This window comes from Carex rostrata, chromosome 4, assembly GCF_964058835.1.
Source record: "Carex rostrata chromosome 4, lpCarRost1.2, whole genome shotgun sequence".
Lineage (NCBI taxonomy): Eukaryota > Viridiplantae > Streptophyta > Magnoliopsida > Poales > Cyperaceae > Carex > Carex rostrata.
Window position 1 is genome coordinate 12,089,522 of NC_135921.1, and position 70,495 is coordinate 12,160,016.

At 34.9% G+C, this 70,495-nt stretch overlaps 9 protein-coding genes across 11 annotated transcripts in view; 6 read left to right on the forward strand and 3 right to left on the reverse strand.

The window, feature by feature from the left end:
• LOC144553395 (polyadenylate-binding protein-interacting protein 7-like) overlaps positions 1-1,748 on the forward strand; it is a 3,772-nt gene extending 2,024 nt beyond the window's left edge. For both annotated transcript variants that reach the window (XM_078301537.1, XM_078301538.1), the window contains exons 3-6: positions 137-512; positions 639-709; positions 869-993; positions 1,235-1,748. In XM_078301537.1, coding sequence (XP_078157663.1) covers positions 137-512; positions 639-709; positions 869-993; positions 1,235-1,523 — 861 coding nt within the window. In that variant the 3' untranslated portion in view covers positions 1,524-1,748. The remainder of the gene's footprint in view (positions 1-136; positions 513-638; positions 710-868; positions 994-1,234) is intronic.
• An 8,589-nt stretch (positions 1,749-10,337) lies between these two features.
• On the forward strand, positions 10,338-15,690 carry LOC144553394 (uncharacterized). 2 transcript variants are annotated; one of them, XM_078301535.1, is made up of 8 exons: positions 10,338-10,542; positions 11,063-11,379; positions 11,784-11,981; positions 12,503-12,775; positions 13,119-13,221; positions 13,329-13,447; positions 13,884-14,060; positions 14,625-15,690. In XM_078301535.1, exons 2-8 carry the CDS (start codon positions 11,077-11,079, stop codon positions 15,441-15,443), a joined length of 1,992 nt encoding a protein of 663 aa, XP_078157661.1. In that variant the 5' UTR covers positions 10,338-10,542; positions 11,063-11,076; the 3' UTR covers positions 15,444-15,690. The 2 variants fall into 2 exon arrangements, with proteins under 2 accessions (XP_078157661.1, XP_078157662.1); XM_078301536.1 differs by lacking the exon at positions 10,338-10,542 and adding an exon at positions 10,561-10,701.
• A 706-nt stretch (positions 15,691-16,396) lies between these two features.
• Positions 16,397-24,117, reverse strand: RECQL3 (DEAD/DEAH box RNA helicase family protein). Its single transcript, XM_078301543.1, has 19 exons — positions 23,826-24,117; positions 23,450-23,557; positions 23,310-23,317; positions 23,127-23,210; positions 22,329-22,469; positions 22,200-22,234; positions 21,947-22,030; positions 21,744-21,832; positions 21,414-21,566; positions 21,199-21,295; positions 20,662-20,665; positions 20,439-20,588; positions 20,240-20,332; positions 19,749-19,814; positions 19,223-19,353; positions 17,577-17,668; positions 17,353-17,480; positions 17,131-17,240; positions 16,397-17,002 (listed from the first exon to the last, which is right to left on the reverse strand). The coding sequence occupies exons 1-19, from the start codon at positions 23,974-23,976 to the stop codon at positions 16,519-16,521; spliced, it is 2,208 nt and encodes a 735-aa protein (XP_078157669.1). The 5' UTR covers positions 23,977-24,117; the 3' UTR covers positions 16,397-16,518.
• A 3,213-nt stretch (positions 24,118-27,330) lies between these two features.
• On the forward strand, positions 27,331-33,173 carry EMB1270 (Pentatricopeptide repeat (PPR) superfamily protein). Its single transcript, XM_078301544.1, has 6 exons — positions 27,331-27,869; positions 27,960-28,184; positions 28,262-31,089; positions 31,577-31,777; positions 31,873-31,963; positions 32,466-33,173. The coding sequence occupies exons 1-6, from the start codon at positions 27,426-27,428 to the stop codon at positions 33,045-33,047; spliced, it is 4,371 nt and encodes a 1,456-aa protein (XP_078157670.1). The 5' UTR covers positions 27,331-27,425; the 3' UTR covers positions 33,048-33,173.
• A 4,353-nt stretch (positions 33,174-37,526) lies between these two features.
• Positions 37,527-40,360, reverse strand: LOC144552828 (pollen receptor-like kinase 3). Its single transcript, XM_078300829.1, has 3 exons — positions 38,867-40,360; positions 38,307-38,784; positions 37,527-37,832 (listed from the first exon to the last, which is right to left on the reverse strand). The coding sequence occupies exons 1-3, from the start codon at positions 40,197-40,199 to the stop codon at positions 37,604-37,606; spliced, it is 2,040 nt and encodes a 679-aa protein (XP_078156955.1). The 5' UTR covers positions 40,200-40,360; the 3' UTR covers positions 37,527-37,603.
• Positions 40,361-47,604: 7,244 nt separating this feature from the next.
• On the forward strand, positions 47,605-50,865 carry LOC144553401 (putative polygalacturonase). Its single transcript, XM_078301546.1, has 5 exons — positions 47,605-48,142; positions 48,984-49,104; positions 49,407-49,655; positions 49,878-50,031; positions 50,124-50,865. Exons 1-5 carry the CDS (start codon positions 47,738-47,740, stop codon positions 50,650-50,652), a joined length of 1,458 nt encoding a protein of 485 aa, XP_078157672.1. The 5' UTR covers positions 47,605-47,737; the 3' UTR covers positions 50,653-50,865.
• A 1,738-nt stretch (positions 50,866-52,603) lies between these two features.
• LOC144553254 (uncharacterized) lies at positions 52,604-54,295 on the forward strand. The gene is made up of 4 exons (XM_078301349.1): positions 52,604-52,853; positions 53,055-53,254; positions 53,388-53,704; positions 53,799-54,295. Exons 1-4 carry the CDS (start codon positions 52,604-52,606, stop codon positions 54,253-54,255), a joined length of 1,224 nt encoding a protein of 407 aa, XP_078157475.1. The 3' UTR covers positions 54,256-54,295.
• A 3,585-nt stretch (positions 54,296-57,880) lies between these two features.
• On the forward strand, positions 57,881-60,294 carry LOC144553478 (uncharacterized). Its single transcript, XM_078301654.1, has 3 exons — positions 57,881-58,130; positions 58,208-58,329; positions 59,797-60,294. Exons 1-3 carry the CDS (start codon positions 57,998-58,000, stop codon positions 60,115-60,117), a joined length of 576 nt encoding a protein of 191 aa, XP_078157780.1. The 5' UTR covers positions 57,881-57,997; the 3' UTR covers positions 60,118-60,294.
• Positions 60,295-60,637: 343 nt separating this feature from the next.
• Positions 60,638-62,807, reverse strand: LPA66 (Pentatricopeptide repeat (PPR) superfamily protein). Its single transcript, XM_078301547.1, has one exon. The coding sequence runs from the start codon at positions 62,675-62,677 to the stop codon at positions 60,743-60,745; it is 1,935 nt and encodes a 644-aa protein (XP_078157673.1). The 5' UTR covers positions 62,678-62,807; the 3' UTR covers positions 60,638-60,742.
• Between the last annotated feature and the right edge of the window lie 7,688 nt (positions 62,808-70,495).

A 70,495-nucleotide genomic window follows, 5' to 3' on the forward strand; every position in this document is an offset into this window, starting at 1 on the left:
AACAGATCTAGTATGTTTGCCACTGTGCAATAGTCTCCCCTGTTAATAATAATGATAGCATCAAAGAATAATTACTAGCACAAGTGACATCACAGACTGTTTTTGAGGCTCTAAAGAATATTTTTTTAATATTCAGATGCAAGTGGATAGCGGGGCCCATCCAATTTCGAACCTTAACCCTTCTGCACCGAATTTCACCATGGGTGACTTTCCCGCACTTCCAACTGCAGAAACTGAGACAATTCTCTCTAACACTAGCCGGCCTTCTATAATTACTAGCACAGGGACTAATTTTGCATCAGCTGTGCGTAAAGTTAATCCCCCGGAACCTCATGGTAGGCTAGAAAATAAAATTGCCTTAGAGTATGGGACCAGTGTTGGTTCTAGCCAAGTCTCACAAATTTCACCAAGACAGTATAATTGGAGTAGTAAACCGGCTCTTGGTAATAAGCTTCCAGGTGGTGGGCCGGCCCGTGCAGCACCCGTTTGGCTTGAGACCGGCGAAGCAGTTGGTAATAACACTTAGAAAATTGTAACATCGATACTTGATATGTATTGCTTGTCTGTCTCCCTTTTTTACATACTTTTTATTATGTTATATACATTATCTTTTTCTCATGTTGTTGTTGATTCTACAGCGACTATATATGCGGAAACTAGAGAAGAAGCTCGTGATTATGCTCGTCTCAGGAATATGTGCTTTGATCAAGTAAGAACTCAGTACATTTTATTAGCAGTACGAGTAATTATTTTATTTACGATAATTTAATTAGAGACTAGTTGGACTATCATTTATTCTTTTTTGTCTCGTCAAATAATTATAATTTATTAAATTTTGCTGATGAACTGGTTGCATTACTGTTTGTAGGCAAGGCAAGCTTATTTGATCGGTAACAAAGCTCTTGCAAAGGAATTGAGTGTGAAAGGCCAGCTTTACAACCTTCAGATGAAAGCTGCTCATGGCAAAGCCAAAGAAAACATATATCGCCAGAGGTCTTATTTCTCTCTCTTGAACTATAGTTGAAATCAACTACCTACATACCAAAACATTATTTTAAAAAACGAGTTTTGTGGTAGTACTGTGAAGGCAAGGGATATTTTTCAAACTCTTAATTTCTAATAGTGCACTAACAATAAACCCTTATAACTATTAGAATTTGAAATGTACATGTTCGACATTGTCTCCTCCCAAGGAAAACTGTATAGTTTTTGTTTTGGTCCTTTGATTTTGCAGAAACCCAACTTCATCCTATGGGCCAGGACAAGCGCCATTAATCGACTTACACGGACTTCATGTGAGCGAAGCAATCCACATTCTAAAACAGGAGCTCTCCATTTTGAGAAATACCGCAAATGCAACTGGAGAGAGATGCCAACTGCTGGTGTGTGTTGGTACAGGCCACCATACCAAGGGGTCCCGCACCCCAGCTAGGCTTCCCATGGCAATCGAACAGTTTCTTTTGGATCAAGGCCTCCACTTCACACAACCTCAGGCAGGGCTTCTCCGTGTTAGTATTTATTGACAGTTGGATGTTAGCTGTAGGTGACAAGGGTAAAAAAAGAAAATGACAAAGAAAAGTGGAAAAAGCAAAAGAAAAAGATGATCTGGAATGTAGCATTCCTTTTAGTTTGTATATCTTGAGGCTGACAACTATAGGCCAGGAATTGTAATCCATGCGTATAGTTTGATTCAATTCAGATTTATTTATTCTGGTAGGTTCAGTTTAAGTGTACCTAAAATTAATCAAGTTACGTGAAGTTTTTTTAACTTTTAGGAATCTAGAGTTAGTTTGAGTTACAGGTGTAGTTTTATTTTCTGAATCTGATACTGTTATCGTGTCAGTCACTGAACTGTTTTTCATCGTCTCATTTTCTTAAAATTTTCAGTTAAAAGTCGACTAGGTTTTTATGGTTGATACGTGGCTTAAAACTCGAGTAAATATTGGAATAATATGGTTCTGAGTCGGAAATGTCTATGCTTGAGAGAAAAAAATAAACAAATTCAGTCGGAGACGATATTTGTTTTCCACTATTTTTAGACGTGTGGGTAGAAGTTGAGAAAAACAGGAGCAACGAATTGGAAGAAAATTAATCAGCCGAACGGGAACTGACCCACTAACCTAGGGCTGCACAAAAAATTTGTAGTTTGTGATTCGATTCGAGTTTGATTCAAAAAAATTTGTAAAAAAATTGATTCAAAATAGTTTTAAATTAATTCAAATTAAATTCAAACTGGACCTGGTTCGTTTGAAATAAGTTCACGAACTATTCTAGTTCGAATCTCAAAGTAACGTGAACCGTTGATTTTTGCTGATGACTTATGTTCGCTGATAACTTAAAACTTAAAATATAAAGCCGGCCAGTCATAACTTGTAAGTCGTAATCCTCGCTCTTAGTTCTAAAATCTTAGACAACTTTCATCTCTCGCTTTTGGTGATTCACTCTTTCTTGTCATAAAAAAGTTCTTAAAAAATTTGAAATTAAATTCGTAAAAAAATCAATTCAAAATTAATTCAAACTAAATTTAGTTCGAAATTAATTCAAACTATACTCAAATAAGTTAGGTTCGGTTCGATTCGTTTGCAGCCCTTGACTAACCTCTTGCGGTTTCGCTCCCATTTCCATCAAAACTCGAACTGGAAGTCACCAACAATTGTAATTTTGAAATCCTACTAGGGTTTATCTTTCTTTCCCTCCCCTCTCTGAAATCCTCTTGTCGCTCCTTCCATTTTCATTTAGTTCAGATCGAAACAAGCAATTGCCATTTTAGTAACAGAAATACAATGTCTTCTCTTCTTGTAAAGAGACTCTCTTTCTTCTCCCCCTCTTCTATCCACCACCATCATCATCTAGCCTTTCTGAATCCTCTTCTCTGCCTCTCATTATCAACCAAATCCCCAGAGCAGAAGGAGGTTCCTTTCATGGCGGAGTATCTGATCTCCTCCTCCGGTTTCTCCCCTAACCGAGCACTCAACTTCTCTGACAATAAACTCACTTCACTCAAATCCTCTAACCGGCCTGAGTCGGTCGTAAGATTTTTAAAAGAGACGGGTCTGTCAGATATCCAGATGAAGGCTGTTGTTTCGTTCTACCAGCGGCTTCCGATGTGGAGAAGACCCTCAAACCAAAGGTACGTGAATTGGTGGATGAGGGTTTCTCTGGAGAAGTGCTGGTTCAGTTGATCCAATACGACCCAACAGCCCTTTTGAGGTGCCACACTCTATCCCGCGTCCTCTTCTGGAGAGATTTTGTTGGGAACTGTGATCGGGCTTTGTTAAAGATCATTTAGAGGAATGGTTTGCTAATGAATTTTGTTGTCGATAAGCATGTTGTTCCAAGAATAAATCTATTAAATGAATATGGATTCTCAAATCGAGATATAATGTCATTGATTAAGCATGGAGGAACCTTCACTCGCTGCAACGTGGATTCTTTGAGGCGGACAACTGAGTTAATTGAGGAGCTGGGGATCCCGAGGGGAGATGGAATATTCCTGTCTGTGCTAAAAGCAGTTGGTAGTTAGAACCGAGATACATTAGAAAGGAATGTAGAGTTCTTCAAGACAAGATATGGGTGGTCACAAGAAGAGGTGTGTGTTGCCTTCAAAAAGTGTCCTTTGGTTCTCAAATTTTCAGAGGAGAAAGTGAAGTCAAACATGCATTTTCTTATCAGTCAAGCAGGGTTTGAGGCAAGGGAAATAGCCTTCCAATCTCAGCTCCTTGTGTTTAGCGTAGAAAGAGTATTGATCCCTAGGTATAATGTATTGTGTGCATTGAAAGTCAAGGGAGCGAAGAAAAAGATCAGTCTTTTAGCTGCTTGTAAGATGGGTGAAAGAAGTTTCTGTGAGAGTTGTGAACTGCCTTTTGAGAAACTTGTGCCTGGGCTTGGTGAAGCTTATGCTGCTGCTGATGGTGTAAAGGTGCAGGTTTGACAATAGTTGCTGTCATTTCCGGGAAAGCAATTATCTGTTCGCACTGGTTAACTTGGTAAGAGTAGTGGAGGCAACTTTATTTTCTATTACTGTTTCTTTAATTCACTAGGCAGCTGATGTCAGCTTCCTCATTTTTCTTTTATATGTATTTATTCCGTAAGTACTCCTGAGTCACGAGAAAATTATAGTTTCTACTGATACAGCTCAGGATTTGTATGGCAGTTTACCATAATTATTCTGGTGAAGGTGAACTGTATATTCCTTACTGTACGTTAGCGCCATAAATTTCATTTTTGTATATTATCTCACCCTTATGCTCACCCATATTGTGTTGCATTTTGTCTTATGTCACTTAGTTGCTTGAGTAACCATCTAACTTGATGCCGGTTTCCTGCACTTAACCTGGTATTAGTAGCAGACTTAATGTTACCTTTGATCTCTCATAATGGAAAAGTTAAACCTTTGGTTGCCAGCTTTTGGCATTTTTATAATAGAAGCTCTTTTTCTGGCAATTAATATCTCAGGTTTTCGGCAATTGGTTATACAACTTCTTATACCTTTGCATGCATTATCCTAATTATAATCTGGCTGTGGCAGGAAACATATTTATTAGCATAATTCTAACTTAGATATGCTTTCAATTGTTAGTATAGTTTAATGGAGGTATTGCTGCAGAACAAATGTATTTTGGCCTGCTCAGAGTAACTTCATAAAAGATTTGAAGTATTTCATTGATGTGATAATTTTTTTATCTCAATTAGCAGGAGACAACCATATTTCTTTAAACCCATAATGTTTTTTTTTTGTTCTGTATTAAGTCATATTTGAACTTGAATTCAAGCTCCTTTGACGGGGCCTCATTCCTTTCATGGGCCTCCTCCTGCTCCTTATCCTCTGCAATTCATACTAATTGCAGACTATGGTTCTCTTTTGATACATATCATGCAATTACTACTATTGCAGAGGACCCAGGAGATGAACAGAAGAAAATATGTTAAATGAACTTTGTAGGAGCTCTCTTCAATGAACAGTCTCAACCATGGCATCTACATTGAATTTGGAGCCCAAACCCACCTATTCCATTAGTTACACAAACAACTCAGTTCAAATCTCAAAATCTCTATCCCTTGACAAGAAGTTTGATTTCATTTGATTATGACAAGAAAAGAAACCAGACTGAATTGTCAAGAAGAAAGCACCTTCGTTGTGTCTCTACCCCAAAACAGGAGGTTGATGTGGTGGGGAAGGGAGAGAAAGGGAGAGCTATTGAATACCTAGTGAGAGAATTTGGATGGGGAGTGAGAAAATTGTATAGAGTAGGTGAAGAGGTAAGGATGGCAGCATATGTGCAAGCCAGTGTTGTAAAAAATGTCCGTTTAGGGTGATTAGTTGGCCGATTAGTCGTTGGCGGTGATCAAACCATCACGGATTTTTCTAACTAATTGGCTGATTATTTATGATTATGGCCGATTATTCTCGATTAATTGCTTGGTAATACTCTGTCCATCCGACGAGCACATACCGTTATTTACAACCCTGGTGCAAGCTGAGGCATTTTATGAGCCTGTGGCAATTCAATGGCTTCTTTTATGAATTTTTTAATGTGATTTCAAATTTTTTGAATTTATTATTTTCTTAGGTTTGAATATTACCAATTAAGGTATGCAAATTCCTAGCTCAAAATGGGTATCTTGCTCTTAACTTCAATTAAAAAGATAATCAAATAAAACCAACCATATAAGCATTCACTGGTTATTTTCAAATGGCATTTCCAAACAAGAGTGAGGCTATGATACTATGCATTGCGCGGATTGATTGATGATAGGAAGAAATATTATTTGCATAGAGAAAAGCAAGGTATGTGCAAATAATATATCTTTGATTTTCTTTTCAATTTTTTTTTAATTCAAAACTGGGTTAAATATTATTTGCACATACATTATGTTTTGTGCAGATCAAATTATTTGAGAATGTTAAACTAAACTTGTGTATGACAGTTTACTAAAAAAAAAACTTGTGTATGATAGGAGGAAAAAAAGTAGAAATTGTGCTTTTCAAAGGATGTGATACATTGTCGCATCAATGGAGGTACAACTACTCGGCTCTAAGAGCATATGGCCATATGGGGATAGGGGTAACTAATGAGCGAGTTATGAGCGACTCACAAGTTATGAGTACTAAAATTTAATAAATTGTTATAATTCATTTAAATGAAATAGAATAAAAATCCAACAAAAATTAATAAAAATAGAATCAACATATTACATTCTCCACAGTAACATCAACAATCAATATATTACAAAAATAGAACAAAAATCCAACAAAAACTAACAAAAATAGAATAATCCAACATAAACTAATAAAAATCCAACACCTATTATTTGGGGATTTAATGTATGAATGTTTGAATATGACATAGGGATTTAATGAGGCAAGGCCCTAAGGATGATTTAATATTGCATAAATTTCATTTATTGATTTAATGCTACAGAAATTTATTTGGGATTTAATGTAGTAGGGATTAGATGTGGCAAATTATTAATGAGCGAGTTGGAGCATGCTCATTCTTGCTCATTAAGTTAATGAGCGAGTTATGAGCAATTTACTTACCCCTATATGGGGATGATATTAGTGCACGTTGCTTGTCCTGAATTCGTATCCTCTACATTAACTTGAAAGAAAATCTTTTGAGTTAATGGATCTGGACAGTCTGATCCTCTTTAAGATCAGTGCGAACTAAATCTACACTAATATTAAAGGGCCAAAATTATAGTCTGTGGTTAGATTGACTCTGTTTAAAATCAGACGGCCGAGATGTATTAACTCAAAAGAAGCTCTTTTGGGTTAATGCAAACGATATCCCCTTTGGTGGACATTGCTCTGCAGGAGATGCCGTGTTTTGATGATTAAGTAGTCTAATTTTCAAGATTTACAAAGTTGCTTACCAACATAGTTAAAAGTGTTCCATAATCAGGGGCGGAACTAGAAAATTTTGATAGGGGTGGCTGAAATTATAATGTACAATTGTAATGAATGTGATTTGAACTCAAGACCTCTCAATCATAAAATAAAGCTTTAACCACTATACTACAACAAAACATATGTCATTTATTAAGGGTGACTAGACTATATAAAAAGTTTTAAAATGATAAAATTCAATTAAATTTCTATACGTATAATTAAAATTTTAAAATTATAGAGGTGGCTTAGCCGCCTTTCACTGTGCCTGAGATCTGCCCTTGTCCACATTACATTGCATGGTTCTTTGGATGTATTAAACCAATTAGTGAAACAAGGTTATTAGATAGTGTAGCTTTGGCTGTTAATGAAGAAAAATAAACAAATGATGTTACACAATATGTAAAGTTCAGAATTTCATTGATACCTTAATTAAGATTGGTAGGTAGTGTATCAATGTATATATATATTTTTCATTCAAATGCAATCAACAAGCAATTAATTTCATGTTCAAATTTCAAAGTGAGGGGGGAGGGGGCGCTCATGAAGTAGAGATCCAAGTTAGGATCTAAATACGTGACGTGACTAGTTACGTGTTGGGACCACGGTATATTGTTATTATATGTACCGTGTCAAATCGTGATCGGTTATAATTGTCACGTTTTAACTTTTTTTTTTCTTCTGTAATTCACGTTACGTGTTGTGATCAAGGTACATTATTACTATACGTACTGTGTCAAAACGTGATTAGTCACATTTGTCACGTTTAACTATTTTTTTTTTTTGTAATTCAAGTTAATTTATTTAAAATTCATCATTCGATCAACATCTAATGATCTTGATCACACGTGACTTGTGTGGCCACGTGACGTGCCAATTTTTTCAAAGAATGATCACATTACGTAAATGGCCATGGCACATAACACACGAGTCATGATATGTGAGCGGTGACGTATTTGGTCACGATGTGATTTTTTTACATCCCTAGATCCAACCCATTTAAATATGTCAGCATTCTTCCTTGTAACAGTAACTAGCCTGAATGTTATTACTATTCTGGTTAGAAATGTAAAATTAGAAACAAATTTTAAATTTAAGATTTGAAACTGAAGAGAGGAGGAAAAGGCCGGCCATTCGGTAGTGAGAATTAGGGTTCCTTAGCTCATCAAAGAATGAGTGCATACAAGCTTCCAACCATTTATCTTTTATTTCAAAATTAGCATCTTTTTAAGTTAATTTAAACATACATCTTTAAAGAAACAAATTAACTTAAATTGCTAAAATGTCCTTAAATTATCAAGATAATGCATTATACTAGGGACTGCATTTGGTTTTCTCATTTTTTTGTCAAAATAATGGATAATGTCAGGTACCGAAAAAATGGATTCTGGACTTCTTTTGGGTAATACTTAGATGAATGATGCTTTTTCTTGTAATTTATGATAAAAGTTAGGGATTTCTTTGCACTGGGGCATTGATTTTGAAAAGTAGGTTGTTTAATAGCTGAGTTGCTACTGGGACAGGCATCTTTTTTCAGTAGGTTGTTTACCAGTGAGGCTAATGTATGTGCAGATAATATTTAATCCAGTTTTGAGATCAAAATTTATATATTTTTTAATATTTTACTTTTTTTTATAGGTGAAAAAGTCATTGATTTAGAAAATTCTCTACATTTAAATGAAGATCATGCTGAACAGTTTCAAATAGTCTTTGAGTTTTAAAAACAAAGATACAGGCATTAGATAAAACATGGGTTTTACTTCGAAGTACAATCTAAGAATGAATGAGGGTAAATTGACTTCCATTTTTTTTTTCAAGAACTTTGTATTTATGCCCGATTTTCTATATAGTTTAGAGTAAAATGCTACGGGTATTGTAAAATTGACCCCATTCAAATCATGAGAATTTTATATGATTGAACTCCATTCACGATTAACCCTCATAGTCAGAAAGTCTAGGTCCGCACCTGAATACAATAGTTCTACTCATAATTTTTAATTTTTTAATTTTTTAATTAATAGCACAAATTATGTATAAGTTAAATGATTTATTTAATGAAAAAACCAAAATGAAGATTGATTACTAGGAAGATATTATTTAATACAATGCAAACATAAAAAAAAAGAAAAAAAGATGAAAGCTCCATAGTCCATAAAACTAATTATAAATTTGAAAGGCAAATAGAGAAAAACAATTCGAGTCTAATTGATAAAAGATAAAATTTAGACTTTATAATATACATGATATATTTTTATTGAAAACTAGATCATAAATAAAATACTTGAGAAAATATATTTTTGTAATTATAAAAATATCACACGTCAGTAGAGACAAAAATATAAAAAATATTTAAAATGTACCAGAAGTTAATAGGATAGACGGCAACTTTTTTCATGTTCATTATTCATTAAAGTAATTTGTTTATGCAATATAATATATAATTTCATGATAAATTAATGTACGTTTCAATGTCAAATACTGCATGATTTAATTATTATTTTTCAATTAATTTATGTATAATTTTTTTTAATTGTAAATAATTAAATACAAAAAATAGAGAAAATGAAATAACAAGTACATATATATTAAAAATTAGATAAAATAGATAAGAGTTACAATTATTCTAGAGTGAAGCTATGATTTTTTACAATTCACAAATCGGTCCATACTATGAATTTATTTATACGTTTTTAAAATACAAATAATCAATTCAAACTGTTTAACATAATCGGCATTATACAATGTACTTTAAGACCAAATTTTATATATTTTAGAATTTTCTACTATTTTTTTATTAGATATGTAGAAAATCACATCTAAAATTTATGTACGATCCAACAGTATTAATTTTCTGTGTTTATAAAAAGTAGCACCATAGAATATTTTATAGAGTGAGTCTATGGTACTTTGTATATCACGATTTGGTTTATAATACCGATCAAAATTTTTGTTTTTCAAATTTTAATAATTGATCTGAACTGTTCAAAATAATTTTTATATGAATATGTACTTGCAGACTGAATTTTTTATTATTTTTCAAGATAAGTAGAAAATAATTGTTTTTGGATGATCCAGAATTTTTAGATCAAGTGATTATCTACCTACCTTAAAAAATATTCTAAAAAAATATAAAATTTGATCTGCAAGTACATATTTATATGAGGAATATATTGAACAGTTCGGATCGATAATTAGAACTTTGAAAATAAAAATATTAATTCATATTACGGACCAACCCATGATATGCATATTACCATAGACTCACTCTATTTTATATCTACTCCTCAAAAATATAACCCATGATATGCATATTACCATAGACTCACTCTATTTTATATCTACTCCTCAAGAATATAACGTATAATTAGTTTAAAAACCCAAAGCCAAAAATAATAATTAGCCCAGCAAAATTGTTAAATACACCGCCTTACAAAAGTATAATTACATAGACAAATTTCCTTTCTCCTTTCCTCGAAGAAACATTACTTAACGGCTTCACGCGCTATCCCCAAATATTTCTTCCGATCATCAATCAATCACATCCCCTGTGCAACTTTGCTTTCGAAGAATCGAATCGGTGAAATAAATCAAATCTGAAGTCAGTCACGAACTAACTAGAAGCAAGAATCGGCGTAACTTATTTCGGACACAAGGTGAGTCTCTTTTTTTTTTCCGATTCAAGATTTCTTCGCTCAAGACCAAAACGCTTTTGGCTGTCCGGGTTTAAAATTGACAATAATCGGATCTTGGCTCCCGATAGATTCTCCAAACACGGTAGCAACGCAACACTGGTCTGATTATTGCTTGCTTTGGTATTGCAAGAACACCTAATCTTTGTTGGTACAACATTCAAATAGCCATTTTTTTTTGAGAGTTAGTGGAAAATTTTCCACTAAGACAAATAGCCATTTTGTAAGATATAACTGTAGAACTGCAATATCAAGATTTTTCCGGAGAAGTATGCAAAAGATTTTGTAAAATTTTGATCAATTCTCTGGTAAATGTTATTGAGGCCCAACATATAAATCAGCAGTGGCTTGTGCAAATAGGAATTAAAGAGCTATTTTTGAGTTTTTACACACTGCTATTAGGTGTATATGCCAAACAACAAGGCAATTAATCTAAGGAGAAAAAGATAATAGCAATGTTCTAAATCTTTTCTTCATGTATCAGTGGATATTTATCATATGGCAACCGCAACCATGGCCACGGCTGCTGGTGCGGCCGCTCTACTGTACTATACACTAAATCGAAAGATACAAGTAACAGAATCTCAAGATGGGGAAGACTCAACAGATAGCAGGGACCAATCACGGCCAAGTACATCAGGCAGGGGGCGGGTCCCTCGAAGACCAGTGCATGCACCTGCCACTTGGCTTGAGACCATCTCAACCTTGTCAGAGACACTAAGGTTCACTTATTCTGAGACCTTAGGCAAGTGGCCTATTGGTGATTTGGCATTTGGAATTAGCTTTCTGCTTAAGCGTCAGGTCGAATCTTTTTCCCCCTTTTGCAGTTAATACCATGTTTGCAAATTGCAAGAGAAACTCAGCAGTTTTCATATTTCCCTTGTAGATCCAATTTTTTTTTTTATCTTGGGGGGTGGGGGTATAGGAGTAAGAAACCATCCATTAGATTACTCCAGTTGGAATATGTTAACAAATGTTCACACTTTAAAATTATTTTGATGGTTGAATTGGTATGTACAAATGAGTAATGATGTGACCGGGCTAACTTAATATGAAAAGCTTTGAACCCTTAGTTCTATTCGAGCTCTGGTTTTAAATGCTGGGTGTTGTTGGCATGCCAGGGGTCGGTTCAAGTACAATAAAATATTTGGTATGACTTGCAAAAATTTCTTATGTCGAAATGGCCTTATTTTTCCAATTTTCAGGGAAACTTGCCTGTAGCTAGCATATATGCTGGAAATGAAAGTGTAGAGCTTAGAGGAGTTACAGTAATTGAAGAACTAAAGTATCTCCTTAATTTATTGATACTTTGTTGGCATTTTTCGAAAAAGCCCTTCCCTATGTTTCTGGAGGCTACAGGCTACTCTAATGATGATGTTATTCTTCAGGAACCTAAAGCTGGAGTAAGTAATGGAAAAGAAATTAAGATAGAATTCAATTTGTGGTTATGATGTAGTTTTGTTGTACAACACTTCAGTTAGGGATGTAAAAAGTCACGTGCCGTGACCATCTTTCAGAAACTTGTCACGGCACGGCACGTGAACTGGTCTGGTCACGGAACGGCATGACACGTGGTCACATGAGTCATGCGTCATCAGGACCGTTAGATCTTGATATAATGGTGAATTTTGAATAAACTAACTTAAATTACAAAAAAAATAGTTAAACGTGACCGGTCATGTTTGGACACAATACGTGTGGTCACGGCGTGACTAAATTTCCGTGACCATCCATCCCAATTTGGTCACGGCGTGTAAAAATATGACCCGGTCACGTCATGGCACGGGATGTGACCTATGTCACGGCACATATTTACATCCCTAATTTCAGTTATTTTGCCTTAGAAAATCTGAAGTTAAGAACAAAATGAGCATGCAATTATACAGTTGTTGAACATATATTCTATACTTGTTTTTTAATGCAGATTCTGAAGCCAGCTTTTACAATTATAACTGACAAGAGCACCAAGTGCATACTACTACTTATCAGGGGGACACATAGCATAAGGGATACGCTGACAGCTGCCACCGCTGCAGTGGTTCCGTTTCACCACACAGTCGTATATGAAAGAGGCATTAGAGAGGTGATCTTAGGCTATGCTCACTGTGGAATGGTTGCCGCTGCCAGGTGGATTGCCAAACTAGCAACCCCTTGTCTTATCAAAGCACTTCAAGAAAACCCAGATTACAAAGTGAAGGTTAACATTTCACTTTTATAAAAAACCCAGCAATATTTATTTTAGTAAACACTGTGCATTGCACAGAGCCTAATTTTAACTATATATAATGTGAAATGAGTTATGATTTATGAAGTAGTTTTTTCTGTATCTTTATTTGCTTTCCTTGAGCTGCAACAGCCTTTATTATTTAGAATTACTTGCTGGAAGTTAGTCGTGCAATTAAACAAAATGAAATTCAACACTAGTCATTTATTTGCAAAAAGAAACTAAACTCTAGCCAATTAATGGCAGTGCATAGGTGACTGGAACAGATCAAGTAAATAGAGTTTGTCAATTGAACTTATTTTCAATATTTTTGCAGATTGTAGGCCACTCTCTGGGCGGAGGCACGGCAGCACTTTTGACCTATATTTTGCGAGAGCAGCAGGGTTTCTCCTCTGCTACTTGTGTTGCATTTGCTCCAGGTTCATTTCAATTTAACTCTCTAGATCCTTTTCGAGTTGTGATTTTTATTGTTATTTTTTTATAAGCAACATAGCAAATTGAACTGGGGTCAGTCACATAATATCAGCTGCTTGCATGACCTGGGAGTTGGCCGAGTCAGGAACTCAGTTTATTACATCAGTAATCAATGGAGCTGATCTCGTCCCGAACTTTTCTGCTGCTTCAGTAGATGATTTACGAATGGAGGTTAGAGTTATTATCTTAGTTATATTTGATGGGGAAGGGCCCAATGCCTGTGTTTTTTTTTTGTGCCAAATGGTGCTAATAAAATTAAAAAAAAAATTAAACTGCTGGGAAGTTATTGAATTTTAACTTCATTTTGATAATCATTAAGAAATGAAAAAATTGACGAAAATTTGGTCCTACTGGAATAAAGTAAAAAAGATGAACTTTTTGGGGGCACATAGTGTACAAGATGTATAAAATATTCAATTAATTGGTTTTGTTTTCTGAATATTTTTGGCATTGATTTGGCACCAAATCCTTGGGCATTGGATCCCTCTTTAGTCTTTACAGTTGATTGAGGTTAAGGAAATCTTGTTGAGTTGCTCTTTTAGTCGCTTTAGATGATTCAAGTTCCTTTTCTTTTCTTTTTTCTTTTTTTTTTCTGTACACAAAACAGGTGACAGCATCAGCCTGGTTGAATGACTTGAGAAATCAAATAGAGCAGACAAGAATACTGAGCACGGTGTACCGCTCTGCATCTGCATTGGGGTCTCGTCTTCCGTCTATTGCAAATGCCAAGGCACGAGTAGCTGGAGCCGGTGCTATCCTTCGTCCCGTCTCTACTCGAACACAGGTATTGTTACTTTTTATAAATTGTCGGGAATTTTTCTTTCCTTAAATTTCCATCTTAACAAAATATTCAGAGTGAGGCTATGGTACTATGCATAGTGCGGATTGGTCCGAACTATGGATCGATATTTCCGTTTTCGAAGTTCAAGCTGTTGATCTGAACCGTTTAACATGATCTGCATATGAGAATGTACTTGTAGCTCAAATTTTACATTTTTGAGAATTTTTTTACTGTTTTTTTAGATAGTAAAAAATCACTTGATTTAAAAAATCTAGATCATTCAAAAGTAGTGATTTTCTAACTATCTAAACAAATTCTAAAAAATGTAAAATTTAGTTTGCAAGTACATTTTCATATGGAGATCAACTATTTGAACTTTGAAAACAAAGATATTGATCTATATTACGGACCCATCTGCGCTATGCATAGTACCATAGCCTCACTCAAATATTCAACTTCAAATGTTGGGTAAGAATGAAACAATAGAACGATTTCTGAAGGATTACAGTTATTATAGGGTTCTCTGTCCTTTAGATTTTATTGATGTCTGTGTTGCTCTCGCTTTAGGTTGTCATGAGTCGAGCTAAGACCGTGGCTCAAGCTGCATGGGCCCGACCATCCCTCCAGCTGTCGTCATGGTCATGTATTGGGCCTCGCCGTCGTAACATTACATCTGTCACTAGCACGTCATCAGAAGACAACAGCATGGATACGGCTGCCGTTTCTATCAGCGACTCGGCAGTGCCCCTCCTCTTGACTGTAACAGAAACCACCACAGCTGAGACAACAGAAATTCTTAAATCAAAAGTGATTGAGTCAACACCAAAATCAGAAATTACACATGTGATAGAACAAACCACATCTCATGTTACTCAAATAGAAAGAGAAGAAGAATCCATTGTTGATGCTGAGTTGTCTGAGGTTGAGCTATGGCAACAACTGGAGACTGAGCTGTCAAAACCAAGAGAGAGAGTGGAAGGAGATGTCGAAGAGGATGACCATGACCATGACGAAGAAGAAATAGTAAGAGAAATAGCTGAGGCAAGTACTAGTATTGGTGAGGTGGGGACTGCATCTAGTAGTTCTCCAAGTGAGACAAAGGAAGCTCATAGGTTTTATCCTCCAGGAAAGATCATGCATCTTGTGTCGTTTCTTTCTGAAGAGGATGCAAATATAGACCATGAAGGGGACCCACATGAAGCAGGCCCCAAGATGGGGATTTACTTGACTCCTAGATCACTATACGGCAAGTTGCGGCTATCCAAAGCAATGATCAATGACCATTACATGCCCATATATAGAAGGAGCATTGAACAACTGATTAGTGAGCTTGAGAAGGATGCTAGTTCGGCAATGGCGAACGGGTCACATTATGTTGGTTTATAGCCGGGGAAGTATTACTTGGCGTGTAGTGAAATAAATGTTAGTTTATTATTAAAAAAAGAGGTTATAATACTGTACAGGGGGGGGGGGGGGGGGGGGATTGAAAGAGATATTACCCAAACGATTGTAACTAATGTTGCAATAATGTCAAAATTTTAGGTTGAAGGCCTTCTGTAATTCTAGGGGTAAAAGCTCTTCTCTATTTTTCTTAGCTGCAGACTGACATTACGGTAGAAAGGAATTAGTCATCGTCATTTTCTCCATGTTACAGATGTTTGTTGCATTTACTATTTTCAATTTATCTTCCGCATCCTCTGAAGTGACTAAAATTTTGAGTTTAAATGTGGACTGTCTGATCAGAATCCGGGGTTATAGGATCCGAGGTGGAATGTATGCGCCTCCTTTAATATTCGTGCCAGAGCATACGGACCAAATCTAAACTTAAAATTTGAGTCAACTCAGCTGATACGAATTCGAAATGAATTCATTTGAGCAACATTGCATATATCCTCCAATGCAAACATCGTGTTGGATTAAATTTAATTTCAATACATTTGTTTACAGATGAGATGAGCATATTTTACATTTCGTCTAAAATAACTAAATTGTATACTATGGGAATAATAAGCTGATGAGTGTATAATTGATTTTGTGTTTGACGTTGATGAGTGTATAATTTGTATATAATAGGAACAAGTAAACGGAGGTACGTGAGAGACAGAAAGGTCACCCAATACCCATAGACCTTAAGGCCCGTTCGGCAGATTACTATTCACTGTGGGAAAAAAAATTTTAATCAGAGTGAAGTTTTTATTTCCACGGTGAACAGTAAAATTTCAAAATTTTCAAAACCCATGTTCATTCCTATTCTCTACTGGACTGCCGAACGGGCCCTAACGTTGTTATCCAGGTCAAACTATATATCTGCACATCCTATAAAGAAATAACAGTTCCGATGATCAAAATGGTATCCAAAATTAAGCAAAAATAGCCGCAAAAAAAATCCATGATTGACAATTTTTCGGGTGCATAATAGAAAGGGAAATTCATTAACCACTGGAAGGGAGTGACCAGATTATCATAACTTAATTTTTTTATGATCAGTTTCCTTGGGCTCCTTTCCCAGCTCCAAAACCCTCTTTTCAGTACTTGCAGATCGGTGATTATGCAATTTTGAAGAGCTCTCTGTTTTCTCCTTCCCTTTTTGATTAACAAATTGCGAGAAGGATGGTATCGGAGGAAGAACTATCTTCTCGGTTTGCACCGAGGATTCAGCTCGAACAGTTTGCTGTTTTGTTTCATTACCCGTGACTTCAGGCAACATCTCTGTTGTATCACCACACAAAATTGGAACCGTATCAGCTGAAATGGAGACCTTTTCTTGGTGCACAGCAGCTTTACCAAACTTGGCTTGAAGACGGTCGTGAATTTGTTGGTACGTTGAAGAGAACAGCCACCTGACTGTAGCGGCTATCTGAGAGTTGTAAAACGTTTTGCCAACTTTCTCATATTTTTTAAAGCATTCCATTTCTAGGATTGAAGCAGATTGTTCCAAATCAAATCTACAATGCAACCATAGGTTGTAATAATGAAATTATTTTAAAGAATGACAATGAAGCAGAGTTCTTATTTCATACTCTAGAAGTGATAATAACAACTACAATTCCTACCAGAAAGGGCAGATGCTTACGGTAAATTCCCCAGGCGTTTCTTGGCCTCATCAAGGGCTGTCGATAACCTCTTCGTGCACGAATCTCTCAACATCTCAGATATAACCTTGTTTTCAGCAAGTCCTCCTGACTATTATTCAATATGGTTTAGTATTCACAACAAATAATATAAAAAAATTATCTAAGTGCATCAACCACAAGAGCCACAACTCCTACAAAGAGATTGGTTTAGTTTAGTTTACCTGCTTATTTTTGCCTGTATCTCGGAAATAGGCCTCTTCTGCACGCTGCAACACTTTTAATTTTTCATCAAACCCTGCTTTTGAAGAGATCTTTGGCATGTTTGCATCACTTGTAACCTCTCTTGCATCTGATAATTTTTCAAATTATTGAAAATATTAGTTGGTTTGTACTTCATAGTTATGAAAAGGCCCATCAGAAACTGTTCAATAAATTGTCAAATTACCATCAGAATCTGAAATTTCTTCGCCAGAGAAACTTGAATCATCTTCACGGTTCCAAAATTCAGTGTCCCTTCCTGAAGTGGCAGCAAATGAGCTTCAAAAAGGAGAATAATTAATAAGGACTTGAGTTAGATGTTTGAAATTTTGTATGTGAATACGGATACAGGTATCGTATTTGATAAAGCAATACGTATTTCTGAAAATTCTAGAACAATTATATTACTCCCCCCCATTCTATCCCCCCACCATCCCCCCACTCTATCTCTCTCCAAATTAGTTTTATCTCATTTCAATCTCGTTCATATTTCTCACGATATATGAGAAATTTTGCGAATCTAAAACCACGAACGTTTTCTACGTAATTTTTTCTTTCAAATGAGATCCATGATGACATACTTTCGGACAAGTCGTTACAAAAATATTTATCCCTCATCGTGCAAGTATTTATACCTATACAGACATATGAAAGTATTACTATCAATTATTATAAGTATTTATACTGATATATGAAAGTATTAATATCAAGTATTATAAGTATTTATACTGACATATGAAAGTATTAATATCATGTATTATAAGTATTTATACTTACATATGAAAGTATTAATATCAAGTATTATAAGTATTATATGCAAAAAAATACTTTCAAGTATAGATATAAATACTTGCACAATGAGAGATAAATACTTCTGTAACAACTTGCTCGGAAGTATGTCATCATGGATCTCATTTGAAAGAGAAAATTATGTAGAAAGCGTTCGTGGTTTTAGATTCGCAAAATTTCTCATAGATTGTGAGAAATATGGACGAGATTGAAATGAGATTAGAAAACCCACCTCTAAAAACGTGCATGGTCCCCCATGTGATTTGAGATTCCCCCCACCTTCCATGAAAAAAACTTGCATGGTCCCCTAAATACTTTCGTGCTTAGAGATAAATACTTTCGTTCTTAGAGATAAATACTTCTGTACGTAAGTATTAATACCTTATTAAAAAAAAATGACAGCTGGAGTTTTTTGGCATTTTGTGCGGGGTTAATTGCGGGGTGGGAGGTGGGGGGTTAATTATCAGCCTCCAAAATTCTACAATAAGTTGTCTTTTAGATATTTAAATTTTTATAATATTATGCATAAAAGTTGTACTCTTATTTTGAAAAATCTAACAATTTTTCTCTTTTTAACAGACGAATACACAAGTTAAAAAATATATATGGATGCCTAAATTTTATTTTGTGAAAATATATACATTAAAATGCAAAATTAAAAGATCTATTTAAAGTACAGTTAAGTTAGTAAAACTTTCAAGATCGCATGCAAGGATATGCAAGGATACATGTATTGAAAAATGGGATATGCCTCTGATAGGTATTCTACGAGTAGCACTAGTACCGATATTGGATACATATCTGATAGGGATGCAATTCACGTAACACATGCAAAAACCAAAAACCGCTCACAATGCACATTTCTTTTCTTATATTTTGTTAACTAAAGGTTTAATTGCTTAGATAGGGTTTGTTGAGGCTCTAATCTTTCAACTGGACAAAAAGTAAAATTACACTGAAGAAATATAAGATAAGTTGCAATGGATGCTTTGACTGGACCTTCAAACTTAAAACAAAGAAAGGTGACCTTAAATAAGTTTGCACCTCGTAATAAAGACAGGTTGAGGTCCTTTGTTGCTGTTGTTGGGTATGCGTTGAAGTTCCTCCAAGCGTGTTGATACTATATTAGGATGCTTGCATGCATCACATGTTTTTTGACACAAAGATGTAGAGACCTAAATATAAAATCATAATTCAGGTCATGGGACATGCACAAAAAAAATGTTTGCTAAAATTATTTCTTCACCTAAAAAGCATACTATACTATATATACTATACTATCACTTCCAAGCGTGTTGTCCTTTTATATAGTTTTATGTGTGTTTAGTTGCTATAAACATTGTAGCATTACTCCAGGGGATAATAATCAAAACCAGGAATTTGATTTCTATTATCTAGCTTCTCTTTGGTTCACGCTAAAAGAAAACATCCCAAGTCCTGTGTTAGGCCTTTAAAAAGGTTGCAAATAATAGCTGGATAGAAAAACATGTAATTTGTAAAAAATATGAACAAACATCATCTCTTTTAAGGAAATGAACAAAAGAAGATTGAAAAAGGTAAATGTCAGTACATGTTCTCCAAAGCTTTCAAGGATTTTCTTCCGACGGCAGCCAGAACCTTCACAATACTCCACGATCTGTACGCATTGAGTGCAAAGTCAAAAATCATCAAATCTAACCATATTTATTATCTCATTGTGCCGTGACTACCATCTTTGGTTTGGTAATAAGCAAATTGAAATTCAAGTCCAAATACAAGGGAATGACCTATCCTAAATTTTCTTTTATAGTAGTTCCAATTAAATTGGGATTTCCAACTCTCTCTCTCTTTTGAAAATAACTTGACAGTGGCCTCTCTCTCTCTCAGAATGTGTTGAATCAAACTAGTCCCATTTAAAGCTAGAAATGGTCTATTCCAAAGGAAAGTCTGAATCACAAATTCTATTCCATCAAAATGATGAATCCTACTCTGTGGGAACAAAGCCCATATCCAAAAATTATTCAATTATTCGCATCTAACTTACCAAACAAACACAAGAGAGAAGAGTGAGAAGCCAAGTACCTGATTCAAGTCATTTAAGACCTTTTCCACAAGTCCTTGGGACTCGATTTGAGAGTTTGTCTTTTTATTGCCGGAATTTCTGATAATATATTCCTGTCGAGCCAAGCACCAATTATTGAGCAATAGAATTATCTGAGTTTATACATAGAAACATAAATAGCTCTCTTTATAATATATATATATTTTTTCATGAGTTTACCATTTTTCTCCTGTCATCTTTGCCATAGTACAGCACACTTTTCGACGGCATCTGGTCACGACCGGCTCTTCCAGATTCTTGGTAGAACGATTCCATCGATTTTGGCATGTTATAGTGGCACACTATACGCACATCTTTTCTATCTATACCCTGAAAGCGTTGATACAATGTATTATGCACAGAACAATATACTTGAATTTTTTTTATGGGTTGAAATGCTTACCATTCTGCTCAAATAGCAAGAGATGAGTCGTCATTTCCATTCACCAAATGTAGTCGAGGAAAGACAGAAGTTCAATACATGAGCATGAACTTAAAGTGCAAGTTAAACTAAAGAGTTAGGCTATTAAAAAGACGTTTGTATTTTGGCTGAAATACAAATGGTTTAAATCTTTCTGTTTCATGTTGAAGAATGGTCGATCCTAGCCTTTCAATATGATCTACATATTAAAATCTTGTAAAATATCAAATTTTACTATTCTTACAATTTCTTTTCCTATATTTTCAGATTTTCGAATAGTAAAATTTGATATCCAATGGGTCCATCTTTCAAAAACCCAAAAATAATTGTAAGAAGATTCTAAAAGTAATAAATTTGATATCCTATAAGATTAAGCTATAAGGATCACATTAAACGACCTGAATTGAAAGTTCAGACATGAAAAAAAACAAAATTTGGACATATATATTTCGGCCGAAATACAAACATTTTTTACAATAGCCGAACTCTAACATAAATATTTGATGACTTAGAAATTACCCAAATGCCACTGTTGCAACAACAACTTGAATTTTGCAAGAAAGCCAATCCTCAAGTACAGTAGTGCGCATTTTACTATTTAGTCCGGCATGGTACGCTACAAATGGTTAACACAAAAAGGATAAAAAATACAGATGAAAAATGAAGTATCTGAATAATGTGAATCCAATAGAAATCAAGATTTAGATTTCTTAGTCTGAAGAGTATACACGCACCAGCAGAAGAAATACCCTGCTTTGACAAAAAGGAGGTTAAGTCATCACAAGTTGATCTTTCGAGACAATAAACAATTGAGCATACGTCGCCACTAAATTTGAGGAGATTTGCAATGTCAGAGTATGTGTCTTCAAGGAGATCCTTGTAACGAACTACATTTAAAAATTTCCCATACTATTAATCATTCAAGTATAAAGTACAATGTAGTTGCTATGGTTTGCAATATAACAGGAAATAATGCAAATAACTAAGAGTTGTTGCAATACAAGTAAGCATTACTTTTGTAGAGTGATGAAAGGATATGAAAATTTTAAACTTCACGGCTATACCTTCATAAAATATATTAGGTCGGTTGAATGATGATTTGAGAAGGACTGGGTTGTGAAGGCAAAGCGATTTAATCACATCATTTTGTACTCTGCATAATATATGACAAAAAGACAGGAGAAAAATGAAGCCATAAAAAAGTAGTGCTAATGAAAGGAACAACTGTGGCCAAACGTACAGACAAGAAAAACTAAATTCGACTTACTTGGGAACAGCAGTAGCTGTAAGAGCTAACATAGGGACACCTGGCAGTTGCTTCCTCAAAGATGATAATTTCCTATAGCTCGGCCTGTATTATTTATATATAAAGAAAAAAGAAAAATTATCTTGACAGGAACCAGTATAGGTTGAGAAACCTCAATATATGCTGGGACATAGTTCACTATTTGAAATGGTGATGTCTGCTTAAAATAACAAACTGAATAAAAGCAAAAGCAAAAGTAAGTTCCAATGAGTACCTGAAATCATGGCCCCAAGTTGAAACACAGTGAGCCTAAGATGCAAGTATAATGGTAAATTAAGCAACAAATGGCCTAGGAACAACATAACGCAAAAAATAAATATGGTAAAAAAATCCAAAGTCTAACCTCGTCAATGGCAACTAGACTTATAAGGCCTCTGCTGTGAAGCTTTGTCAGTTTTCCAGCAAAACCAGAAGTTGCAACCAGCTCAGGAGTAACATATAACAACTTTACTGATGGCTTACCGGAGTTTATATCTTCGTGTATCTAAGAAAGGAAAAGATAACATCCAATCAGAGTAGTTTGAACTTTGTGCTTTAACCCCTGTCAGGTTCAGACCTATTAAGTTCCGGGTGTAGGCAGTTGCCTCCTCATGGATTTTGAAAAATAAAATAATTTAGCCCATTTATTTTTGGGCTATTGCCTGTTGGAGCCTGATACTTCTTCAAACCAACTCATTTTTTTTTTTTGCAGCCCAACAATTACTGGTAAACCCTAATTTTTTGCCTATCCCTGACCAAATTCTTGGGTCTGCCCCTGAGTCCCCTATGAAATATCAAGACATCACTTATTACCCTGAAAGAGAGGAATTAGCATGTGCACCATTATGACATGGCAAATATCATGTTCATCTCATGAATGAAAATCATCAAATGCCATAGCTCCTTTCTGCATTTACTTGATGCCCTAAACAATCCACCTTCCTTCCTAATCTCTACTTATATGAGGAAGACGAGCAGTATAATTTGGGAATTTTTAATAATTAGGAACAAACAGGTAAATCGTATGTTCCCCGTTAAGTAAGGTACATTAGCCATATTTCATTTGCAAGGCTGGCAGTTATATATTGGTGGTCAGTACTTCTGTTGGAGAATAAATGAAATTACAACAAAACCCTTGCAATAGCTGCATGACATTATTTACCTTATCTTTTATTCCTGCTGTCTGTGTTGAGGAAAGAAACTCAGCCCGAATTCCTTTGGCTTTCAAGGCAGAAACTTGATTTTCCTATGCATTTGCAAGCAAACCTGAATAAGATTATATAGCCTGTGCGATTTGAGAAATTAAATTAAAAAGGAAAATAAATGAAGTTTAACAAAAGCTGACCATTAATGCTGGAGCGAAGAATTTAAATCACAAAAACCAAAGGTCGCCACTTGTCAGAAAACAACAACGTAATCATCATAAAAGTTCTTTCCAAGAACTGTAAAAGAAAATTAATGCAACAATTAATTATAGTTTATGACCTATCAATGGAGAGATGACAAGTACAATCCCTGGCTTTGCAAGGGCTGGGATCTGATAGCACATAGATTTGCCTCCACCAGTTGGCATCAGACAAAAGCAATCTCTTCCTGCAAACAAGCTCTAGAAGTAGTTTGTTACACAAGCTTAGCTTAAAAATTACAAATACCTTAGTTGGTCAATAATTTTATAACTATCGGTTGTGACAAGTATACCAATCCTTCTATTTGATCATTACATTCCCAGGTATGGCCCAAAATGTCATATCAGAGACAAAAGAATCCTAATACAGAAAAACTAAGACCTAATTTTGACAGCTGAAAAATTAGGGACTAGAAATGCTCATTGTAACTTGTAATCATAGTAGTAGTAATGGACCTGATAAAACAGCTCTAATGGCCTCCAGCTGCTTCCCACGAAATTCAGAATACCCGAAATATTTTTCCAATAGTTTTTCCAGTTCCTCCTTTTCAAACCCTTTCTTTCCGTGGCTTGACGCATCTTTAACCGGTACTAGTGGTTTCTTCATCGAAAGCTATCACACCAAGAAATTCAAAGTCACATTTGTGAAAATGTTATCCAGATTTCTTCACATCAGTTCAACCATCAAATGGTCAAATTGTGCTCCATATTGGAAAAGATTTAGGAAATAATGGTCGTCCGGGGATCAGCAAGTGTTAATACATTAGAGATCACAAAGAAAAATGAATTCACATAAAAAAGGAAGTGAGCTTACCTGAGAACAAAGCAAAGAATGAAAAATGGAGAGGGAGAGACTGGGGCGGGAACGACGAGCGGAGCGGCGACAAAAAAGAATCTGTATCACCAGAGGGGAACCGCATCTGCTGAAATTCCAAAGAGAATTACAGGACCCTGTAATCCCCAATATCCACCGTTTATTAGAATTGGATGGTTGAGATTAAAAAAAAAGGAAATAGACTAATTTATAGTAGGAAAATGCTAAATATACTACGCGTAGCACAGAAGACTTTTGTGCCACGGTTCAATATTTGAGTTTTTAAAATTGTAACGGTCGATCTGAACCGTTCAATATGATCTTCATATAAATATGTACTTGCAAATCAAATTTTACATTTTTTTAGATAGATAGAAAATCACTCGATCTGAAAAAATAGTAAAATAGTAAAAAAAAATTCTAAAAAATATAAAATTTGGTTTGCAAGTACATATTCATATGGAGATCATGTTGAACGGTTCGGATCGACCGTTAAGATTTTGAAAACTCAAATATTGAGCCGTTGCACAAATGCCCTCTATGCTACGCATAGCACCGTAGCCAACTCCTTTATAGTACTCCTTTCTTTCTCTCTGCACTGCTCCTCTATTGCCTGTATTTCAATTGTGTGCTCCTGTCTTTCCTGCTCCGTATTCAATGGGTACGGTACGGGTCTGATGCAGACATTTTCATACCCATACTCATTAAAATTGACTTTACCCATACCCATTGAAAATTGACTCTACCCTACCCTACCCTTACCCGTTAATATTATAGGGTAACGAAATGGTACCGAGTGAATAACGGATAATACTATTATAATAATTAGTTTTATTATATTTTACAAATTAAACATCAAAAACTCATTTATTTCACACATATGTAATTATATTTCTAATAAAAAATAAAAGTAAATGTGCAATTAATTCCAACTAAATTGTTTTTTATAAAGGAAGAAAATATATTTAGGTGGATTGGAAATTGAATTGAATATATATTTAGATTTTATAATTACCTTATAGGGTAACGGGTACGAAATAGTCATTACCCATACCCTTGCCCATTTGGTTAATTAAAAAAAATTCTTATCCATACCCATACCCAATAAGCTAACGAAATAAAAACCTTATCCATACCCGCCTTATAGAATACGATACTGGTTGGGTAAACTGCTAAAAAGGTACCATTGACACCCCTACACCCCAAGTACTGAGGTGCAAGTGGTGAATTTGGACCGTTAATTTCACTTGGCACGAATCTCAAAGCAGACCCCCCCTACAGCCTCAACAGCTACCGGATTGAGTTTGGCCTGGATGAAATTAATCTGGACTGCCCATTTTTATTAATTGCACCTCAGGTACCGGAAGGGACACGGACTCGACAAAAAGAGTGTGATCGGAACACAATAGTTATTGGAGTTCAATTGATTTCAATTTAATTCAATAGTATTCAATACAAATGATTTCCAATTAAATTTTATTGATAGAATAAAAATAGCAAAGAATTGAATTTATTTTTTATTTTTAATTGGAAAGTTTATATGATAGTAAGAATAATTTCACTTTATAGATGAAAATGACACTTTTATCTTTATTTTTATTTAATTTTTAAAAAAATTATTTATATACATGATTAAAATTTGTGTGCCAGTTTTGTCCACTTAATTAATCTATGTACCGGTCACAAAAAATGAGGAATTCTCATTGCATATCTCGGTAGATAGGATTATACACCAGATCTGAGACATACAATTTCCTCTCAAGACAGTTAAGCACTGCCTAGATACAAATCTGATCATTTGTCCTTATTCTATCTACTAATACTCAAATCACTTCTTTTCTAAATTTGTTGACATGGATCAATTCACCACCTAAAGTTTGCTTATGGAAGATATGCATCGGACCATCAATTGCACAGCTTTTGCATTGCATTGATAGATACGGATCCGCATCCTCCCAGGTACCTGATTCAACACAATTGAAACGGACGGCTCAGATTTACTCTCAGCCGGTCGGAATTCAGGATGACAGAGAGGGCATGATTATTTGTGCTTTGAGATGCGTGTTTCAGACCGTCCGATTCAATTCTACTCAGTCAGGATTATTTTTGGTCGAAAAGGCATGTAGGCATGCATTATAAACAATACAAATAGGTTTATATTCCAAGAGAGGCTGATGTAGGGATTGCAGCAAACATGTGTAATTGCAACCTGGTCTGTACCAGTATCATACCAGTCCGTATTCTATGTAAGTAAAAACCAAAAAATCAATGCCAAACTTAAATAAATAAAAATAGAGGAGGGTTCAAATGCCTTCATTTTTTGTGCTTCTATCATATCTCTATTTTTAAAAACTTAAATAACTCAAAGTTTAAAACTTAAACGTCAAAATAAAACCGTTAGATGTGATCTATGTTATTTTCTCTATGTGCTCATAAAAAATTATCACATTTTGATTTTGCTTTTATGTGAATAAAAAATCAACGTCTAGAAATTATCTACATTAGTATACATTTTTACAAGCTCAAGATGACAATCAAAATAAAATTGAAATGTCATAATTTTTTACATGTGCATAAATAAAATGATGTAGTTCATATCCAATAGTTTTATTTTGAATTTAAAAATTTAAAATTTTGAGTTATTAAAGTTTTTAAAAATAGAGGCATTTGAACCCACGAATAATGCCTAACCAAAAGTACTCAAGTAAGCAATATGCATTATCCAACATCCATACATAAAATACCAATAAATAAATCCACTAACCCATTCATTATTCAACCGCTAATTGGACCCACAGTACAAGTAAATACATCAACTAACCCATTTTTATCCCAACCGTTTACCAAGATTTGTACGATATGAAGGCTTCAGGTGAATCTAAAAACAAAAGCAAAAACAGTAGAAGCACATCGTAGAATACAAAAAAAGGCGCCATCGTTTGTAGTTCGTTGTCATTTACACGGCCCAATATTTGAGCCGAAGTAAAGGATTTAACAGAACAGTTATGGCTTCATACAGCGCTGTTTAATTCTATAGTCTGTGCGCTTCATGAAGCTAAAACTGCTCTGTTAAAATATTTACCCGATAACTCTGTCAACCCGCTGAGAAAATATCAGGCGAAGCTCCCTGTCCTCTGATGAGTGATGAGAGCGAAATATCTCTTCAGCATGGTTTCAAAATTCTAAGTCCCTTCAGCACCTCATGACCTCATGCTCCATCTGATACATTCTCCCGCTATCTCATGCCTCTGTTAGGCCTCACCACTCCATTCCCTTTCCCTCCACCTTCGCGCCTTCCCAATCTCCGTCCCACCACCACCCCTTCCACCCCGGCTGAGTTCCACTACCCCCAAGCGGACCCCTCCATTCGCTGGCCTGACCTCCACCTCCACTTCCCTCATCTCCCGGAACCCCACCAATCACTCACTAATCCAAACCCCACCTCCTCCCCAATTCCTGCTCCTCTTAAGGAAACCTCAAGCGAAGAAGAAACCCAACTGCCCGATCATTTCGAGTCGCTTGAATCCAAGTCACACCGCACTCATGTCAAGAAGCTCTCTAAGCTCGCACTCAAGCGGGCCCGGGACTGGCGGGAGCGGGTTCGGCTCCTCTCTGATCGGATTCTCTCCCTCCCTGATTCAGCGCATGTGGCGGATGTACTTGCCCATGGAGAACTCTCCCTTCAGGTATATACACCTTCTTCAATGGCATAGAACTAGCATTGTTTATTCAAACACACACACACGAACACTTATATTGATGAATAATTGTTGTAGGTAACCCCAACAGACCTATCATTTGTTGTGAGGCAAGTAGGTCAAACCAACTGGCGCCGAGCTCTAGAGGCCTACGAGTGGTTAACTCTTCACCGGCGACATGCACCTGGGCCTCGTCTCCTCTCTGCCATCCTTGGTGTTCTTGGCCGTGCGAGGCAGGATTCCCTGGCTGAGGAGGTCTTCCTTAGATGCTGCTCTGATGCCGACTCTGAGCCAGCAGTTCAGGTCTTGTCTGTTCTACAGCCCAAGTAATATAGTATGAGTTTAACTAATGATATTGTACTAAATTTGAACTTTAATAGGTTTTCAATGCAATGATGGGGGTTTATGCCCGAAATGGTCGGTTCACTGAAGTCCGCAAACTTCTTGACTCCATGCGGGATCGTGGACTTGAGCCCGACCTTGTCAGCTTTAACACCCTTATAAATGCAAGGGCTAAAGCCAGCAGCTTAGGTCCTGGCTTAGCCCTTGAGCTTCTAAATCAGGTTCGCCAATCAGGTTTGAGGCCTGACAGAATTACATACAATACCCTAATAAGTGCATGCACTCACAATTCCAATTTGGAAGATGCTATGAAGGTGTTCGATGAAATGCTCAAGTCAGAATGTCATCCCGATCTCTGGACCTACAATGCCATGATCTCGGTCTATGGCCGGTGTAGCATGGCACAGGAAGCTGAGAGGCTCTTTCATGAGTTGGGTGTGAATGGTTTCAAACCAGATGCAGTAACATACAATGCTCTTCTATCTGCCTTTGCCAAAGTTGGTGATGCGGTGAAGGTAGAAAAAGTATGTAATGAGATGGTACAAGCTGGGTTTAAGAAAGACGAGATAACTTATAACACTATTATCAACATGTATGGGAGAAAGGGTCATCTTGATACAGCCCTTCATATGTATAATGATATGAAACTTGACGGCTGTGATCCTGATGTGGTCACATACACTGTCTTGATCGATTTATTGGGGAAAGCAGATCGGGTTTCCGAAGCAAGCGAGGTAATGAGCCGCATGGTCGAAGCCGGGTTAAAGCCAAATGTTAAGACATTTAATGCATTAATTTGCGGTTATGCAAAGGCCGGGATGAAGAGAGAGGCTGAAAGAGCTTTTGACCGCATGGTTCGATCTGGCATCAAACCAGACTGTATGGTATATTCGGTCATGTTAGATGTGCTATTAAGGTCTGATGGTGAACTAAAAAAGGTAATGGAGTTGTACAGGTCAATGGTCAAAGCTGGTTTTAATCCCGATGAGTACCTTTATCAAGCAATGCTTAAATCTTTGATGAAGGGAAATGAGGTGGACAATATAAAGGAGGTGATTAGAGATATGGAAATGGTTTCTTTTATAAATGTGCAATCAATTTGTTCTATACTGGTCAAGGCGGGTTGCTTCTTTGAAGGAGCTGAGATGCTAAAAAGGGCAGTTTGTCAAGGTTACAAACCTAATCATGAGATATTATCTTCAGTGTTAAATGCATATGAATCACCGGGTAGGTCTGATGATGGCCTAGCTTTGCTAGATTTCGTTCGGGAGCATGACCCGAGTTCCCTTTCTCTAATAACAGAATCTTTTGTCTTGATGTTGTGCAAAAATAAGCAAATTGAGGTAGCTATAGAAGAGTATAACAAGATGAAGTTATCAGGTTATGGGTCTTTTACCAAAAACTCTATTTTGCATGAATGCTTGATCTCATGTTGTGACGAGGCTGGACTCTTACCTGACGCCTCTCAGTTTTACTCTGACATGAGTTTTCTTGGTATCCATCCTTCGCAAGAGACGTACCGAATTCTAATCAACATTTATTGCAAGTTGAATTATCCTGAAACTGCCGAGCATTTAATGCAACAAGCCATGCTTAATGACCTTTTGGTTTATATAAACATAATAGAGACCTATGGAAAGTTGAAACTCTGGGAAAAGGCTGAAGCTTTTGTGGAGAAATTGAGGCACCAGGAGGCATCTCTTGACAGGAGGGTCTGGAATTGTTTAATAAAAGCATATGCTGAGAGTGGTAGGTACGAAAAGGCACGAGCTGTATTTAATCAAATGATGAAGCACGGGCCATACCCATCTGTCGACTCTATCAACGGCCTTATTAGCGCACTAATCGTTGATAACAGACTTGACGAGACATATGTTGTCATACAGGAATTGCAAGATATGAATTTTAAGATTAGCAAGAGCACCATTATCCTAATGCTCGATGCATTTGCTAGAGAGAAGAATATATTTGAAGTTAAAAAGATATACAGTGGTATGAAAGCAGCTGGCTATTTACCAAATATGCATTTATATAGAAGTATGATTGCGTTGTTCACCCATGGGAAACTGGTTAGAGATGTAGAGTTAATGGTGGAAGAAATGGAGAGAGCTGGGTTTAAACCTGACATTTTTATATTCAACTCGCTGCTTAAAATGTACACTAAAATAGGGGCATATAAAAATACTTCGGAAGTGTACCAAAGAATCCTGAAAGCAGGCTTGAGACCTGATGAGGATACATACAATACTTTAATAGTTATGTACAGTAGAGATGGGAGGCCTGAAGAAGGTTTGACCCTTCTGAGTGAAATGAGAAAACTAGGGTTAGAGCCGAAATTAGACTCTTACAAGAGCTTACTAGCAGTGTGTGTAAAGACTCAACTTTTGGAACAAGCTGAGGAGCTTTTCAGGGATATAAGGTCAAAGAGGTATAAACGAGATCGGCATTTTTACCACCTAATGCTCAAAATTTATAGAAACTCAGGTAACCATACAAAAGCTGAAAATTTACTTAAATTAATGAAAGAAGATGGTGTGGAGCCGACTATAGCCACTATGCACATGCTAATGCTTTCATATGGGACTGCTAATCAGCCTAAAGAGGTAGAAAATATTTTGAATAATTTGAGAAGTTCAGGTATGGTGGTCACCACCTTGCCATATATCACTGTTATTGATGCCTATTTGAAGAATGAAGAGTATGGTAATGCAATTGAGAAATTGTTGGAGTTAAAGAAAGATGGAATTGAAGTCGACCATAGGATATGGACTTGTTTTATCAGAGCTGCAAGTTTTTGTGAGAAGAGAGAGGATGCCTTTCTCCTTCTTGGTGCATTAAGAGACCATGGATTTGATCTCCCTATCAGGTTGATTTTGTTTTGGTTTCTCATTTTTTTTATTTTTGCAAATAAGATAGTCACAAATTCTGCATCTAATAAGAGGACAATTTAACATATAACCTTGCAAACTACTGAATTCTCTTGCATATCTATACAAACAATTGGAGAAAACATATACAACTCTATAGAAAATATGATATCCTTTGTGTGTCTTGTTACTTTATTCATGTTAAAACATGCCAGAAATACACTGCCACACTTAATTTTCTCTGAATAGGAGGGGAGTACTGTCGCTATATCTTAAAGATGTTATCAGAAGAAAATATGCATGTTTTCACCACAGTTTGTATTGGTGCAGATGCTCTGCAGGGGCATGCATGAAGATGTACCTTAGAAAGGAAAAAACTTGGTTCACTTGTTGATTCCTTGTTGTTGCCGATTGTTTGGTACATACACTGTACTTACACCTGGTACTGCAATCGTTTGAATTGGTATTAATATTATTATTTTGTAGGCTGTTGACAGATAAAAGTGGATCCCTCGTGTCAGAGGTGCAGAGTATATTGGATGAACTCGGGCCAAAAGAAGATAATGCTGCATTTAATTTTGTAAACGCAATAGAAGATCTTTTGTGGGCATTTGAGCAAAGGGCCACTGCTTCCTGGATCTTCCAACTAGCTATCAAAACAAATATATACAGGAGCAATGTTTTTCGGTAGGTACTTAACTTCATCATCTTCTTTTGTTATTGCTACTTTTACAGAGGTATTTTGTTGCAATAAAAAAAAAATTGAACTTGTTATATTTTAGGGTTGCGGAGAGAGATTGGGGAGCTGATTTTCGCAAGATGTCTGGTGGAGCTGCACTTGTTGGTCTTACGCTATGGCTTGATCAAATGCAGGTAAGGACTTGAAACTCTTTTGGAACATTTGTGAAAATACACACTATTCCTCAGTATATGCTGATTTCCTGTGATTTAGGTATTGCAAGCACTTGCAACTAACAGTAACTGTACCCGAGTGTTTACAAGAGAAAGACTAATTCATTAATTTTGTTCTGGGAAAATAAAGATTTTTTTTTTTCCCTTTAAATTGCCATTGTTTGCCCTTCTCTCTTTTCCCTGATCCTAACCCTAACAATAAGCACTTGTTAAGTTATAAAAATAATTGGCACAGGGTTTTTACAAATGCAATACAAATGGCTTGTTTGACCAAAACAAATTCTAGAGGTCAATAGATTACTTTGTAAGATTATTAATTGTCCATTTATCATTCCTTGTTCTTTTCAAAGTACAATTCCATGGTTACTTCTTGCAAATAACTATTCGTGCTGCTGTTTTTGTTGGATTATTAAAACTTACATTTCTTATTGAAGTCTGATCCAACAACTGTGTAACTTTACAGGATGCATCACTACAAGGATGCCCTGAATCCCCAAAATCAGTTGTACTGATAACTGGTGCAGCTGAGTACAACCAGGTATCACTAATCAAAACCCTCAAAGCATACCTTTTGGAAATGGGCTCTCCGTTTCGATTATGCAAAACCCGTACTGGTATCTTAGTCGCTAAGGCACACTCCCTCAAAATGTGGGTCAAAGACTCCTCTTTCTGCATGGACCTTGAGCTAAAAGACAGTTCTACCCTTCCAAATACAAATTCAATGAGGCTGACAGATGGGTACTTCATGAGAGCTGGTTTGATACCAGCATTTGAGGAGATAGAAGAGAGGCTAGGGGAAATTAGGCCAAAGAAGTTTGCCAGGCTGGCACTGTTGTCAGAGGAGAGCAGGGGTAAGGTTATAACAAAGGATATAGAGGGAAGGAGAGAGAAAATGGAGAAAATGGAGAAAATGAAGGAAAATGGCAGTGTTGGTGTGAGAAGGAGAAGGCTGAATCGGTTGCGTAAGGCTAAGTATATGAGACGGGCTAAGTATGTGAGACGGCACCATAAGGTGAAATTGAATCAAAATAGTTGTGAGTTGTAAGTTGTAAGTTGTAAGTTGTAACCCGTCCACTGTAGCATGTATATGAGAAAATTGTTTCCTATTAGCAATTGACAAAAGGAAAACAAGGGAACACAGATTTCTTGTATAAACACCCCCTCCCTCTTCGTGACTACCTCGCTATCTAATAATAATACTACAACAACAACAAGTCTTAATTCCAAAAAAGTTGGATAGACTAGAAATGAAACCCAACCGGTTTGAGGGTTTCATTTCCATAAAAGTTTTTTTTTTTTTTTTATTTATTTACGTTGGCTCGCCACGCTTTATGATAACCCTCCTTTTTTTCTGATTTGAAACAAGCTGCGTATAAACTACAAGAGCAGAATTTGGACATTTTTTGAAAGAGTGACTGAAACAAATAATGGTCGTATCACACTTCTGATCATATTTGATGAAATATGCCCATAACCTAGGCATGCTTCTGTATCTAAATGATGCATTTTGTTTCCATGTTCCGATAACTTCGGTTGATCAAAAGTCTCTCCTTTCTATTTTGGTTCTTTTGAGGTAGGTTTATTGTTCTATATTCACTTCGAATTTTTTATGATACTAAATATTTCGAGTTAGAGATAAAAAAGGCATAATTTCTTTTATGCAAGGCCTCCCTGGCGCAGCATTGGTATGAATTTGGTCAGGGTCGAATTCAGAATTTTTGTTAAGGGAGGAAAAAAAAAATAACAAATCAGATTTAAATAATTAATCGGACTTAAATTTATTATCTAATTAGATACTCAATAAAAAAATAATGCTTTGACTTGTAATTTTTGATTCTTTAACTTATAATTCTAATTATCAATCATAATTTAAGAAAATTATTTTGATTTTAACACTAAATTTAACCTGAATTACAAATCAAATATTCAGATGGAAGCAAAAAAATTTTAGAGGAAGACAAAGTCAATCAATATCAACAAATCATCACTAAAACTCAAAATTCAAGGGGGCGGCTACCCCTCCTATATAGTGCTGGGCCCGCTCCTGAATTTGATACAATTTATTATTATTATTTGCCATACCTGGACATTTAAGAATCAACTGAGAACTATGTTATCGAAGTTAATCAATTGATAATTGAATAAAATCAATTTGTAGTAACTCAATTTTCGCCAGAATATATTGGTAGACAACTAGGGGCCGACTAGTGTTTTGCAAACGGGCCGGGCCAGGCGGTCCGGGCAAAACCCGGGCACGGGCACGGGTGGGCATGGGCATGTGCGACATGGGTACACGGGTACAACGGGCCGGATAGCACGATTTTTTTTTTTTCAAAAACTCTGCCCTGCTCGTTTCAAACCCGTGCCCATCTCGGGTTTGGGGGCAGGGTGGTCCGGTTTGGGTTCACGGGTAGACCGTTTTTTTTTTATTTTTTTATTTAAAATCTTTGTAAACTAATAAATTATAAATCAAAATTCATTTAAACTAAAATTCATTTGACATGGTTGCATATTTGAACTCAATATTTTTTGTTATAATAAAATATAAATCAAAATTACGAATTATTTTAAAATAATGTTGCTTAAATCAATTACTTATACATAACACCTAATAGATGTACATAAACACATATGAAAAAATTTCAGAAAAAATAGTTTTTTTTTACATCTTATATAGTCAAATAATACTTATACATATCATTTTTATAAACTTTCATTATTATATGCCCCTTCAAATTTATAAAATATTTTTGGACCATTCATTTTCATGAGGGAAATCAATGGTCGATCTGCAATAAAATCTTTCCAAATCTATTTTAAAATGATCAAGGAAGAACATTGAACATAACCAACATAAAAGTTCGAAAGTTTTATTATGTATGGACTTCGATCCAACATGAACTGTTTATGACCATACGATACTTCAATTTACAATAAACTAGATGGATAGGTAAATAAAAATAAAATTGATCAAACTTGGATACAAGACAGTAAATGTAGTGCCTTTTAATTTAAATGGTTCCAATTGACCAACAGATGATATATTCTCGTGCTTCTTCATTAACTCACCAAACAAGAGTTTATGTTTCATGTTCATGTATAGAAGATATGAGTAATGTAAGCAACATACATATAATACTATTTAATTTAATGTGTCAAAATCATTTAATTAAGCAATAAATACGTTATAATATTAATTATTGCATAAATTTAATTAATATATGTATAATATAATATATGTATATGTATATATTATATGTAGATATAATATAATTACATATAATTATATATAATTTAGTTTTTTTTTTACAATTATACATAATTCTACATAATTATACAAAAAGCTAAATTACTCTGTATGCAAACTAAAAAATTATACAATTAATAATTACACTACAAAAATCTAAATTACACTAAATAAAATATCGATCATTGCACGTCTACCATTGAACGTCTACCGTTGAACAAAAACTTAAACTGAATTTTTGAGGCACTAAACGACATTTTTTTTTGAAATTCTGATGCTTCGAAAGTTGAACTTTGAAAATTCATAACTAACTGTAGAAAAATTCAAATAAATTAAAATTTGTGTCAATTATGTGTATTTTTGAATGCTCTACATGCTGGTGTAATCACTTTTACAGTTTGGTCCCTATATCAGTCCAGACTTGCTGATTTACCAGTAGAGATCAAATTTGATATACATATACATATATTATACATATTGAACCTTCTAATTATTTATATATACATATTTAGCCTTCTAATTATTTATATTATATATACATATATTATATAGAGTTGGGCCAAAATGAGCCATGGCTCATAGCGCATTGGTGAGCTATGGCTCATTTTAGCCATTTTGAAAATTCAAAAAACTGATCCGAACCGTTCATCTTGTTCTCCATATTGAAATGTGTTTGGAGACCAAATTTTATATTTTTTGGAATTTATTTACTATTTATTAAGTATTTTTGAAAGTTGCTGATCCGATGGTCCAGAAAATTTTACTGTTTTTACTGTTCACAGCAAAATAACAATTTTAAAAAATGCTTAATAAATAGTAAAAAAATTCCAAAAAATATAAAATTTGGTCTCCAAGCACATTTCAATATGGAGATCACATCTAACGGTTCGGATCGATCGTTTGGAATTTTAAAATAAAAATACGGCGTGGAGTACAAACGATTGGTGAGCCATGGCTCACCCAATTCAACCTCATATTATATATACATATTTAACCTTCTTAAAATATTTTTCTATGTCACCTCAAAAAAAAAAAATTCTATGTTTTTCTTTAAAATTCATAATATCATATTTAACCTTCTAATTAAATCATCTTTGTTGAATATTTTTTTAAAATATATCAAACGCATCAGGAACTCAGATTAGTCAAGTTTAAACTAAAATGACAATTTTTATTAATAAATTAATTAGACACTAAATTATATTTTTTTATTTTAACTCCATGCTGGCATCAAGAAAAATGATGTTAAACTTCATATAATTATACACCAATTATAATAACTTTTATGTATGAAATAAATATAAAGCTTGAAGTTTAGCTTAAGATTTGAAGGAAAATATTTATTTGTAATCATACATGAAGATTTCCCTAGATATACATATATATACACATGTGCTCACAAGATCAGTCACAAGAAATCTGAAAAAAAAATTGAATTCGGGGGGAAAAAATTTGAATAGTGTACATAGGTACGCGGACTAGTCCGAGTGGGCATGGGTGTAGTTCGGTCCGAGTTCCCATGGGTTTGGTCCCTAAATTCCGTGACCGGCTCGTTTCAAACCCGTACGCGTGTACCTGTGCATACCCGGGGCACGGGCATGGGCGGACTGGACCGGGTTTGACCCGCCCAGGTTTTAGCAAACCACTAGGGCCGACAGTGGAATTTTGGAATTTGCATTTTGCATAGAACACTTGCATAATTAATTACTTGAAAAGGAATGAACCAAAAATAACCTAACTTTGTTCTGTTAATTTGATCTTCTTCCTTTTTGTCTTATGCTATAATGGATTCCTTCGACTACAACTACAATCCTATAATGACAAAAGAAATTTCATATATGGTACACTATATTCTAATCTAAAAGTTATAATTACAATATCTCTCTGTATGAGAGTAAATATTGTTGTGCGCACATGTGATCTATAGTCTCATTTGGGTTTCAAATAATTACAATGTCTTAATTAGCCTAAACGATGTCATGCATATACTTCTACATTCCTAATATTTGTCATGATTCCCTCTTGATTAGCTTCTCTCTCAATTACAAGGCAATCGGATCACCAAATAGTGCTCAACCATCCACATACATAACCCCCAAAATCTAAAAAATAAAAATATAAAAGACTAAATACACATCTTCATAAGAGTAAAAATAAAATGAACATAATAGGGAAAAAAAAAGACCCTACATTCAAGAAAGAAAGAAAAGAGAGAGGGGGGGGGGGGGGGGGGGGGGGGGGGCAATAGAATAAACTTTTCAATGCAAGGGCCTTCTAGCCTGGTGCCGATCCAACCTTCGACTCATGAAATGGAAAATAACTTAGTGTCATCACTGCGCCCACCTGACTGCTGATCACCAATTGCCGCCTAACCTTTGCGTTGATCGATCCCCAGCGCCATCTCGCACATATGCTGCATGCGAGTTCGCTGCTGGTTCGCTGTTATTGCCATTACCAGCACCTTTATTCTTATCGTTCCTCTCCACATCCGCCACTACCGCCTCTATTCTCGAGGCTACTTCATTCATGTCAAACCTCTTTTCTACATCTGGCTCAACACAATCCGCCGCAATGTGCAACAACCTATAATGTAATTAGTTATAAAGAGATATCATTGTCGAGTGCCATACTAAACTGACAAGCAATGTTGTACGTACTTGGTGTTTAAATTTTTATTTTTTTGTGTTTTATGTCTTATGTTGCTTTATTTTCATCTATTTTTGTCTACTTGAGTTGTCTAGTCAATTCTTTATTATTATCTGCATGTTCTCTTTGATCAACTTATTTTTTTTCCTTTTTTTCTTCTTCTAAGTTTGAAATAGTTCCATAATCAATTTTCAATGGGAGTTTCTTTTGCATAATAGTGTCCCTAAGACATACATGGCATATGTCAGCTAATTTTGATGAATACTGGGTTTATATCCAACTTGACGAAAAATGTGATTAATAATAAATTGGCTGGAATTATAATTACAAGTGGTGATAGCAAGCGCTTCAGAAATTTAAATGTTGTCCCTGGATCTGAAGGTAAATTTATACTAACATTTTGTTAATTACCTCTTCATATCAGGCAGGGATGACTTGGATTTCTCTAGAATACTTGGATCGAAAAACTCAGCCTCCCGTGCTTCGCCGATAGCGTTATTCGCCCATATAATAAGGTCAGTACCGCCTTTACCATGTTGTAGGTATTGAGAGGGAAACTTTCCGCTGAGAAGCTCAAGTAACACAATTCCAAAGCAATACACGTCAGATTTTTTGCTAACAGGTCGGCTAAAGATCACACACTCAGGCGACTGAAATGCGAGCATGGTTTGTTGTGCAACCGAAGGAGAAATGAGAGGACAAAAGCCGAAGTCTACAATTAGCGGTTGGAAATCTGGTGCAAGAAGGATGTTACCAGATTTTAGGTTGCCATGCGGGAGTTCGAGGGAGGAGAGACTGGTATGGAGATAAACCATGCCACGCGCAATGCCACGGGCTATAAATGCCCGTGTCTGCCAGTCCAGTGCTGCATGATCCATTCCCCTGTCACCTAAAAAATATTTTATCAAATGTAGCATGAAGTCTAAACATCAAATTCAATTAATTTTATTTTGTTAGCTAGCAATTCTCACCATGAAGAACATAAAGTAAGCTTCCTTTAGGTATGAACTCGGAAACGAGCAACTTCTCATTTTTTTGAAAATTGTATGCAAGCAATGGTAAAATATTTGGATGGCGCAACCCCCCAAGCTGCCGCATCTCCATATCAAACACTTCCTTGGCGACACGGTTCATATCCTTCACTCGTTTCACCGTCACCACCACGCCATTTTCCAATGCGGCCTTGTACACCGACCCGATTCCACCACTCCCTAACACTTCTGCCGCAGCCTTCATCAAATCCAACATACCAAAAACCCCTTTGTTCTGATTAATGATTACTAAATCACCAGTGGCAAGGCCTCCAGTATTACTATTATCCACCTCCTTTGACACGGAATGTACTGATGAAGCCGACCGCCTACTCCATAGTGGGATACTGAAGCTGTTTCTCCTAGAGGTTGATTCATTCTTTGAGTTACTAGGCACTTTATCGTTTTCCAAATCTCTCTCGACACCTAGGGTATCAGATGATCTGACACGGTTCCTTTGGAAAGTCTGTGCTATAGCCACAAACAGGCCCATTGCTACCATAATGGCGATGCATATAGAGATGATGTCCTTAGTAGAAGTAGGTGTTATCTGAGGCCTCTGGCATGGCTTATCGTCCGACTGTGTTGAGCAAAGATAGTGGTTTTCTCCAAAAGAGCTCAAGTCAAATTTCCGGAAGCCTTCAGGGATGGTACCCTCGAGATCATTATGCGATACATTGAATGAAGATAGAGAAGGAGGTGGGGTGATGGATGGTAAAGTGCCATCAAATTTGTTTCTCTCCATGTGTAATTCGATAAGGTTTGTTGCATTGCCAAGGGATGAAGGAATCGAGCCGGAAATGAGATTTCCATCGAGCCATAGCTTTTTGAGGTGAACTAAATGAATGAAAAAATTATCAGGCAATGTGCCACTGAATTGATTATCGGAAAGATAGATCGACTTTAGCGCTGTCAAGCGTTCAAAGGCTGGGAGCGGTCCGGTGAATAAGTTGTTTTCAAAAGAGATTGAGCGGAGCCCGTTGAATTGCAAGAGTGAATCGACATCGATTTGGCCACCTAAACCCAAACCGGACAAGCGCAAACCAATCAAAGTTCCATCCAAGCAAACAACACCATGCCAGGTGCTAGTTTTATGACATGGAGAGGTCGCTTCGGACCATGTAGAGAGTCCCGAAGTATTAGCAAAAGATGATTTTAAGTGAATGAGAGCTTCCGCATCTGACATGGGTGTTCCATTGGGCCACGTAGCAGAGAAGGCTAATGGGACGGCGAAGGATAGGAAGAGAAGCAAGAAAACAATGGTAGCGGCCATCAATGGCGAGGGGAGGCCGCACTCTTTGCGTGACGTCCTTGTTGAGTTTTTTTTTTTTTTTCTTTTTTTGATATGTTTTGTTTTTCTTGTTTGAAAATTTGGTGGCGGAGAGAAGGGGTTAGTCTAAGAATAGCAATGCAAAGAATTCCGGGAGACCGGGGTTGCATGTAACGACCACATGGTGTCTGACATGAATTATCTTGCCCAAAACTGAAATTATAGAGAAGAATATATATATATATATGACCAAGTATTTATTATTATTTTTATCAACGGCAATCTTGTGTAAGAATATTATGTGGCCCAAAATAAAATATTAATGGACTGGTTTAAATGGGCTGATTATGAAGCGTGATTAAATAGACTCAATTAAGAAAGCATAGCGTTTTGACTTAATTAGGAGTGCACTATTAATTGGACGGGTGCATATCTGTGTGTGCTTGGCAAGATACAATGCATCTCATAAAAGGCTTGATTAAAGGGTGCCTAATTAAAAGGTGCGTTGATATATTGATTACAGATACATACATGCGCTATCTGATTAAAATGGCTTAATTAAAGGTGGTGCACTATTAAAGGTTCATGCATAATAGCATCCTTTGACTCATGCGCAAGTCAACAGATTGATTTAATTGGTGCGTTGATTAAAGGGCGCTATTATCCAATCTTTTGATTAAAAGGTGCTTAATTAAATATGCATAATAACAGATAATAAAAGGTGCGCTGTTAAAAGGAGCATTGATTAATATATGCTTAATAAAAGGGTGCATCTTAATATTCATATCTTACGGCTGTCTATTATTATCCACAAAATTAAAAGGCTGTGCTATCCATTCTTTGCCATATTCATCTCTCCTATAAATATTGCTTTAATGACAGATTATTACGTATGCATATTCTAATAGTAAGGTTGATTCTCTCTTCATCATTATTTCATAAAGAATAAGTTGTCATTGCTTAGAAAGAGAAAGATGAGAGAAATTGCTTTGCAGTTTTTCTGATGGTTTGCGAAGAACGATTCAAGTGTTGTTCTAAAGATTATTATAGACAAAGGTATGTAATCCATTTGATTGATTCACACGTGGAGACTTTGATTTCTAAGATCTTTGATTTGCTTTTGATGATTTTTAATTTCGCTATCGAAACTTTAAAGATGATTAGTTGTACTTATGATAATGATTGTGTGTAAGTAGTTGAGCACGATAACGTCTACTTACATCTTGTTCACCTGATCTAACCTCCGCAAAATCTCAAAATTTATATATCGTTTGTGTTTTGAAAATAAAATAGGAATCTCACATTATCCAGATAATTAAAGATTATATTTATCAATTATCAGATACCGACTTCCCCCGTTTATGGAGAAGTACACAACAATATATATATTTTAGTAAAAATTAGAGTTCAAGTCATCCAACAACCTAATATTTATAAATAATTCTCATTCGGATTTCGAATCTGCAACTTCCCATATGAATATCATTGTTGTTACTGTTAGATCAAAAGTTGATCATTAAACTTGGTAAAAGAGTATCTGTGGAACAACTTTGAAATTCTATAACGGCATATATGTTATGAATTGAGAAGAATAAAGAAGACAATAGACAGGTATATAAATAATGTATAAATGAGAAATGTGACTAACGGACATCTAATAAAAAAGAAACATTTAATTCAAATATATTTAATGGATGTGGAGATAAATTCAAGAGGATTTTTCTAACGGACTTCCATTATAGAACTTATTCATTATAATATTACGATTTATAATATCCCTAAATTCTGAACTCTAGAGGCGCACCAGTTGTGTGGAAGACATGCATCTATGCAATTTGAATAAATAATTTCTCGAAATTAACATAACATGGTTACAAAATTTTCCTTTTTTTTCATGGTAAGAACCTAGCGGAAAAAAAGAAAAAACGATGATGCTCTCTTTTCTTCAGTCATTTATTTTATTTTGTTATTTTAGTTGTTAGATATTGAGATTTAGATATTAATGTTCGGATGTTGATGTTGATAGAGTTCGATGTGAATGACGTTCTGGATGTAGAACGATAAATGTAATTTATATTTAGTTAATAAAAATTATGCTTGATAGTCACTGCTAAGGTTTAAAAAAAAAAGAACATTCAAAATAATCAGGGAAATTAGAAAATTAAGAACCTTTTAGTTTCTCTTAAATGGCGAGAGCAATTAAAAGCCGGGCAGCGGAGATGTGGTTACAATGGGCCTATGTTGGGCCGGTAAAGGACAATTTGTGAGTACTACAAAATTAAAACACTTCTTGCAAATCTGATTTTTTTTTTTTTTTTTTTTCAAGAAGAAACGAGAATCCAAACAGCTCTTGTGAATGCAAGTTCATATGTTATTTATATATAGCATTTTTTTTTTCAATCTGGATAAAGATATCGTATTAAAAGTTTTTATCTAAAACTGGACCTAAACTGTTTAATCGGTGTCAAAATTTGCATAAATAATTTAGATTTATGAATCCATTTAAATTTATTAAGTTCATGTGTTTTATTCACACGAATCTTGATGCAAATTGAACAGTATGGATCTGGCTTTAAATAAAATTGACAAAACTCAATTCCTTAATTTTGTTACTCTCTTGTTTAGTGTTATTCCGAGAAGAAAGAATGATGAGGCTATGTTACTGTGTATAGGACATATTAGTTCGTATTATAGATTAATATTTTTATTTTTAGAATTCAAATATTTAATATGAACCATTCAATCTTATTTTCATATGAAACTGTGCATCACATTTTACATTTTTTAGATAGATAAAAAAATATTTTTTTTATAAGAAATGTATAGATTTAGTTTATTAACTTTTATTTAATGTCCATAAAAAAATCTCCTATCCGAGTTTCAAGTCGACCTTCTACACAGAGAGTGTTGACTTTTATCACCGAACTAAAGACTCGTTCTCATTATGATGAAAAAAAATCAATTTATCCAATAGTTCTAGGTCATTTAAAACTAGTAATTTTCTTCTTGTAATAAAAATTACGCGAAAAATATAAAATTTAATTTGCAAGTATATTTCTATATAAATATAAATATCATATCGACTTTATGAATTTTGAAAATAAAACTATTAATTTATAACATGGATCTATCCATATGCACTGTGCACGGTACCGTACCATCACTCGAGAAGAAAAGGTCCAAGCTTGTAGCAGCCTGCGGGTAAAGCTTTTAACAGAGTAGTTTTAGCTTCATACAGCACATAAACCAATGAAGTGCTGTTTTGATTCTACAGTTCCTGCGCTGTGTGAAGCCAAAACTGATCTGTTAAAATGTTAACCTCAGCCTGCTCTATTAGCTTTATTTCTGTATTATCTTTTTTTAAAGAAACCCACAAGGCACCTGCTCTATTAGCTAAGACGATCACACTGCTCCCGTGCAATCCTGACATTTCTTTTCTTAAAGGGTACCATATCTAATCAAATATTCTGGCGCTAATTGTTGAAACTTGAAAACCTCCCCTTACCAACTAATGAGATCAGACTGGACGGACTTTGGAGTAATTTCCAAGTCTAGCCACGGATCAAGAAATCACGACTTTATAACCGACTGCTCAACCAACAATAGCTTCCCATTTTTTCTTTACATAACTCGAATTATGTAGAATGAGCTTTTACCAAAAAGCTAATTAAGGTTAAAGGTAGGATAAGTTTCAGTAACAGTCATTGTATACAAGAACCAACTTTTCCGAATTATTATTAGCTACCATCTTTACCGAAATTTTTTATTTATACCATAATACTTGCATTGGGAACAACATTGTGAATTATAATACTGTAAGAACGGTTATAAATTATGATACTCTTTCATGCTTCTAGTACGTACATTTTGTTTTTTAGTTTATAATTTTGGGGATGCGGCCATGCTATTTTTCGAAATTTCACGGAATCGTAGTCTTTTGATTTATTATTTTTGATAATATGGTATTTTTAAAAATTTCGGGCTACAGAGTAACAGACCTACAGTCCCTTTCCACCAGAAAAATGATTTTTTTTTTTTATAATGAGTTATGGGCCTTATGGGTAAAAAAAGTCTGATGTTCTTGTATATGTACTCATCATTGAGAAATACTTAATTTATAAGTGTATTATGAAATGAAAGTAAGTAGATTACCAAGGTGTTGGGTAATGAGACTTAGAGTCTTGCAGTTTAAGAGTTTAAGCTGTGTTAAGGAGAAATTGTTCGGCTAATTTTAACTTAGAGCAATGAAATTTAGAGTGTATAAAGGGAATTTTTTTCATAAACCATAATTGAAAAATGGATTCTTAGGGAACCAATATGATTACAACTTTTTTTTCAAAAACCATAAGAACCGTGGGAACCTCACGGTCTGGCATTTTTTTTTTTTTCCAGACCGTGTGCTTCTCACGGTCTTGCCAAATTTTTTTTTTTTTTTTTTTAAAAAAAAACAGATTTTTTTTTCAGACCGTGGGGTTCCCACGGTCTCATTTTTTTTTTTTTTTTTTTTTTTTTTTTTTTTTTATAAAACAGAATTTTTTTTAATTTTTTAATTTTTTGTATTAAAATATTAGAAATGTTGAATATGTTTCTTTCAAAATAGATAAAATACAATATAATTTGATTTATTAGAAATACTGCAATAAATAACCCGGATCAATATTTTTCAGGTCGGATTTTTCGCGACTGTAAGAAAAATTAATATATTTATTTATGTGTTATTAGAAAAAAATAAAAATGCTTAGATTCTGAGTTATTGATCCCGGTTCAAAAGTCATTTCTAGGTAATCTATAAAATATTGTGATCTTTCTAGTAAATTTAATTTATGAAAAGTTGTATATATTTTTGAAAATAATAATAAATTTTAAGTTATTTAATAATTGTTATTCAAAAAGAATTCTCAAAATAGATATAACTTTTTATAAATTAAATGTCCTAGAGGGATCACAATATTTTCTGGATTACCTAGAAGTGACTTTTGAACCGGGATCAATAACTCAGAATCTAAGCATTTTTATTTTTTTCTAATAACACATAAATAAATATATTAATTTTTCTTACAGCCGCAAAAAATCCGACCTGAAAAATATTGATCCGGGTTATTTATTGCAGTATTTCTAATAAATCAAATTATATTGTATTTCATCTATTTTCAAAGAAACATATTCAACATTTCTAATATTTTAATACAAAAAATTAAAAAATTAAAAAAAATTCTGTTTTATAAAAAAAAAAAAAAAAAAAATTGAGACCGTGGAACCCCACGGTCTGAAAAAAAAATCTGTTTTTTTAAAAATAAAAAATAAAAAAAAAAAAATTTTGGCAAGACCGTGAGAAGCACACGGTCTGGAAAAAAAAAATGCCAGACCGTGACGTTCCCACGGTTCTTATGGTATTTGAAAAAAAAGTTGTAATCATATTGGTTCCCTAAGAATCCATTTTTCAATTATGGTTTATGAAAAAAATTCGTATAAAGGTACTAAAGAGGAGCTCTAAGGAAGTACTGTGCCGTAAGTCTCAGTTTTTATCAGTTTAAGAATTTGCTCTAAAGAAGCATAATAAATGTGCTCTAAGCCTATCTAAAGTACACTTGTTCGGCTAACTTAAACAGCTAAGGAGGCTAAAGCCTGGCTAAGAGGATTCAAAATCGATAACACGGCTTCAATTACTTTTTTCTTTTATATCAATATAGTATATTAAAACGAATCAGATGTAATTAAAGCCGTATAATCGATTTTAAACGATTCAAATTAAAGAATAAGAGAATGCTCCTTTTGTTAAGAAAATGAGCATATTTGAATAAATCTAAAAAGACTAAGACCTTCCATCCGGACACCGACATAAATCTTAGCAATTATTAAGAATAAGTCCAAAAAGAAAGAATACTTGTGATTTGTGAAAGGAGCCAGTCATGCGTATGCAACTATACTTGTGATTTGTGAATGGAGTCAGTTGCGTTGAACCCATCCAAGACATCGCATTATTTAACAGCAACAGTATCTAACATCGGTTCAGACTAAACGCTTATTAAATGATGCTACAGCTGAATTAATAGACAATTGAACAAATCCAATTCATTGCGGCCATGCTATTGCGAATGATTATAAATTTATAACACGAAACATTACATTACCATCAGTCAACCACACATCAGGAGCAAACACATCTCCGCAGCCCCGGTCATGCTCTTATTATTCATTACACAGCTGTCACAGAAAGCTAAAAAGTACTCACCATTTGATAGTTGATCTATATCCTTGAAACCATGTTGTAAAAAACGTCCGTTTAGGCTGATTAATCGTCCGATTAGTTGTTGGTGGTGATCAAACTGTTATGAATTTTTTCGACTAATCAACCGATTATTCCGGATTATTTTAATTAATTAATTGGCAATATACTGTTTGTCCGACAATCGCATACCATTATTTACAACACTGCTTGAAACTTGAAAGATTGTAACTTGAATAATACAAATAAATAATCCTGCACATAAAAGACGCCACTGAAAATCCGTACCGATACCAATACCAAGGAATTTTTTTTTAGAAACTATAAATAAAAAAATAGATTTTACCAAACCAACTTGATTGTTTTGTTTTCTAAAAAAAACATAAGAACCAAGATGTCATTTCAGTTCTCCTTTCTTTTGTTTAAGACCGAAATGACAATTCGGTCAGAGTGATTTTCACAGATTTTAAGAAAAAAATACGTTAAAAAAATATAAAAATATCTCGGACCGAATTACCATTTCGGTCCAAAAAAAAATTAAACGAAAATGATATTTCAATTCTTATAATTTTAAAAAATAATAATCATGTTGGGTTTCATTAAAATATTTCTTTTTTAATTATGATTTATTAAAAAAATTCAAGACCTAGAGCAATTAATTTCAACCAATTGATAGTTGATCTATATCCTTACCTTCCTACCAATATAATTTGCAATTAACACTATCCGCCAAACCTGCGAACCGTTCTCTGTATATTCTTCTGTGTAGCAGTGCTCCTTGCAGGCCATAAGAACGAGCCATAATCAAACCGCCTCAGATATTTGTACGCGTGAAAGCACACATAAGATCTAGTCAATTTCTAGTCGAGTACCGTCAAAGCGCGAAAGGCCACCACACAGGGGCAATTGCGTCAATTCCTTCGCTCTTCTTCTTGCCACGTCACATCAAAAATCGAACTACCGACATACTTAACCCGGAATTCACATCCCCTCTCAGGTTAAGTGACTGAGTACAATTGAATCGGATGGCTTAAAATTGGAATTTTTAACTTGACACGAATCTCAAAGAAAAATAGTACTGCCCTTTAACGTCATCCCGAACACCCACTGGATGAAACTAAATCTGGACTGTCCATTTCAATTGTGTTGAGTCAGGTACCTGGGAGAATACGGATCCACCACCTTAACCCGACCAACCTCTCCTCTTATTTTTTTTTCTTCACCCTTTATTCACCCGTTTATCTTTTAAAGCAAAACCTCCATCAATGGCGAAACCCCTAGATCTCTTCTAACCCTACCTCACTCGAATCCCACAATGGCTGACACATTCTTAACCAATGGTCGATCCCACCCGCACGGGTCCACTTCAAAGCGGTGGCTTCCTACTCTCCTCACTGCTGTCTGGGCAATCTGCTTCGCCTCTGTATTTGTCTGGCAGAGTGCCTCAGTCCGATCCATCTCTATCTTTCGGTCGACTTCTAGAACGTACCGGTCGATACCGAGATTGAGGCAAAATGTGTACAATCTGATTGATTTTGGCGCGGTTGAGGATAGTCGCATCGTCAATACCGGCGCGTTCGAAAGAGCGGTACAGGCGATAAAAGCGAGGGGAGAGGGTCAGCTCAATGTGCCACCTGGAACTTGGATTACAGCGCCATTTAATTTGACCAGTCACATGACACTGTTTCTAGCTGAAGGCGCTGTTATTCTTGCTGCTGAGGTATGATTGGATATGCATACTTGTTTTTTACTGTGCCAAGATTTTAGCTTTTGAGTAAGGCTTGTTGCGAAAAGCCGAAAATGCATTTGACATTTTTTTATATTGGCATGTAACACTCCATAATTTTTATACCTTCACATATATTTTTTATTTTCCTGATATACACTGAACCTTTAAGCTTGTGTGATAAGTGTTGACCGGTTGTGTACACACACAAACTAAATTAAATCAAAGAGTTAAAGTGCCCAAAGAGGATGCTTAAGCTGTCTTCGAAGTTTGGGTGCAATGTTTATTGAGCAATTTCTTCAGTTAAGATGAAAATGTTTAGGACAATCTAGTGTTTATTTTGTTAACATTTGTTACAGTTGTTGTGTTTCTTTTTGTCTGAAACAACAGTAATTGGTGGGTATTTGTTGCAGAGTTAAGCGCTGCCTATCTTTTGCAAATACTGTATTTGGGTATCATTAAACTACATCTTTTATAGGGTAATATGATTGTTCGAACTAATTTGTAAATTGTTTTTGAAGTTCGTATATTGATCAGCTCCTTTAATTAACAATTCTCTAATTTATTCCAAATTTTGTGGTCCTTAAACTCAGCCTAGTTTGACCAGTCAATTGCCTCTTTTCTCACCTACATGACTTCAGGATTTGCTAGTTTTTCTTCGATTGTTAAACGTATATTTGTTTGGTAAGTCTTGCTGTTGAGCCCAGAGTACTCACTACATCAACCATCCTTGGTGGGGCCTCAAGTTGGTTGATAGGCTTTATCACCTATAATTTTTTTTTTAATGTGTGGTTTGGTGGTGTGAAACAGTGAATTGATGCTTGTTGTTTTGCAGGATGAGAATTTGTGGCCGTTGCTGCCGGCATTGCCTTCGTATGGCTATGGAAGGGAAGAAAAAGGGCCCCGCTATGGCAGCTTCATTCATGGTCAAAATCTGAAAGATGTTGTTATAACGGGTTAGTAATTTCTTTATATCCAGAGTCACGGGCTATTTGGCAAAAAAAAAAAAATAAGGAAGAAATTTATTTCCATCCATCTTTTTAGCATGTCACGGTGGGTTTTTTTTTTAATCTTAACTTTATATTTGTATTGCTGAAACAACCAACTGAAAATCATAATATGAAATCTTTATTCAGCACAGTGACATTTAAAAGCATTCGTTCTTCGTTAGAAAATATATATGCCCAATATTAGATTGTAATGTATTCCTTTTGATCAATTGCTAAACATATGCATGATTTTTATTTATTTTTATCAGGACATAACGGTACCATAAATGGGCAAGGGCAAAATTGGTGGACAAAATACAAGAGAAGGGCTCTTAATTTTACAAGGCCACCACTTGTGCAGCTGATGTGGTCCAAGGATATAATAATTTCCAATATTACCCTTCTTGACTCTCCCTTTTGGACATTTCATCCCTATGATTGCAAGAACATAACAGTTTCAAATGCTACCATCATTGCCCCACTAGTTGGCGCTCCAAATACTGATGGCATAGATCCAGGTAATGAAAACTTCAAATAGTTTATCTTCTATTCCGTGCACCTGTGCCTTTTCCAAGCCTCACTTGTTTTTCTGGGTTTTAGCATTTTGATGCATTTTACGTAAACATACCCTTGTAATGTTAAATATTGACATGCATAATTAATGTTTGACGGAAAATATTGAGAGTTATAACTTGAATGCATAAATTTGTTATTTAAATTGTTCGTTCTTATTGATCCAGATTCATGTGAGAATATGTTGATTGAGAATTGTTACATATCTGTTGGTGATGATGGAATTGCAATAAAGAGCGGTTGGGATCAGTATGGAATTGCATATGGCCGTCCTTCAACCAATATTTTGATTCGCAATGTCACCATTCGATCTATGATAAGGTCAAGCACACTTCAAAATATTTTTGGTTCTTTTTTCCTTTTTCTTATATTAGCATAAGATTATATCTAACAAAGATCTTCGCTTTCTACAGTGCTGGTATTTCAATTGGCAGTGAGATGTCCGGAGGTGTAGCAAATATCACAGTTGAAAATGCACGCATCTGGGAATCTCGACGAGCCATCCGAATTAAAACCTCTCCTGGTCGTGGTGGTTTCATCCGCAACCTCACTTATCACAACTTGACCTTTGACAATTGCCGTGTCGGTGTGATCGTGAAAACCGACTACAATGAACATGCTGATGATAACTGGGATCGACAAGCATTTCCCGTTGTCAGCGACATCTCGTTTGTTGGTATCAGGGGTTGGGGCGTGCGCGTCCCGGTTAGGATTCATGGAAGTGAGCATATACCAATTAGGAATGTGGAATTTAGGGATTTTGCAGTGGGGTTGAGTTACAAGAAGAAGCATATTTTTCAGTGCTCGTTTCTGGAGGGACGTGTGATTGGGGATATTTTCCCGAAACCGTGCGACAATTTAGATATGTTTGGCATGGATGGGACATTGATTAAGAAAGCAGCAACGGAGAATGTTACGTTGGATATTGATTATGATATTTGAATCTTGTAAAGTGTTTGTGTAAAATTTCTCAATTTACTAGGATAGTAGAGTTTTGTCTTTTTCTTTCTAAATTTACTAGTACTTGATATACACAAAGCTGAGTAGTTTTTCTTACGGGTTACAAATTGTATTCTAGTTTTTTTTTTTCCTTTTCTTCTCCGAGATGTAGTTTTGAGCCTTTTGGCTTGTATATACGGAGATTTTTCGGTTCCTTAATCTTATACAGAATGGATTCTATATTATATGATATTTTACTCTTGATTTTTCAGTCATATTCTGTTATTCAGACACCATCCAAAATATCTGGAACATAATTTTTTTTCCCTTGTTATGTCATTCTGCTTTTCATGTTTGATTTGTTTAATCTGTAACGGACATACTAGATCACCTAAAAAAACTTGTGAATAGTATCAAACGGCTTAATTTGACACAGTGTGCGTCAAATAAAACGATTCATATAGAAAAAGAAGAATTTTTGTTTTTCATGTGATTAATAACAACGGATATGGAGTTATGGACTCCAAAATTAGCGAATAAAAAACCGAAAACTATATGATATTACATTGAACCAAATCAAAAATTAATTTGTATTATTCCATAACTAATCGTTCTATGAAAAATAAAGCAGTCTTGAGTTGAGTGTTGAGTGCAATAGTGAATGATGGAAAAGCATAGGAAAGATTTTCCGTAAAAATTTTCAAAATGTCCACTCGAGTCTCGACCCAATCTCTCCTCTTCTACCTCAAATTATCGAAACAGCAAATGTCACATAAAGCCTTAAACAAAACTATGTAGTAATCATTAATGAGACCAAATCAAAACTTAATTACAAAACAATTATACCTTAAACAAACACATTCTTACAGTCCAATTACAATCAATATTCTTTTACATTATAATCAATTAATCAATTAAAGGTTGAATGCTAATGTATGAGTTTAGCTACATGATTTCTATAAATAGAAAAACTGGGTAAGCAGTTTAAAAGTTTTAAAACTAGGCTATTGTAATTAATAAAAAAGTGTTTAAAATTGGATTTAAAAAAGAACAATTGAGAAAAGATATTTGTTATTAGTGGAAACATAAGTAATTTTTAAGTTTTGATAAGGAAGTTGAATTTTTAGAAATTTTATAGATAAAAAAATAATTATCCCTTAAATGTATGAAGTTCTAAATAATTCACACAAATTTTGAACAAACGGTTTAAGCTCAACTTTAACCCTGTGATCGGAACCACAACTTTCTCATTAAATGAGAAATAGAATTGACGTATTTCAAAATTTTCAGATCGGAAAACTCTGAGCGACGAGAAATGATTTCTTTTAACGCGAATTGGAGGGAAATTTTCCGCCAAAAATTTTCCCAGAGATTCGGCAGGAGTTCATTTGCCAAAATTTTGGCGATATTTTATTTCCAGCGATACCCTTCCTCTTCCTCTTTATATTCTGCTTCCAATCCATGGTCTCTGCAACTCTATGAAGCAAAGAGGAGTCAAGTTCCAGCGAGCCCTAGTATCTCTTCGCTTTGTAGAAATCAGATTGATTAGCAATACCAAAAGTTGAAGCCAAAGTTTGGGTGATTCATTGATTCCAGTTGGAGTCAAGTTCCAGCATATGCAGTGGCTTCATTGATTCCAATTGATTAGGATACCAAGAGGCAAGCTTCTATTGAAGAAAATTTCAATAATTTAGGTGAGATTTTATTAAAAATTATACTTTTATTAAAAATTTCAGTGTGTCACTAAATGGGGTTATTTTACTATATTGATTACCTCCATTGCCAAACAAAATAACCCCATTCCCTTTCCGATCTGCTTTAATATTTTTTTTCTTGTTTCTATCTAGTTGTTAATAATTTGCTGATAAGTCCGTAGTTAAATTAGTTATATTTAAGAAAGTACCACTTAATCAATGTTACCATGTATGATTGTTCTAATTTTAGGAAAAAAAAGATGAATGATTTTGAAGATAAAACTATTCTTATAGCGGCTTTCACAGCATATGTCGCATATTTGAATATTTTGATTCTTGTTGAGTATTACAAGGATCAGATTTTAGAAGCCAAAGTTGAGTCTAATTTTGAACGGAAAACAAAATGTGATCAGTTGATGAAAGACATAAACAACCTTGAAGACTCACGTGATATCATACGCATGAGACTGCATGCTTTTCAGAGGTTGTGTTTTATTCTTCGAGGCACTGGTTGGTTGAGAGATAATCAATGGACAATATGGTTAGTTAGAAATAAATTGTGCTTTGAGAACACTAATATCCCATCTTTGGCCAGTACAGGTTCAACTATTATATCTCTTTCCTCATATTGGTGTAAAGTCAAAATTGATGAAATATTCTTTAAATTAACTCTAATTTTGCCCTTTGATGTTTATCCATTAACTCAGGTAGGTACTATACCGCTACCACTGGTACTAGATACCCAAGGGGAGGAAACACAAGATTCAGAGGAAACAGAACTTGGATCAGAAGGAATGGACCTATCTAACTACCTGATTGAGAGAGTTAATTCTGAATCTGACCATTTCTCACCCATCCATGCTTCTGTCTCTTCTGAAGAATCCCTTATGGACTTCACTTCCTCCTCTACTGTTTCCTAGCTCTACTCATTTGGACTTAATTCAATCTTTTAGTATTGTCTTTGTTGCGTTTAATATGTTGGTTTAAAAACAAGTCTGTTAGCTTTTGCACTTTGGAATATGATTTCCACTACCTTTTGTATAAACTGATATTTGGTTTCTATATGAAACAGGTGGGGGCTACCCACTTTTGTCAAAAAAAAGGTTATATGTGCATATATATGCTTTTCAGAAATGCGTTGGAGCAATTGATGGAACTCATATGCATGTAAAAGTTGGAGGTGATGATGCAAGGATATATAGAAGTAGAAAGCAGTTTCCTACACAAAACGTTTTAGTAGCGTATACTTTTGATTTAAAATTTACATATGTTTTAGCGGGCTGGGAGGGTTCAACACATGACTCAAGGATACTTGAGGATGCCTTAAATCGAGTAGACAGATTAATGATACCTCGAGGTAATGATTTTTGTAATAATAAATTTCAGCTTGACATAGTTACTTAGCATAAGAGTATCTAAATATCACTTTTCTGTTTTTTCCTTGTGTGCAAGTAGATACTATCTAGCTGATGCTGGATATATGTTAACGTCCTCTTTTATTACTCCTTACCGTGGTACAAGATATCATCTGAAAGAGTACACAAATCATGCTCCACAAAATTCAAGGGAACTGTTCAATCTTAGACACTCCTCCTTACGAAATGCAGTAGAAAGATGTATTGGTGTTCTGAAGAAACGATTTCCGATTATAGCTAGTGGAACTGAGCCACATTATGATGAGGAGACCATGGCTGACTTGGTTATTGCTTGTTGCATTATTCATAATTTTCTAATGGGTGTTGATCCTGACGAAGAACTAATTTCTGAAGAAGACAATGAGCTTATGCGTAGTGAAGTTGAAAATGAGACACCGTCAACTACCTCTAGAAATGATGAGCATAGGCGTGGTGAAAGGATTAGAGATTCTATTGCTATGATGATGTGGCGGGATTATATTTCTGCAAGTCATTAGTTGCATGTGTGATGACTAGAAATATTATTGTTATTTTGTTGTTTTACTGGTATTATGTATGAATCAATTTGATAATGCATGCTCCTTGGTACTTTTGATGGCACTATATTTTTATTTATTTCAGTTTGACAATGATTTGTAGTTTGTGCTTGCTATAGTTTGCTCCTCCATTATTCAATTTTTTAGATTGTAGTTTGCTCCTCTATTACTAGTAAATGTGAAAGGAAGCTGTCACATAGAAAAATTAAGTTTGCAAAGGAGCTCCCCAACTCTTCTTAATTTACAGTTTAGAACACGAGCTCATGTGAGATCCTTCTAAGCAGCTGTGCAATTCTGATGCAGTTCCAAGTAAGATTACCTCTTCTTATTTGCTCAATTCTTACTCTCTCAAATGGAAGATCTAACTTTGGCTTATTGAAGTGAATTACTCTGGAAATAAAAGACTTACTAACAATTTCATGTATTAATCAATTTTTCTAGCAGTATTGTAATGTAGCTCCTGTAATTTCTGGTACATATTGATGTATGCCTGATTTTAAGAAGCAGAAAGACTAAATGGTCATCCCCTCCAAATTCAGCACAGCATCTCTTATGGCCTATCATATAGAGCTGTCTTCTCTTTTACTGGTACAAAATCCAGCTCAAAATGATGAAAAAGGGGAACTTCGCATTTACTGCTAACATGAGAAGGAGATGTCAAAAGAAAAAGAAAAGTTATAGATGAGTTTTCCAAACTTTTTCTTTTGCAAATGGAACATGGCGGGTGGGTAGAAGTCTTCATTTTTTTAAAAATTGAGTGACTTTAATTTGAAATAATTTGCTTGCAGTTTCTTTATTTTTTATTTTGTACTTTATGACAATATAACTTTAATTCTAGGTAGTTTGCTGTTCTGTCTTTTTTCGTTTCTTTTGTGTGATTTAAAAAAAAAAAAAAACTAAGGCACATTTTGTGTCAGAGTCGTGGACAATTGATCCATGTCAAAAAAAATTGAAAAAAAAAAGGAATGATTTGAATATTATTAGATGGAATAAGAACTTTATGATTATATTTAATTGAACTTAAAAAATATTTCAACAAAGGGAACATTGAGGCAAGAATAAGGATAAAGGTGTCATTTTCATTTAAATGAAATCATTTCTTTCTAGGGAAAATTTCCTCCCTGCCACTCCAAAACTTGGAAAATACCAAATTGCCACTCCAAAACTCAAAATTTCTTATTTGCCACTCTAAAATCATCAAATTTACCAAATTGCCACATTTATACATCTAATATACTTATTTGATTAAAATAATTCTGAAAAGTGTTGTATAAAAAACGTATTTTCATATTTCCCATTTTACCCTTCAAGAACACAGATAAAATTAGAAATTCATCCCTTCGCCTCCACTGACGCACTTCATCCCTTCGCCTCCACTGACGCACTTCATACCCTTCCCTTCGCCTCTTTTAATTTCTCTCATCGCTCTCTTAATTTCATTTTGTTCCCTGTTGTCTCTTCTCTAAGCTATAGAAATATGAAGGGGTTTTAAGATTGCTAGCCAGTTTTGGTTTGAACCATGTTGATATCGGTACCGAGTTTTTTCCTCACAATTTGACTGATTTTTTTCATGGTTTTGGATGCAATCTTCACTATCACACTCTACTTGATGACAGGAACTCGATTAAAACATCATTTTCTTCATGTGAAACTTCGATTTTGTCAAATTAAAACACAGAGAATGATTTATTATGTAGTAATGATCATCCATATTGGTTCTGGAGTACATATGTACATTTCTCTTTATTGAATAGTTCATATGCTGACAGTTCAAGTAAGAGACTTTAGCAATTTTTATTGCATAGTTCATATGCTGACAGTTCATGATTTGATCCTTAAATCCTAATTTTTGAATATGATCATGTATTTTTATTATATAATTACTTTCTTAGCCATGTTAGGCACTGGGACAAATTTCACATTTTTAGGAATTTTATTTATATTTTTAACGCCTTATTTAGTGACAAAAGGGCATCAGCAGTCCTTTTCTCAGTCATTTACTTATGAATTTATTCTGAGCAATTGGCTACATGAAATTTGGATTTCTTTTCATGAAAATGTCCATATTAGTCCATATTACTTGTGTGTTTTATTTCATATTTTTCTGGTCTTCCTACGTCGCGTGGGTAAGGGGTTTAGTACCATTTTTCCAGTGTACCAGCAACAGAAATAAAAAAAAAAATTCAGATATTTGAAAATTTGAACTTCAAAAATTCATTAAAAATAGTAGAAAAATCCTTTTTGATCAAAATTTGGGCCTAAACAGTATGGAATGAAGTCCTCTATCTGCCTGTCATATTTATTTTGACAGAATCAGAGTTTTTACCCTCTGATTTGCCAGTTTTCAGCAGAAGGGCATTTTGAGCATTTTTTTATGACAACAGAGGTTTGCAAAGGCTCAACTACTGATCCCATGCAATCAATGCACTGCACATCATGCCAGTATGACTGTGCTAGTGATTGAGCACTGAGATTAGTACCAGAATCCTTCCTTCTACATTTTTCTTTACCAGCAAGTGTATTAAGCTTGATTTTAATGATTCTTCTTGCATATTTTCATGGTTTTATGCAAGGAGCCTTAAAAGTTGCTTAATTTCATTTCTTTGCCATGTAAGCTTGTTGTTACATACAAAATCATGATTTACTGTTTTTTTTTTATCAGACTTTAGCTTTGATCAAGCCTAGATGTCAATGGATTAAGACAGTAAGACAGAAAGCCTCAATTTAGTATTAATTATCACATAAAAAACAATGATAATCGAAAGATAGTATTGAAAGTTGTATACAAAAAAAGAGTGCTTTATGCTTCTATCTATCAAAATACACAAAAAAAGAGCTCTATATATGCCTATATCTATCAAAATATACAAAAGAGAGCTCTATGCCTCTATGGCTCTAGAGGCAGCAGGTTCGGCGAAGAGCAGTGCTGGTGGAGCAAGAACTGGTTAAATGTTGCTGACTTTAAATTGTTGCTTGAAGAGGCGGAGATGCAGCGGCAAAGACAGAAAAGGTGGAGAGGAGCGACACGAGGTGCTTGAAGAGACGCTTCTCGAAGCAAACGGGAAGGCAGAGGCCCCGTGGAAGAAAGATTGGAAAGGAGAGGAGAGGAGAGGAGAGGAGACGAAGAGAGGGGTTAATTTGGTTTGTAGTATGTTGAATTGAGGGATAAAATTGGAAATATCAAAATACGTTTTTAATACAATGTTTTTCAGAATAAACTTAATCAAATATGTATATTAAATATATAAATGTGACAATTTGGTAAATTTGATGATTTTAGAGTGGCAAATAAGAAATTTTGAGTTTTGGGGTGGCAATTTGATATTTTTCAAGTTTTGGAGTGGCATGGAGGAAATTTTCCCTTCTTTCTATCATATTAGACTTTCCAATCAAAAATTAGAAATGAATTCAATTCTTTTTTTTATTTTTATTCCGATCAACAAAATTCAATTGAAAATCATTTCTATTGAATACCATTGAATTGAAATCAATTGAACTCCACCATCCAAGGGTTCCGATCAATTGAACTCCACCATCCAAATAAAATAAAATTTGTCCAAAATTTTCGAGACAGCCCATTCCTTTTCCAAACGCGCACTCGGGGCCACGGACCTTTCTCCAAACCCTCCTCTTCTTTTTTTTGTTTTTCTTGTTCCTCTCTCTGAGTCTGAGTACAGTGACAGTGAATCTCCACCTTTACAAGATGGATTCATCAAAGAAGGCTTCGGAGATAGTAGCGACATTAGACCTGAAGGAGCATCCACACGGGGGTTTCTACGCCGAGACATTTAGAGACCCCTCAGTTTGCCTCTCTAAATCTCAGCTCCCTCTCCGCTGTAAGCTCTCCCCCTTGTCCTAGTTTTCTATTTCTTTGATCGGCTTCTGTTGGTACTGAGAATTTTTTTTTTTATAGACAAGGTGGATCGTGCCGTGAGCAGTGCGATTTATTTCTTGCTGCCAACAGGAGGGATTGCTCACCTCCACCGTATCCCCTGTGCGGAGACCTGGCACTACTATGGTGGCGAACCCCTCACGGTTTGTTTGCTTCTTCGTTCTTGCAAATTTTACATGTCAATGGAAATTGTGGTAAAATAAAGAGAGAAAAAAATGAAAAAGGGGAAATAATGCGAACAGATTCAAAATTGGGAATTAAAAAAACACACTGTTTTGCTATTAGCTAAGAATGGATCTGCCAAATTATTTGGTACTCTTTACATGTGAAGACCAGTTACCAGAAATTGTGCCAAATTATGGTTCACATCTTTTGTGAATTAACTTCTATTGTAAAATTTCTAGTTCAACCTCATAAAGTTTTCTAGTTAAGCCTTTGCATACTTCATAATTTTTTCATGATGATAGGCATATGGCCCAATGTTGTAAAAAGTGATTATTAGACCTGTTTAAGCGGTTGGTTAGTTGGAGAGGGGAGTGCATCCGACAGACCTAAATATGAAAATGGATACAAATCAAATTAATGAGTCGCTTTCGGTTTATTCGGACAGAAATTATCAATTTCTCACCCTAAACTTGCTCATCTCCTATCCAGTTCTACAGCCTCAGATATTAGTAGTTGCTTGGTTATTGGGAACTTGTGACCCATCCAAAATTAAGCACAATTTAGCTGCTTAGGCTGTTTATATTTACCAAATTGATAAAGAAGGGACTCTTACTATCGAGAAATTTATCATATTGCAGTTATAATTCAAAATGAATTAAAATAATAGCTAAAATTGTAACAAAAGATAGAATTAAAATAAAAGCTCCTGTGCTAGCTCCTGATCGCAGGATTAACAAATGATGAAAAATTTATAAGATCGAGAAAAACCTACACTGGCATTAGCTTTTGAGAATATGGGGATATTGGGGTTCAAGGCCTAGATATATATAATTAAGAGAAACAGCAAAAAGAGGAGTCTAATAGTTGCTCTCTAATGAAGGGAATTTTTTTTTTGAAGGTTGGCGGAATGCCAACAATTGTATTGATAACAAAAGTTTATTTACAAAGTTTCTATTTTATATGTAATTACAAATTTACAATATATGAAAAACACATAAAACGGCTCACACTGAGTTCATCCACTAATGAAGGGAATTTACTAGCATTAAAATGATATCTCAATGCATCATACATATTATAAACTTTATTGACATTAGTACTAATTATGGTGAACAAATTTAACAGTGGTAAGCATGTTGGATAAGGTTTGAAGCACAGTAACAGCACCTGCTCACTTGTAGCTTTTTTACTCAAATAAAAAGAACTCATTAAGTTTTTTGAATATGAATTATGTATATAAAAAAATGGCCATGGATTACAGGATTTAATGTTTGTTTCTAGACAATCTAAGTCGCACCATCCGAATCTATTCCTACTAAATGGGTGCTTAAATGGTTTAAGACAGCAAGGGATTTAATGAGGCATAGATATTGGACAAGAGAACTGGTGCTGGTAGTTAGTATTGAGCCCTTCATAATACTTCATTTTTTCTTCGCTCATTTCAGGTATTTGAATTGCAAGATAACGGCAATGTCAAGTTTACAGTAGTGGGGCCAGATCTTGAAGTGGGTCATCAGTTCCAATATACTGTTCAACCTAATGTGTGGTTTGGTGCATACCCAACCTTGGATCTGGCATCCTATGCCTCTGATGGAAGTGCCCTATCAAAAATGCCAAGCAGAGACCCTGAATTACATTATTGTTTTGTTGGTGTCACATGTGCACCAGCATATCAGTATGAAGACGATGAGTTGGCGACACGAGATGGGATCAAATCGCTTGCCCCTCATGCTGAGCCTTTTATTAATTATCTAATTCTGTCTTAGATTCAACATCTGAGTATACATGTTTTTGCGATGATGAACTTTAGAGACCTGCAGTTAGCTAAACTCTGTTATGTTAATGTGAAATGTGGTGAATTAATACGATTGATAGTAGCTTAAATTCGAACAAGTTATGCTTATATGGACCCCTCCAACTTGATAATGAATAAATTTTGAGTTGTTCTGGCTCCTATTTTCTTTCTTTTTTATAACCAATATATATATTTTTTATAACTATTCTTGTTAAACTAGATATAAGCCTTCACAAATTCACGTCTGGTGTTCTGTAGCTGGTTATGTTTTATTCTCGTCTGACCTGTTTCAATTTATACTAGATCGGCTAACTTCAAACTTTCTAGAGAGACCTGTAATGTTTAAGTTTTAATTAAATTTGGGGCACTACATCCCAAGGCCTGACGTGTAAGGTAGCATGCTACGATGATAATTATCTTAAAAGATAGATAAACGTATGTTAGACGCGTATTAGGGAATTAAATCAAAGCAAAGATTCGAGAGATTAATTAAAGGTTAGCAAAATAAAATATTTTGTTTAATATTTACTATTAAACGTCTATCATGTGTCAATTTCCTCAAAATTCCGTAAACCGCCATCGCCAAGAGACGAGCATCACCAGTAATCATTACACGAACAAGATCCATTTTCAAAGTGGTGAAACCTATTCCTATCTCGCAACACAATTCTCCTATTATACAACTTAGAGATGAGCTTTATTGAAGAGTGACAATCAACACATACCCGTAGATTCTTCACCACCTGCAATGTGGTCCCCGCCTTGGTGCTAATCAGCCCGAATGCAATCGCAATCTTCTCGCTGTGGTGCAAAAGCATGTTCTCTTTCTCTTCATGCTCATCTATGTTAATCAGCACCTGCGACGTGTCCGCAACATATCCTTCGTCCTTCAACCGACTTGCTATATCAGATAATATATGATAAATCTCTTTTTGCCGAGGATGTGTTTTGTCTTCCACCAAAAATTCATGTATGTTTCCATCTATAGTGATCCAACTACAACCAGGGTCTTTTCTGATATCGAGTTCTTTCATCTTTAGCCTAACCCTAGCCACCGCATCCCAGTCACCTAATGAGGCATAGAAATTGGACAAGAGAACATAACAGCCACCGTCTGTTGGGGCAAGCTGCAAAAGCCTATCTGCCACACGGGTAGCTATCTCAACTTCTCGATGGAGTTTGCATGCGGAAAGTAAAGATTTGAATATTACATCATCAGGTTCTATGGGCATCAAATTTACAACCTTTTCGGCCTCAGAAACAAGACCAGCTCGACCAAGCATGTCAACCATGCACGTGTAGTGCTCTATCCGAGGCCTGATGTTGTACACATTGACCATACGATCAAATAGAAGTCGCCCTTCATTGACTAATCCTGCATGGCTACAAGCATTTAGAACCCCTATAAATGCCACATCGGTCGGAACCACTCCGTATTTCTCCATCATTTCAAAATATCGGACTGCATCTTTTGCACGGCCATGTATCGCCAGCCCCATAATCAAAGCAGTCCATATAGTTATGCATTTTTTCTCTGGTAACTCTTCAAAAACTTCGATTGCCTTGTCGATATTGCCACATTTTGAGTACATGTCTATTATGGCTGAGGTAAGAACATTATTAAAAGACATTGTCTTTTTCTGTGCATAAAGATGTACCCATTTGCCAAGTTCCATTAAACCGAGCCGTGAGATTGCAGGAAGAACACTAACTAAACTCACATAATTGGGTTTCATACCTTGAAATTGCATATTCCTAAAGACCTCGACTGCTTTTTTGAATTGACCAATTTGTGCATACCTAGCTATCATTCCATTCCAAGATACAATGCTCTTATTCGGCATTTCATCAAATATTTGCCTGGCACGGTCGACCATCCCAAGCCTAAAATATCCATCAATTAAAACATTAGACACCACCACAGAAGCTTCGCTATTTGTATCTAGTGTGTTATTTTGAACCAATATTTCAGCACCTTTCATGTCCCCACAGAGAGAATACATCCTTACCAAATTGGTCAGAACAAACCCGTTAGAGACCATAGACAATTTGACAACTTGGCCATGAATAACCTTCCCTGTATCGATCAAATTTGCACTTGCACTTGCACATGCCTTTAGCACAGACGGGTAGGTATGCTGGTTAGGCCTAGCATAGTCACAGTTAAGCATATCAGAGAATACACCAATGGCTTCAAACTGGTCATGTTCCCTCTCTGCCAGGGCACGAATGAGGATGTTCCAAGAGAAGTTGTTTGGTTCAGGCATTTGGTCGAACACAAGGCGGGCGTATGTCAAGTCACGGTCATCTGACAATGCGGAGCATCGTAATATCTCGGCTGAAACAAGCGGGTCGCGAATTTTGCCTGATTTGATAGCGAGTGCATGGAGAGGCTTGAGTTCTTCTAGAGTTTTGGTGGATTTAAGCAAAGGAAGAATAGAATTCAAGGGGAGAGAAGATGAAACCGAGAATTGAGGAGAACGGGCACTTGACGAATGGGGAGGTGTCACAGGCAGTGAGTTTAAGAGCATGGCTACCACGGATTATGGCATGGGGATTTAGCGAAGACACCTTTGCAAAAGACTGGAGACTCCAGGAGCTATCTAAAGAAAGGTAGGGGAATGGATTGGCCGTGACTCTATTATTTGGCGGATTTTTTCTTTAAATCGAAAAAAAATAATGCAAAATTTATATTTTTTGAAGTATGAATAAGAGTCTAAATTTGTATTTTTTTTTGAGTAAAGATTGGAGATTAAGCCGCCTAACTATTTAATACCTTTATTATTACAACAAATGATTTTCTCCATTCAGATTTCGAATCCATAACATCTGATATAAAGACCATGTGCTTTTATCACTAGACCAAAGGCTGGTTCTTAATACGTTATGTTTTCATACCTCATTATATCTTCGTTTTCAAAGTCCAACCTGTTGATCCGAATTGCCCAATATAATATTTATTAACTATGAAACAATTAGGTTTAGCTTGTGCAAACTCATTGATATACCCTTAATTAGCACTTGAGTATCAGTTGTAATTAGGTTCAGCTTGTGACGGGTCCAGGGACCAGTTTCTCAGTGACTTGATCGATGGTCATTCGCGTATTTCAAGAGCTTTTCCTTTGATTCATACCTATAAATAGTAAGAAACTATAATATTTTCTTAGCTTTCAAGTAACCAATAAGTTGAAGTTAAAAAATGGTTCAAACAATTAGAGAAAGAGAGAGTGCCGCCTTAGATTTTCATAATTCCATTTTATTAAATTTCAAGTGCATTAAGTACATATATTACTTTAATTCTTAATTAAGTATAACAAACATTAGTAATCATAACCTTAAATAAATTTCTTAGTAATCTCAATTATTTGCTATATATAGCATTCTAGTCATTTTTATGCAACACAATTTGTAATCTTAACCTTAAATAAACTTTTATTATATATATGGCTTTACTTTGCTAACTTACCAGTGCCTTAACATCCAGCACCAAGGTACTCAGAGTTACAGATCTGATATTAATAAATTACAAAGATCCTCCAAAGTGAACCATGTTTCAAGAAAAGAAAATTACTAAAAGAAAAAGGAAACAAAATACTTGGAAGAGAGTAGGAGATGAATGAGGCTCTCTAGTTTCGCCATGCGGCATTGTCGGCCAATATGAGCCAAGCTTTTCTAATCTCCACACATATCCCACTCATTTACTTGGCACATCCTTTTTCAAGTCACAATCATATACAAAATGAGAAATCAACCAACAACAATTCCAATTTTCAATTTAGGCTACCATTGCTTCAATTCAAATGAAGTTGCTAGTACCACCAAATGGATCATGCCACAGTACACATTCTGATTATTTCGGCCTACTTTGCCTAATAACAACCCTGTAATAACACTCTAATTAAAGGTGTTTGGAGGACACTCTAGTAGTGACCCTATATAACACTCAATTATCTTGCAGTGACTATATATAACAACCCTATCACACTTTATTATCTTGTTATCAGGAGAAACTACTCGAGTGCTTCAGACACATTCAATTGGAGTGTTGTATTAGGGTTGTAAATGTTATATTATCTTGCCATCTAGAGACACTAGAGTGCTCCAAACACTTTCAATTGGAGTGTTGTATTGGGGGTGGTAAAAGTCATATTATCTTGCAATCTAAAGACACTACTAGAGTGCTCCAAACACATTCAATTGGAGTATTGTATTAGGATTGTAAATGCCCTATTATCTTGCCATATAGAGACACTACTTGAGTGCTCTAACTACCTTCAATTGGAGTGTTGTATTAGGGTTGTAAATGCCATATTATCATGCAATCTGGAGACATTACTAGAGTACTCCAAACACCTTCAAATGAAGTGTTGTATTAGAGTTGTAAATGCCCTATTATCTTGTTTTCAGGAGAAACTACTCGAGTGCTCCAGACACATTCAATTGGAGTGTTGTATTAGGGTTGTAAATGCCATATTATCTTGCCATCTAGAGACACTACTAGAGTGCTCCAAACACATTCAATTGGAGTGTCGTATTAGAGTTATAAATGCCCTCTTCTCTTGCCATCTGGAGACACAACTAGAATCCAAACACCTTCAATTAGAGTGTTGTATTAGGATTGTAAATGCTCTATTATCTTGCCATATAGAGACACTACAAGAGTGCTTCAAACACCTTCAGTTTGAGTGTTGTATTAAGGTTGTTAATGCCCTATTATCTTACCATCTAGAGTTACTACTCGAGTGCTCCAAACACCTTCAATTGGGTATTGTTATATGATTGTAAACATCCTTTTATCTTGCCATCTAGAGTCACTACTCGAGTGCTCCAAACACCTTTAATTGGAGTGTTGTATTAGGGTTGTAAATGCCATTTTATCTTGCTATATATAGTCACTACTAGAGTGCTCCAAACACCTTCAATTAGAGTGCTATTATAGGGTTGTAAATGCCATATTATCTTGACATTTAGAGACACTGCTAGAGTACTCCAAACACCTTCAATTGGAGTGTTATTATTGTTAGTTTGTAATAATCTAGAAGTCAATAATACGATAAATTATCATAAAGCTTTGTTCATGAATTGAATGTATATCATTTTGTTGCCTTGAGTATTATTGCATTTATGGATCATTTCGAGTTCATGACTGAAATTGTGAAACTGCATAATATAGATGATATATACTCTTAAAAGGTCACTGACCAAGGTAATTAGCAGGAACACTAATTACCGCTACAAGGTTAGTATGTGGATTAAAAGATGGTTAAGTTTTACAAACCACATGACACGAGATGTCATTTTAATCACATAGATACATGTTCTAGGAACATGGTATTTGACAGACCCCGAATGAAACATTAAATAGAATTGTGTTCGTGTCATTAATGTTTTCGTTCAGTGTCAAGTTCTATAGTATGAGGTATTTATCGTTCCCACTAAGAAATATGTATGTGTGAGTGTTATCTAAAACTGTCCGTAAAAAACAGTCATAACGGTAGCATTTCCATATGTATAGCTTAGCTGAGGAAATGATAGTCTGCCAAGAATACTATTTGTCCCTCGTATCTCTATACGAGCTATAGCATCACTGGGCCCCTTGGTAGAGTTAGATTATCTGCATGCAGTATAATTACAAGAGTAATTATATTTGATAATCTGCTCAAGATCAAGAAAATATACAGTTAGCAAGGATGACACACATCTACCTTGAAACTGATCTGATAGCTATGAGACAGAAGAACAGACACAAGTAAATTGTTTACTGGATCGTGATATTGTACAGTACAACATCATCTGTGTAATTGGATGGTCATAGTGTATACTACCAGATGCCTCCTATGATTATAGAAGTTAAAACAGTTTTAATTCTATTTACCAACATAACACAGATCCTATTGGGTCACACCATATAGGAGTTAATCGGAGAATCTTATTGTGATTGATTATAAATTGGTTATGATCAATATTAAGATGGTTATAATTAATTATACGTGTTATAATTAAATTATACGTGTTATAATTAAATTATATTTGTCATGTTAAAAATGACAAAGCAAAAACTAATGGTTATAATTAGTTATACTTGGTATAATTAATTATAATTAATTGTACGTCGTTTAGAATGACAAACAGAAACACAGGTTTGTTTATAAACGTGTTTGACATGTTGTATAAAAATTACCAAACGAAAACCGTAAACGAATATAATTGTACATGACAATTATACATATTTGATTTGGATAGTTACTATTTACTATTCCTTTGGGTTAATGGGTTTAGAATCCATTAAACAAATCCAACCAATATGAAATAGCAAAATCCAAATTGGATGCCTCATCCAAAAGGGCAAAAATGTAATTTTGTCAAGTACGGAGGTATTTCGGTCTTTTGGCGAACCTCCTCATTTGCCTATAAATAGAGGGGTGAGGGTTAAAGAGAAAACCACTAATTCACGTGTTAATCTGATTACTCCGTTAATTGGAATTCTCTCTTTCTCTGTTTACGGTTTTTCGGATTGGTGAATAGTGTTTTACCGAATTTTTGCGGTATTTCAGATTTGGTTTATTAGTGAATCTGATTAAGCGAAATTTTTTGGTGAATAGTGTTTTTACAGAATACCGCGGTTTATAGTATTTCTGGCAAAAGAAATAAACCGCTCTCTGGTTAGTCCTGATGGATAACCAATAGAGGTATCACACGTGTGATACTCCGAGTCGATTCCTTCCCTGGTGAGGCTCTACTCGCTCGGTCTGCATTCCAACTGTGATTTGGAAACAAGGTACAAACATGTTATATTAATATATTTAATTGATAAATAGATTTAATGTTTTAGAAAATCAATTATGGAGTAGATCTGTAAATAGGATTAAACGGATCTTCTTGATTCGTTTAATCCGTAGCTTAAGGTAGATGTAAAAGTTTTGTTTTACTCTTTCCGCACCTTAAGCATATAAATGGGTTTGAACAGTCAAAACCCCAACATAATTAATTAATGGGTTTGAACAGTCAAAACCCAACAATTATAGGGTTGTAAATGCCCTATTATCTTGCCATCGGGATACAATACTAAAGTGCTCCAGACTGTTATACTAATTGCACCGCTAATTTCTCAAAAACTGAAATTAAATTGCAATTGAAAGCAAATATATGAGTTTAGAGAAATTTGACACGCGGGGTGTTAACGGAGTTCGGCAAAGCAAAGGCATATGTCTTTGGGTTTTGCAACCTCTTGTGGGTGCGCCTTTCTATTACCCAATATGAAAGGATTACAACTTGTGAACCGTTGAGTCCTTACACACCAAGCGGGAAGTCAAACGACCAACTCAAAGAGATGAGAACAAGGTCTCTTAGTTCAAGCTACTCAAGAGAAACACTCAATAGATCACTCTAATCTAATCTAACTCAAGATTAGTTAAGTGGGTTTGAGGTTGTTTGAGATATTTTGAAGTTTTAAGCTCTCACAACAATGGAGTAAGCTAAGCTCTCAGAAAATCGCTTTTAGAAGTTTAGGGTCGGCTCAGATAGTTTGGAAAGAAAGCCCAAAGCCCTATTTATAGAGACAGCTCAAAAATGAGCTGTTTGGCTTAAAAAGTTACCAATGTTTTAATTCAAAATGCGATTTAGGATTTTAATTTTCTGACAGCTCAGCTTATCGATGAAAACGTTAACAACGATTGTATAACGTTTATATAACGTTTTGCTCTGTAAAATCTTGATCAAAAACAGGAATTTCTGAAGCTCATATTTATTTAAAATGTCAAACGTTACAATGTTTTAATTCAAGTTTTGAATTTGATACAGATGTACTTCAGTAGTTCTGAGAATCCTAAAACGTTACAACATTTTAAGTTGATTATGTACAGCTGTGCTTCAATAGTTCTGACAATCCTAAAACGTTACAACATTTTAAGTTGATTCTGTACAGCTGTGCTTCTGTAGTTCTGACAATCCTAAAACATTACAATGTTTGTTAAAACGTTATAATGTTTTAAGTTGTTTCTGAGTTTGATCAATCTGCCACTTCAGCGTTTCTGATAGGCCTAAAACGTTACCAACGTTTGATCCCTGTTTAAACAGCCTCAAACTTACTTTACCAAGCTTCTGATTTTACAATTTGTATTATTGATAAATGTCTTCATGATTTCTTCAGTCCAAGTATTCCATAATGCAATTCCATTTGACTTGAACCTACATATATTTCAAAAATAAAATAAATCGTAAAATTTAATAATTGTATGTTTTTGCAAATTAGTCAAATAGACGAAAAAAATTATTGCTCAAACAACAATATCCTCCTTTTGACGATTTGCAAAAAATACAATACGAGTAAGTGCATAAATCTAATTTTTTCAATTTGGTTTACCCAATTGTTATTTTGCATGTCTAGCAATTGGTACCAATTTCTTCCCCTTTTGGAAATCGACGAAATGGTGAAAAATTAGCACTAATTTAAAGTACTCCCTCAAAATATGCACTCCACCTCAATTTAGTAATATAATATCGATAAATCATAAATAAAATATAATTGAGGGTATACTCTAACATTTTTCATGACAATTTACATTTCCATTTTAATTCACAATTTTAAAACAAGGATTGTTAATCGACAAAACAATTCATGCATATCACAATTCATACATATCAATTCATTTCATGCATTTCAACATATCATATAACTTGTCAAGGTTCCAAGATATACATGTCTATGCATTCACAAATTTAGCAATTTAACTCTTGACAAATTATCAATTTATTCAATTCATATACATTTCTACATCTCATGCATATCAAACATCAATCACCAAATATCCAAGATATAGCATTCAATTAATCAAACTTTTTGCATTTAAACCCCTAAATAATTCAAAATTCATAAAATCTACAATTTAGCAATTTAAACCCTAATTAATCAACAATTCACCAAATTCAACCAATTCAAGCAACACATAACAATTAAATCAATTCAACTACAATTCAAAACTAATTAAAGTTCAAATTAAAAAAAAATGCAACTAAGAGAGTTAAAGTTCACGCATAGCAATCAACTTAGCATATTTTAATTCAAGTTTGAAATTGATAACAAAAAAATGCTAATTATTGTCGTTGTGATCGGACTCCACGTTATCTTCATTCATTGCCTCGTCTTCATTCACTTGAGGCTCTTCTTCCTCGACATCCTCTTTCTCATTTGAATGTGCACCATGTTGAGATTGACGTGCCGCACTACTTGAGGCACCATATACTGAGATAAAGCAAGATGTGAGACTTGTTTGAGCCTCATGAAGTAAGCCAATGTCTTTGGCATTTTGGGAGACTTGTTGCCGTATAAATCTCATATCTGAAGGATGTGTGTTTTGAAAGTTATCATTTTAATGAAAATTTATGTGTTGTTCATGATTTTATTACGAATGTTATCATTCATGTTCCTTGAGATTTATAAGTTATATCTTTGGAAGTGTTCAAGAAGATGCTCTTGGTCTTGAACCATAGAACACTTAAGATGAGAAGCATCTAAATAACTAAATAAGTTCACAATCGTGGTAATTAAGGAGGAACGTCAATTACCGAGGAAAATTGTCATGTCAATTAAAGTACATTGAAGTTCTATAAATGTTGATAAAGGTTTATCATTTAATGACATTAACATATAAAGAGTGTATTTTATATATTGAACATGACCTAAATGAATGAAACATTATATGGATTGTGTTTTGTGTCATTAATGTTTCCATTGTGTCTTTAGAATCTTAGCTATGAGATGTGTAGATTTTTCACATAAGAAGTATATAATGTGATTGTTGTTTAAATGTTATTTAATGATAGTAATAAAATAGTAATTCGTTGTGTACAACTTGTGCGGGAGAAATCTATATATTAATATTATCATTGTCCCTCGATTTTGAGTTATGATATTACTGGGCCCCTTGGTAAAGTGAAATTATATCGCATGCAATATAACTGATGTAGTTATAATTATAATTCATTTGAGAGACCAAGAAAACGAATATAGTGCAGGAATGACACGATCCTATTTTGCACACTATTCATAATATCATGAGACAAGGATAGACACGAAATTAGTGGATTGAGTAAATGATTACTATGTCGTTTGGATAACTATAATGTAATGATAGAACCTCTTATAGTCAATAATATAAAGTTTTATATTATTGCCAAGATGACATAGATTCTCTATACAGTCACACCAACCGAAGAGAAACAACGAGTATTTTACATTTCATAATGATTTATAAGATAAAATACATGAGATGAAATGCTAAAATAAAATGTCATAATACGACATGCTTAGATCATAAATAAATTTGTGAAATTGTGCAAATATTATTTGG

Bases quoted from the DNA above. Each gene is read 5' to 3' on its own strand.
- LOC144553394 (XM_078301535.1), top strand. From the start codon at position 11,077: ATGGCAACCGCAACCATGGCCACGGCTGCTGGTGCGGCCGCTCTACTG. The intron at 11,380-11,783 runs GTCGAATCTTTT...TCCAATTTTCAG, and splicing joins GCTTTCTGCTTAAGCGTCAG to GGAAACTTGCCTGTAGCTAG. The intron at 12,776-13,118 runs GTTAACATTTCA...ATATTTTTGCAG, and splicing joins ACCCAGATTACAAAGTGAAG to ATTGTAGGCCACTCTCTGGG.
- RECQL3 (XM_078301543.1), bottom strand. From the start codon at position 23,976: ATGAAGAAACCACTAGTACCGGTTAAAGATGCGTCAAGCCACGGAAAG. The intron at 17,241-17,352 runs GTAAACTAAACT...ATTGAATAATAG, and splicing joins ATACAGGCAAAAATAAGCAG to TCAGGAGGACTTGCTGAAAA. The intron at 17,003-17,130 runs GTAAGCATCTGC...GTTGCATTGTAG, and splicing joins AAACGCCTGGGGAATTTACC to ATTTGATTTGGAACAATCTG.
- EMB1270 (XM_078301544.1), top strand. From the start codon at position 27,426: ATGCCTCTGTTAGGCCTCACCACTCCATTCCCTTTCCCTCCACCTTCG. The intron at 28,185-28,261 runs GTCTTGTCTGTT...GAACTTTAATAG, and splicing joins ACTCTGAGCCAGCAGTTCAG to GTTTTCAATGCAATGATGGG. The intron at 31,090-31,576 runs GTTGATTTTGTT...ATTATTTTGTAG, and splicing joins GGATTTGATCTCCCTATCAG to GCTGTTGACAGATAAAAGTG.
- LOC144552828 (XM_078300829.1), bottom strand. From the start codon at position 40,199: ATGGCCGCTACCATTGTTTTCTTGCTTCTCTTCCTATCCTTCGCCGTC. The intron at 38,785-38,866 runs GTGAGAATTGCT...AATATTTTTTAG, and splicing joins CTTACTTTATGTTCTTCATG to GTGACAGGGGAATGGATCAT. The intron at 37,833-38,306 runs GTAATTAACAAA...ATTACATTATAG, and splicing joins TCCCTGCCTGATATGAAGAG to GTTGTTGCACATTGCGGCGG.
- LOC144553401 (XM_078301546.1), top strand. From the start codon at position 47,738: ATGGCTGACACATTCTTAACCAATGGTCGATCCCACCCGCACGGGTCC. The intron at 49,105-49,406 runs GTTAGTAATTTC...TATTTTTATCAG, and splicing joins GAAAGATGTTGTTATAACGG to GACATAACGGTACCATAAAT. The intron at 50,032-50,123 runs GTCAAGCACACT...CGCTTTCTACAG, and splicing joins ACCATTCGATCTATGATAAG to TGCTGGTATTTCAATTGGCA.
- LOC144553254 (XM_078301349.1), top strand. From the start codon at position 52,604: ATGAATGATTTTGAAGATAAAACTATTCTTATAGCGGCTTTCACAGCA. The intron at 52,854-53,054 runs GTTGGTTGAGAG...TAACTCAGGTAG, and splicing joins TTTTATTCTTCGAGGCACTG to GTACTATACCGCTACCACTG. The intron at 53,705-53,798 runs TGATTTTTGTAA...GTGTGCAAGTAG, and splicing joins TTAATGATACCTCGAGGTAA to ATACTATCTAGCTGATGCTG.
- LOC144553478 (XM_078301654.1), top strand. From the start codon at position 57,998: ATGGATTCATCAAAGAAGGCTTCGGAGATAGTAGCGACATTAGACCTG. The intron at 58,131-58,207 runs GTAAGCTCTCCC...TTTTTTTTATAG, and splicing joins ATCTCAGCTCCCTCTCCGCT to ACAAGGTGGATCGTGCCGTG. The intron at 58,330-59,796 runs GTTTGTTTGCTT...CGCTCATTTCAG, and splicing joins ATGGTGGCGAACCCCTCACG to GTATTTGAATTGCAAGATAA.
- LPA66 (XM_078301547.1), bottom strand. From the start codon at position 62,677: ATGCTCTTAAACTCACTGCCTGTGACACCTCCCCATTCGTCAAGTGCC.